The 72089-nt window shown below is 35.4% G+C and overlaps 1 protein-coding gene across 1 annotated transcript; it reads left to right on the top strand.

Moving 5' to 3' along the window:
- The first annotated feature begins 36532 nt into the window (after positions 1 to 36532).
- Positions 36533 to 49925, top strand: LOC107193872 (nuclear receptor subfamily 2 group E member 1). Its single transcript, XM_015583441.1, has 4 exons — positions 36533 to 36599; positions 47302 to 47538; positions 47997 to 48220; positions 49254 to 49925. Exons 1-4 carry the CDS (start codon positions 36533 to 36535, stop codon positions 49923 to 49925), a joined length of 1200 nt encoding a protein of 399 aa, XP_015438927.1.
- Positions 49926 to 72089: the final 22164 nt, after the last annotated feature.

The following is a 72089-nucleotide window of genomic DNA, read 5'->3' as shown; positions in this document are numbered from 1 at the left end:
TTAGAAGAATAAATATAAGATTGAATATTTTTGGTAAATGTTCTATCGTACATGAAACTTAGATTATTTTAAGATTAAATGTAAGGTAGAAAATCTTTGTTAATTATATGAATACGTGAAGCTGAATAATAAAGTGCAATAAGTCACGTATATATTCGACTATTTTAATAAATTCATACCTTACAATTGAAATAAAGCTGAAGTAATATCCTGTAGAAGGTTGGCTAGTAGAGCTCTTGTTCGATCGAATTTTATTATTTACTTACTCGCAATAAATAAAATTATTGTAAATAAATGATGTGTAAATAAAGTTATATATTAAAATTCACCAATTGCCAAAAGGTACTTGATTGTGCGTATTAGGATTCCTATATAAAGTTGTACAATTGTATACAGATTGAGTTTTTTAATTATTTCATATAGGTATGTAATATTTATAGGAATAATCATTTGAAACTCTATTATTGGTGTAGTTTTACTTTGTACTATTTTAATAAATTGTGTATTATCACACCCTAGACACATTTTTTTAAATAGGTACTCATCTCATTTATAAACTACATATCAATTTTTAGCTTTTTGCAGCTTTTCAATTCTATGATTAACCACCTTAAAGATATTTATCATTCTTATGCCCAGAGAGGTTATGACTAACGTAGACATTGTTATAAGTTTGTCTGTTCAGATAACTATGTAATAACGAACAATTGAACAGTGTGTATATCAAGCCCACCCTGCATGTACCTACATCGAACACGTAGTCTACGTAATTAGAGCTCGCTTAATGTAGTATACTGGGAAATTTAGCCCTCTATAACGCATGAGACACTAAGTCTCGTAAGATAATAAGTCTATTCTATACTTCATTTGTGCTAATGTCATAAACCAGCTGTAGGCGCAGACAACGTACAATAAGAGTAGAGATATCATCCAATTAATTTTTTTTAATATTACAGATTTGAAATTTTCCAAAACTGGGATTTTTCGAGGTTTTGGAACTGACTGGTTTCGCCATCTCTCGGTGACTGTTTGAACTAGTCCTGAAACTTCTTTGGCCTAGTTTAGGCAATCGCCAATAGATGCGCCATAATGCAACTCTTTCAGAATTCAACGCTACAATTTATGTGTTAATACAGGAATGAATTACTTTCATAGAGTAAATCAATATTGCTATTCGCAAACCTTTTTAAATCGTAATTTCTTCTTTAATTTACTTGCAATCACTAGTTTGCACGTATGATGGAGTGTTAATTGAAAAAAGGTAATGATGGGATTAATAGGCAGCGTATCTGTACCATTTTACTTTTTCTAAAAAAAAATACAAATTTGTCATACTGTTCGTGTAAATTTAATAAAAATTAGCTGCAGCACTGTTTCCTTAGACAATTTAACAATAATTTAACTATTATACACTCCACACAAGATTTAATAATTTTTTTATTATACATTTATTGTATGTTTCTTTAAAGAATCATAACAAGTTGTACAATGTACAATAATATCTCTACAGATTTAACTAAAATAAGTTTAAATGTTATTTGGAACTACAAAATAATGTTAGTACATCTATCTTTCAATAGATATTACACTCAATAAGGTTCTGTAACTCGAAGGTATTAAAGACTTAATGCCACCAATCTTGAAATATATCCATAACATCGAACAATTCAGTGGGTCATTCTATTGTAGATGGAACTTATAAACTTGTTAGAATATAGTACGAGAAATTTCAACATTCATTATTACAAGATTCTTCAATCTGCAAAGTAAAGGTATCAAGTATTTTTGTAAAAAGTACTTTGTAAACGAGTTTCATCAAGGTCAGCATATACCTAGTAGTTGTGCTATGATTACTCGCTTGTCAGAAGTTTCAAATTTTTGACTATCCTATTTGTAATAAGTTCAAAACCGATTGACCTTTGAACGATTTAAATACGTTTGACGTCAGAAAAAATGTTTGGCAAAATCATTCTGTGTCAACAGTTTATTAAAATCAGTACAAATTCGTCCGATAATTGTTTTGACTCCGTCAACTCTTCTACCCTGATCTAACATATTACAAACTAAGGGTGTAATGTAAACATACAGTAGCAGACAAAAAATTTACCACATTTCTGATTCCTTATATTTCTATTATTTCTTCGCATCAACTTAGAAGGAAACAACACTGTGAAACTTAAAAAAATCGTTTTTAAATATACTTTCTTGAAGTCTTAACTTTTAAAACACACTCAGAAAATTTCAAATAGATATTCAAAGAATTTACAAAGAATTTTTCTAAAGTGCGCCATGTTGCAAAAATAATTTTTTTTATATTCGTACGTGTAACAGAAACTAACCTCATATAATTTATAAAAAATTGTTTACATTTGGTTTCAGAATTGTTGCTTTAAAGTTACAAATCCCGCCAGCAACTTATGTATTTCTGTGAAATCTTCTAGAAGATTAATTGTATATTAAAATTTATATATCTGTATATGTTTTTCTATTAATTTTTATTTAATCTCTTAAAACATTGTACTAAAACCAGGTTTAGTAAATAAAAGTTTTATGTGGAAACTGTAAAATATTCCTGAAAGAAAATTCTTAAGTTCTTAGTTCCCCCTTAAAACCTTAATATACTGTGTAGGTTCTGTGCACTTTTCAATTTGCTATCGAAATATACATTAAACACATACTAAATTTTTAAGTTAACGTTTATAAATAATACAAATAAAACAAATCGAAAAAGTGAAAACTTTTTTGTCCGCTACTGTATAGTGCTCAGCAGAGTTGGGCACAATTTTATTCGAATAATACATAGTGAAATGTTACAGCATCTAAGGGCATCAATAATTGTTTGCCAAATGTCAACTCATTCAAGAAGAAATATTATTTTATAATAAAAACTAGAATTTCCATGTCTAAAAGATTAAAAATGACGAAGCACTTTTTTATCTTTTATTCGTTGTTCGAAACTTTTCATTTAAATAATGAATTTTCCCATTTATAGTCCTCAGTTTCATACTGCTGCATCTACTAAAATTTATTCAGTAGACGGAGATATGTACGAATAATACCATATCCTCAATCTGGCATACATATTACGTACGATACGTACAGGATACTCTCTTCCTGTAAAAATGACCAAAAACTCATGTTTATAAGTAATATTTTTCACCATTTAAAAATACTAACGGGTCACCACAGCTCCTGCTCTCGCAGGCAGAAAAATACATCGCATGTTGAATCCATCTTAAATCTCGTCTGTGCCTTTGAAGAGTTCGAATCGTCGGCGAGTAAACATTGCCACGTGACTCTGCCACTCGACGTTATCCACACTGGACAAAGAGGAACCAAAGCGGCGTGGATAACAGAGACGAGCACACGAGAATCGGAACGGTGGCGAAAAGGATGGAGGAACTCGACAATGTGTCTCATTGGGTAAACAATTGAAATACTAATCCCCTTCCCAGAGGCAGTGATAGTCACCGTAATCGGGTCGGACGAACGGCATTTAGAAGTGCGTGCTCGAGAGGGTGTGACCCCGGAACGATGCGCGCCGTGAAAGCGGAAAGCAAACGCGACACGCACTCGGCCTGCGGCTGCGCCACGTGACTCCGCTATACGAACACCCCCTGGCTTTCTCACGTAAATAGGACAGCTACCTCTGAGAGAATTCGTAAGTTACAATTTTTTAAATAATTTGAAGAATTTTCCTAGCGGATTATTGCATAAGTGTCGTTATTCAACGCGCTTCATTTCAACCATCTTAACCCTTAACCCATAAACGCGCAAACCCTTAGATCGTTATTTCAAAATTATGAGACTGATATAAAGGGTTTTCCAATAAGAACGATATGATTTTACATTGAAATAAAATAAAAACTATTTTAAATACAATCAAACTCTTTATATTATTTTGAAGTGCAGTTTATTACAATTTTATTAAAATATTCAACACAATCTTATACGGGCGTAAACCCATGTCGTCTCGCAAAATACGCCAAGCTGTCGTTCTTCTAAGCCCTAATTATTTAGCACGATCAGGAATCTTGGACCTCTGCAACACTATCTCTTGTAGCAACAATGTTCTCTACACTTCTTGCATTTCGACGTCTTATTGGTGATTCCGCATCGTGAAAAGTAAAATCCCTTTCAAATTTTTTAACGATTCGACGAATAGCAAGCACAGGACGATTATGTGGACCATAGTTTCCGCGAAGTGCACCTTGAGTATTCACAAAGGAACGTTAATTTTCATAAAATTTTTTTATAATAACCAAACGTTCTTGAAGCGTGTATTTAGCCATGATAAATTATACTTAACACAAATGACAACTAGTGATAGTTATAACATTTTAAACATGGTTGCCATTTCATTTCAAAATCATGTCATTCTTATTGGAAAACCGTTTATGTGATGTATCTTGTTATTTTAAAGTCGAAAATATCAATATTAAGCAAACCCATTTTTTTTTACATTTTTTCCTTTTTTACTGATTCATGGAAGGAATATTTAAATTACTCCACTGAGAACGTGGAGATCTACTTCAGAGCACTGAAACTACTGATCTTTGCTGATAAAAGGTCACTTAAATACTCCCACTACTGCAACAACAAACAATTGACGTGTTAACAAGGTATGCGTAACAAAGATGGTAATATACTAACCAATCCAAACCTACCCACTCTCCCCTATTATTTGTATTCAACCATTTCTTCCAATGTAGTCATTTAAAAATTGTGACTGCTCGTTACATTATACAATATTTGTGAGCTTAGTATATGATAAACGAAGTGCCTGAAATTAATGAATAAATTTAATATTTTTTTTAACAGTTTATAATCTTTTCCTTTATTATTTTACAGAAAATTTCATATTACACTTTCCCGAGTACTCTTTATGAGATGTTGTGGCATAATATATGTTGTTTTCTTCAGTCATATTAAAATCGTTGAACACGGGATCAAGAAGCACGTACTCATTAGAAAGGAAAATATCAACTCAGGTCGATTGTACTTCAATTACAAACATTTGTTTCAAAATGAGTCATTAGCATTCAAACACTGCAATTTAGAAACATTGCTGACCTAATACTTCAACATTTATATTTCCAATGCACATACAGTTCCAACAATCGACCATTTAAAACGGAAAATATTGTTCATTTATAACCAGAATATAACCTAATTCCTTTTTCAATCGATCGAACTTCTCGGGGAAACCGAGATCGAGAGGGAAAACGCGATCTGCGGGGATCCAACGGGTAACAATAAGGTAGGTAAATGTGGAACAAGAAGTTCGGAACCTCGAATGACCGCCTACGGTGGATAATGAGGAAGAAATTAGTGGTGCGTGAAGGTACGAAGAGGCCACCTGTGCCTTATCCTCCGCCACCGGTACGTTTAAGGGCGCGGAGAAAGGGGCACTCTCGTAGGTACATACCCTCCGTCCTCCGCGTAGTCACTCCTCCCACGCCCCTATTTTTCGAGAAAAGGACTCGCCTCGTAACGCGAACAGGCACAAAGGTGCTTCTCCGGAGGCATTCAGCCAGCATAGATCCTTGATTAAACGATGAATACGACGTCCATTCACGTCGTGTATTGCCGTCCTTCGTCTTCTACTCGTCCGTGGCCCTTCAACCTGGCAATAGTGGGACCTAGAAAACACGCTGAAAACGACATTTCATCGCGATCCAACGAGGTGCACAGGCACGTATGCAAGATGTTGTCTGGTAGGAGGCTGTCAGAAAATTTCGATGACAAATCTCTCTATCGGTTTCTTTCAAGCCGTGTTAGAAGCTCCGAGGGCTGTTTCAAAGAACGATTTGGGAATTACTTCTTTTTTTTTGCTGGTTCTCGTTAGAAGTGAATTTTTTTTGCGCTGATGATTTTGGGATTTGATTTTATGTCGCGCTCTTGAAGTGGAATTAATTTGTAAATCACTGTAAGCCAGATGTCTTTGCAGTTTGTAAATAGTCTATATACGTACTAATAGCCGATTATAGGTAGGTGAATTAACATGAATTTTAATTAGTGCTATTGAATCTCTAAATGTGGTGTTAAACAATTTAATTAAAAGCGTTTGATCGATAGTTTTTATTATAGACACGGAGGAATTACAAATTTATGGTGGTCGTATGTAAATAAATTCGATACCAAATAATTAATTGAATACTGAGCAAGTACTTTTATTAATTTTCCTAATATCTATGAATCATATAGGTGGACTAAATGATACTATCATATTTGTATAACGCAGATTTGTAAATGTAGACGATTCGTGCTGTGCGCTCCATGTCCGCAGCCCTCCATGTTTACTTAGTACACCCCTGCTATCTTGATTTTCACCCGAGCGATTACTCGTAAACTGATCAATTCAGATTGTGGTTTGACACGTTCAGAATTGTTTCCTGTGATTAAGTGAACTATATACATAGTGATAAATATTTAAATTATTTAAATTACGTTGAAATTTTGGAATTTGAATATAATATTATTAGGTGTGCCAAAATATAATTAATTTTTTATGTAAAAATGGAAGAATTTAATTTACATTACAAAATTTCTTTCTGCTATTTTGCTTGTAGAAACCTGGCGTAAGTTGTTGAAAGAGAATTTTGAATAAAAATGAATTTTGACTACATAAAACATAGGAAATTAGAATTTAGGATGAAAGAAACTACAAACAAAGTTGTATTCTGCAAGTATACCTAAATATTGTAAACATACATTGTTACACAAATAGCTTCAATGGTATTTAAATCTAACGATTGAATTAAATTGAATTAAAATCCAGTTCTTCCTTATTTACAAATATTCTTTCTTATTACCAAACATAACAGAAGTATTCGAATGATCATTTATACCAGACAGTTTGTGTACGTACTGCGAATATTAATTTGTATAAAAATGAACATTACATGAAACGATTATTTTCAAATATACTTTTTCCAATAGTTCGTAAAAGCATCCCTTAATCTAGACAAACATGTTCAATATCGCTGGTGAATGGCGCAAACTGGCTTCAAGCTACTGGACATTTTACATATATTTCTTGTAATCGTTAATGTAAAGCAAAAAAATCACGTGTAATTTACATAAAATATTTTTAGAAAACGACACTTCGTTGGTTAATTAGACACTTTTAAATGAAATGTCACGGCCACAGATTTCTCAAGATTCCCTGGTTAATTAAACGTCTCTCCTTGGAACGAGTGCCCTCATATTTTACCTCCGATTCTGTACGTCATCGATGGTGATAATGGAAAATAATTTGTCACTCCGCGAAGCACGGGCGAAGAGCAACGAGCAGGCAGCCGGATCGCGTTAAGTGATTTGTCCTTGCCATCTGGTGGGAGCTCGGCATTATCCTGCGAAGTGAATGTAGATGTCCGATTCTTGGGGAGGGCAGCTTTTAGTCCTGTCTGGATGAGCCAACGTCGAGATATTAGTGTCAAACAAGACGCACTCGAACGTGGAGACAGATCAATCATTGCCGTTCAAAAATGTTTCGCCGGTGAGAAATTTGTTGTTCAAGGGAAATCTTTGTGAAAAGTATAATGTATATAACGAAAGTATAATGTATGTAAACAAATTATTTCAGGTGACAGATTATGTTAACTGTAATGTTAAATTTTAATGAATTACTCTGCTCAGAATATCTGAAGGAAATGAATTTTTAATCTGATGTATTTAACGGCGTAGAGGAAGGGTTAAAAAGAAATAGAAATGATGTGCTCATTCTGTATTCAATTCTGGTGCAAGAATTTATTTGAAACTTTATCAAACGACAAAATTTATCTGATCCTCTATTAAAATTTGAAAGAAACTATAAAAGAACCTTTACCATTAGTATTATTTTGAAGATCCTTGATATTATTATTCTGAGTTCATAAAATTGCTATAGGTACATATTATTATATGGAATTTCACAACATTAGGTAATGCATATATGTAATGTGTGAAAGTTAAAATTGGACAGAATTTTATTTCCTGTTTTACGGGCATTAGTATGTGTAGTAATAATACATAAATACTATTAAATTTGATTAGAATTTCAATTCTGTTACATTTTGCAGGTTAGGAGATATTATAAATACAGTAACACTCGCCACTATACTATATGTATATTCTGGGTTCTGTCCATTAACATATACGTACAAAAATATATTTACATACGTAATCCTTCATAATAATATAATATTTGATAACTCCACGGATTTTCACTGATAATCATAATACGTTAAGTATGACATACAGTGCGTGGCATAACCATAAAGCCACCCTAAAATTTTCAATTCTTATGTATTGTGGTTAAAATAAAAACGAACCAAGTATGCCATGTCAGAAATCATGTTTAGAAATAAAGTTTCTCCAGAAAAGAATAAATCACATTCCGTAGAAAAAAGTGATTTGTTTCTATTTTAATCACAATATATAAGGATTGAAAATTTTAAGGTGGTTTTATAGTTATACCACGCAATGTATATTAGATGTACCAATAAATAATCCACCATTCTGTTTGAATACAATTGTATGTAATATAATTTAAATTCGAGAACAAGGTTGCATATCACTGGAGCAGCAGCACCTTTTAATTTCCTGAAAAATAAATATCTTTGGCAAAATATAGTGGATTATTTATTGCTACACCTATAACTTACATCTACTTTCACAATACGAACATTTCAATCGCGACGTCAATTAAGAATCCACAAATAAAAATCTCAAGATCAGTAATCAATAAAATGCCGAAATACTCTTAATACAAAGAATCGAATAAAAAAGTTACCGTTAAATCTTAAGATAAGCCACAATATCGCCGTAGTGTAGAATCGCATTATTTGTTACACAAAATCTTCGATTACAGGCGTGTACCTGGGGACCGCCAAACAATGAAGAGATCCTCGACCGACACACAATCGAGGTTTGACATTTCATATTCCCTGGAAACTTTCCCACAAACTTTTGATAGGCGAAGACATGCGGGCCGATCTAACGCGAAGGTAGTTTTTTTGTCTCTCGAGTGGCGTAAGGCTTTCCTCCGCTCGAAAACCAACTCCTCGTGTACACGCACACGCACACACATAAGGAGCATTACGCATATTCACGGACGAACACGGGGGCACGTTTCACAACGCGCACCTCGCCATTATTTTGACCCCTCGGTTGCTGGCTCGCACAAGCCTCACGCCTGGAAATCTTACCGGGGTCTCGTCGAAGACAAATATTTATATCGTGAACACCCGCTGCGCCATTGTGAAATCCGTGGCAACTCTTGCTTCTATTTAAGGTGTGAAGCACCTTCTCGTCTCGTACGCCGTTTAACCCCTCGCGAATTTATTCGTGAGGGAGAAACGGGGAAACGAGAGGGACGGCTGTAGAATTTCTGGAGACTCTTCAGCGGACGAAGCTGTACCAATGAAACCGGGAATTTAATAAAACCGTTTTAGGGGGATCGATAAGAATTTTTGTTCTCACTGATTTGTTTTGTAACTAATGGTTTGGTACATAACTGATACTACCTACGCTATTGTTTCTCTAACTATTGAAAATGCGAAGAAATATTTCATATGAAAGATGTTTGATTTCATGGAACAAATGTAATAGACTATTTTAATTCTTTTTTAATTGTTAGTTAAACTTTCTGTGGTTTTGGCCACAATTTTCATATCATTACATTTTCACATATTACACGATCCAAATTTGGATACTTTACGGTATGTTACATTTTAGATAAATTACATGAAATATTTTCTTTATTTACGTGCAATACATGAATATTTTCATTAAAATCCATACTGCATCATATGTAAATATTTACAATAAGGGAGCCACCTTTGATTTCGATGATTCTTTAATATGTTGTCAAGGTTATCACTCTGAGTAGCATTGTGAAGGTTTTAGTTGGGGGTCGCCGTTTATAAAAAAGTAATTATCGAACAAATATAGGTTCGTACTTTAGTAGCGTTGGCAAGTAAAATGACCGATGACCTTGACCTTGAGATATGTTGCTAAGATCAGCCTCCTGAGTGACCTTCAGAAAGTTTCAGTTGTCAAATGTTTATTAAAAAAATTATCAGCGCAATAATACCTCTTCCTTGAACTGTATCTAACCAATTCTGAATGACTTTCTTTTCGTGAACTGTGTCTAACCAACTCTGAAGCATTATACTGATTGGAGTACAGCATTTTTACACCACCTCAAGTAGAAGCTCGTCTATTTTCGGGGGAATGATAGTTGTTTTCTTAGTAATTTTGAAAAAAAATATTGTGCTTTTTACTTCAGCGCATCAAAAATGGTGAGAAGGTCAAACTTCTAAACAATTATCTACCTATACTTTTTTTGATAATAACTTTTCCACAAACGGCTACTCCCAACCAAAACCTTCATAACACTACTCAGGGTGATGATGGTGACCTTGACAACATATTGAAAAGTCACCGAAATCGAAAGTGTATTATTGTAAATATTTGCCGTATTTTATTGAGTAACTTTATTTTCCGTACGTCTAATACAGTTTTTGTAGTACCTTTTTTTATTACTTCTGTATTCTCTTACGGTTGTTGCTATTTCTTGTCACGATACGAAGATTGATGCATTATAACAGACTTTTTTCATAATTATCTTCTTTTTAAACAAAATTATTTTTTATATTCAGTTATACCTTGAAGCTATCTGTACAGTGTACAATAAAGCGTGAGTTCAATAATGGATTATTTGTCTAAAAAGGAAAAAGCAAAAAATGTAGGCGAATATTATAATATGACACATTTAATACAAAACAACGGCCTTTTTTTAAATGATCAAGCAGTAATTAAGAGATAATGACCTGGTTCTCGGATGGCATAAAAAGAGGAACGTACCACGCATGCGAAAGCGTTTTCGTAGGCGGGTATTAGAAGAGGCGTGACCAACCGTCTGCGTGTTACCCCCTGGAACTTAATGCTCTTGTCATCGCCCTGCATTCAATACATTTCTCTGAATTATCATTCCATCATTTTCATTTCTATGCGTGTCAAATACTCGACTATTCTAAAATTAATGCTCATTTAATGGTAAACCATTCTTAATACAAATGTTGGGTTGCTCCAAATGCACGTATAACTATTAAAAACTGTACTCTTTGAACAAAAAGTAATATTTTCTCACTCCTATTGTATTACATATTTTGAAAGTACAAAATATAGGTTGTGTTTTAATAATGCATGTTTTTTTTAATGGCTCTCAGGCATTATAATACACATTGCAATTACACTAGACTCCCTCTTATCCGGTCCCGTTTTAACGTGCCACATCTTCATCGATAGGCCTGGCGGGAAAACGATAGATAGATTCTTCGGATTTAATTTGGAATGCATACAAAATTTGCTAGGTCCCTCACATATAATGCGTACAACCCTAAATTTATATTTTAACATATTGTACATTGTTTAAATGGTTATTATTTTTATTGTTTATTCATCTTAACTCTATCAATAATTTTCACTTATATTTTCGAATTAACCGGTCATTTGTTTATCCAGCCGAGGATCCGGTCCCATAAAGACCGGTCAAAATGGAGTCTATTATACGAGAATATTTTATACCTGTATTAGGTGTACAAATTACTTTAGCCCTCACAATTATTTCTTGACTCAAAACCGTTACCATTTTTTCAAAAGTGGATTTTCCAACTACCCGAGAAATGGCGCAAATGTGTAAAAAGTGACGGGGAATGTTTTCGAGACAGGTCTGTATTTTGATGTTTTTGTAAATAAACAGCAAATCTATGAAAAGAAGGCCACGAATTAATTTATACACCTAATACATATATAGACAATAATTATATAAATTTTGCAAGCTGTTAGCGTTTGGTAAAGTAAACAAAACTGTCTTTATAAGTATACTTCTTAAAACCAGTAATAGGCATATTACAATCACCACAATTTATAATAATATTTTAAATGTCCTGTACAAACTTTTTCTTCGACACATGCAACCAAAAAAAAGTCATTTCCAACCGTTCTTCTTTCACAACACTTTGCGCTCTATGGCACCGTAATGATATTGATTATTATCAAAATATTCCCTGTTCTTTATCATTTTCAAAAAATAAACGATAAAAAATAAGGGTATCATGATTTTGTTCCACATTACAAAAATCTGCAACATTAATTAACTGGTAGATTCTACATCATTTACGTTGAGAACGGTGTAAGTGAGAGGAAACCAATTTCTTGTGAGTCGCTGGAAGGTGTATTACACAGGAGGAACAGGAGGGCTCCATTTTTACGCGGTCGGAGGAGGGATGGGCATAAATCGTGGCCGCGATAATGGAATTCTCAACGGGGGTCGCATTGACACGGCTGCCAAGTGTCGTGCCGTAGGGGTAAATAGATCGACGTCGTGACGATGCCAACGGGGATGTATCGAGAGGGTGGTAACCTCCTAGTTATACCTACAAACATGTATACAGGGTGTATCGTAAATTGGTTCGCACGGTTTGGTATCTATTCATCCGTGCAACGAAACGATCTAAATGTACTTGATAAAATATTTCTGTTTAAACAAATTTTTTATAGCAAATTAAGTAAATATGATAGAACGAAGAAATAAATATTTTCTGGACACGCATTTAATTTATTTGTTTTTTTTTTTACTAGTATGCTTAGAATATAAATGAAATTGGTTTTTCGTTGTATTATCTTGAAGGGATGATAATTCGTGATTCTCCTTGATTTACATTTTTGAATTGAGTAACTTATATGACCTTATTGAATAAGAATCATCGACTGCTAAAACAAAATCATACTGTCGATATTTATATAAATTCACATTTAATAGAGAACTTTAACGGAGGCCACAATCACATTATTACAATAAAAATAATATAAAGATGTTATTGGTAAATGCTAATGTTTTTCTGTTTTGCATATTTATTTATGCTTCTTGAGAGTGTTGAAGTTTGTATTTGGTAGAATTAGTCTATATGTTTTGAATGGTATCTATAGGTCGACCCTAGGAAGATGGTGGTTGAAGGGGGAAGTCGGTAAGAGTGGGCGGATAAGTGAAGACTCAAGATACACAAACTCATAATAGTAAATGCCTACCAATCACGACAAATATATGTATATCACTTGTACGTATACAATTACTGTGTGTGTACATACAATACAGGGTAATTCATAAATGCATACTTACATTATAAAATATACAGGTATCTACATCACGTATCGCAGTGAATGTGTTAAATAACCATTTAATGTAATACACAATATAACCAAAACTTTACAGCGCATTTAGTATCTATACCAATAACAAATAAAAAATGTCACGAATTTAATTAACCTAGTGTGTATTTATAATTATTACGTCAATTTTTAAATCAGTGATAAGGTTTGAATTATTCTAACTATATTAAAGGAATAGAAAATCTAGTCAGTGTCTAGTATGAACACATAAACAGTAAACGAGATAAAATAAGCAACAAAGTTATAAGTACCATTTTACTCACATGAATCCTCTTTAAATGAATTCCTTGCTCTAATTCAGATCCTCCTATAACTTTGATCGTTATTACTAACATTAGCAAAATTATTTTGTATCATTTTTACCGTTACCAAGGCACCACATACGCATTAAAAATTCCCTTGCAAGCAACTTTCGAACATCTCTTGGAACATTTCAAAAGCATGGCCGTGATCCAAAATTCTGCTTTCATACGCAACTGATTCCTGACACCCTGTATGCGATCCATACCTTACGAGGAAAGATTAGATTAACTGACGAGAAATGGTCCCCGTGTGAACTCTCCCATAGAAGGAACACGTGCTCGAGTTTCCCTCCTTCTCCTTGCAGGGGATTCGTTCCCTCTCGATCTTTTTCTCGTATCGCGTCAGACGTCGCGTCGTGTGTTGTTCGCATGAATCACAACCCATCGTGTGGATCTCACCCTCGTTCGACATCCGTTTATCTCGTAATACGACATTGACCGGATCCTTGAACGCATCTCGGTGCCAATAATTTCTCCCAGATCTACCTGTCAAATTACTGATTCCATTACCATGATTATTGTTGACCACGGTGGGTATCATGTAACATTTTCTACTGATACACGCTGCTTTTAGGATAGTCTGACGCAGCAAAATTCTGTTTTCCAAGGTGGAAGTTTTGTTTAGAAAGGGAATGGCAATGTCAAGTCTTACAAATGGTAACTTTAAAAGTATTTATGTTATCACGTAAAGTTATTTAGAATTTATTATTTTAGTTCCATAATTGGAGTAGATAATATGGAGTATTATAAATGAAATATTTTATGTCATACATATATCTATTTATATATTTATAGATAGACATATTTAACAAGTTAGTAATACATTTTAAGTTTCTTTAACTGTTAGTATTACGTTTCTTCAATAATAAAACATATTTCATGTACATGAGTTAACAAAGTACAGTAAATAATTGTAAGTCTTATTTTCATTTTTCATAACGAAAATTTAATAATTTTATTGAAATTAAGTGTTACTGCTCGGCCACTGTCGTTCTCGATTTCATTAGCTAATTTTCCATTCTCTCTGTCTCTCTCTGTCTCTCTCTCCTGTGGTGTTTATGATATTAACTATCTCGTTCCATTATTATTTTTCTTAAATGTTTCTCCAATCAACAAAGTCTATGTACTTATTCTAATTCTGGTCGCAATCCGAATAGGATTAGCTCATTAATTCAATTGTTGTACTTCTCACCAACGATTTAATATTCATGACATAATTAATCTATGAATATTTACACAAATTGAAATATTAAAGGCTGGTTTAAATACATAGGAATTAAACAGAGATATATACCTTGTGTTAAATATTCTATGACATTACATGTAAAACAAAAACATTGTTAAAATATTTCTGTAATTTATTATTCTATGACCATATTTTCAGTTCTAAAGTATCTAAAGTTGCAGTATCCACACAGATTGAAATTTCTAATTTAACCCTTAACTGATCACATGAATTTTTCGTGCACAAACGGTCACGTGCTGTCTATGAGACTGGTATTTTTAGGAGCGTGTATAACAACGAAATTTTGACCACATCGTTTAGAGATCGATAATGTATCCCTCCAAACCATACAACTTTCCTATAAAAAATGTATTCATACAATGCATACTTTGGAAGTTATTCAGGGTGAATAAGTTGCATGTACCACCCTGTATAAAAATGCGGAGGATTAAACATATATTTCATCTGTTTTCACATTTCCGTATCAATGTTCCAAAATAAGGTAGCATTTAAATATCATTCCAACATATCACTATAACACACCCATAAAAAAATATTGTAACGTTCTCGGCAATTATTTAGTAGCGACACCTCCGTGTACGCGGCAGTTTATGGTGGCTAGAAAAGGCCCATCCGGATCACGAACCTACGCGGCGCCGAATTTTATAGGGGATCATCAGGTAACTGTAATCTTACGGTGTACACTGACCATCGTTAATACCTCCGCAAGAATTGTTTCTTTTTTTTATTACTCTGAGCCAGCAATCTCTGGCCGGCCGCAGACGAGCGATACCGCCAGTACTACGTAATCCTGTCGTGTTTTGCGCCGCACGAAACAAATACGTAAATTAAACGGAAGCTTCTTACCTTCGCGTAGGTACGAGAAAAAAATTTGTTCGAACCTCCCCTCGCCTGCGGGTTTTTTTTCTAGTTAGCGGTAAGCTGTCCGGATTATGGAGGTGAAATATACGCTGAGGTAGTAATTAACGTTCTTGAAATCTCAGTTGTATAAATTTTACAATTTTACACATGGATCGTACTCAATACGTGCGAAAGATTCAGTTAGATCTAGACAGCAGAATATTAATTATTATATTATTTCGATCGTATTATATCATATAGCTGTATGTTTGAAATATGCATTTTATCTAATGAATTGTATTACGTACAATTACATGAGCTGTGCACAGGCCAAAATGACTAACTCCATTTTTAAAATGTTTTCAAATTTTAGTGCCAAACTTGATTGGCACTTAACTTATTATATTTTTATATTTTTGTAGAGTTAATGACTTTGGCAAATGAACAGCTGAATTAAATATTAATGAATGCACTCGAAGAAACAGAAAATATGCGGTTAAAAATTAGAATAGGTAAACATAAAATTGGTAATCTACATTTATCTAATTGTAACAGATTCTGAGTTCATCCGTGAACGAAAAGATCGCACAAATTATAATTTTGCAAAGAAAATTCTATCGAATAAAATATTCGATCCATGTATCATATCATTCTGTCCTTTTACTGACAAATGCACTGGAAAACGTGAAGTTAAATTACAATTCATTGATCATTCGTTAAAAAATGGAGTCTGAATGCACTTACACAGTACATTCAGAAAGTTATGTCTCATCACAAATCTCGCCAGGAACCTATTGACCATTGTGAAGCATCATTGTTGCGGTTTCGTCGTGAATGGTCTCAATAAATAATATTTCGTGGGCGCGTGCCGAAATACAAGGAGAAATGAGATACGACACGCTGCAGTCTCGCAGACATTTCACAGAATTCGGGTCAGTCGTGCGCCGTCTATAAATTAAACGAGTCAAAGGAGAGACAATATGGCGGCGGCCAAAGGACACGCGGTATCTCGACGCCACGGTCCACTGGAGGGAAGGGTCGTTCGTGCCCCAGGGTGTCCGCAATTGGGGGAAAACCGGGGCTTCACCTTGCCCAAGACTTGTTACGATTTTTAATTGCACCTTCGCCAACGAAATCGTACCCGCAAAACGACCGTCGTAAAACCAAACAAAACCGGCGAACACGCTCGGTGGTTATCGGAAACCGAGCGTAAAGGGCTGTAAACACTGTCCACCGATGTTGGGGTGTGTATCGATGATTGTGAAAATCCGCAGATTAAAAATTGTATTTAACGCATTCCAGCGATAATCGCACGCGAATATATACGGTATTGGAAATATCAGGTGTAATAATAAGTAATCCACTATTGTTCTTTATTTATGGAGCGATATGTTTTAAATTAAAAATATCTTTTCAATTTTTCACTAACAAGGGAACATCGGAGATTGATACACTCCTATTTTGATGAAACTTTACATAAATATTTATTAGTCCTATCTAAGAAGATAGCTGTAATTCGTTCGTGCCCGTTATTCACTTTGAGGGGGGATAACCCTTTTATCCAAACTGCCCTTTCTATATACGTGCTTATAAGTCGTAAATAACAAAAGATATCAAAATATGGTTGAAATAAAAATTATACCGTTTCTTGACATCTATGAAGCTGCGTATAAAATTTTTTTGAAAAAATCATCCTATTTGGAAAATTGAGTCACTCACCCCCCGCGCCCCCTTTTTGAAGGGCTATTTTTTTAATCGATAAAAGCGTCTATTTATAATGAATTCAACAATTTATTAGAGTATATAATTGTTTTAATTATTCCGTTGGAATTCTCAATTTAAGTTTTGTGATATTTCTGTATTGACTGTTAATTCGACCTATACTTCCGACGTTGATAAGATCTTTGATAAGAACCATTTCTTTATGCGTTTTACAAGACATTTGCGTTTATATAAAACCGCAATAACAAACTATCCATCGTAGGGGTATGATATTTTTAGAAAAGGTAAACATGTTATTTCGAAAAGACGTACAAAACATGCAATGACGTGCGTACTTTACGACAGTTTCTTATAATAGCATAAATATTTATGCAAAGTTTCATCAAAATCGGAATGTATCAGTCCCCGGTGTTCCTTTGTAAGTAAAACTGTTATAAGATGTCGGAAAATTGTTATTCATATAAATGAGGCGGTATAGATCTTAGATTTTTACACAAACGAGTACCTATTTAGCCAAAAAGTAGTGGATTACTTTATTTACTGTACTATACTAATATTTACTGTATCTCTCTCAAATTTACGTAGTATTGTGAATCCCCTCTTAAAATGGTTGATACATTTTTCGGATTTAATTTCGAAATGCATACAAAATTTGCTAGATCCCTCGTTGCATAATGCGTATAAAGCTAGTTGTATATTTTAGTATATTGGACATTTTTTAAATAGTTAATAATTTTATTGTTTATTTATATTAATTTTATAAATGATATTTCATACATAGTTCCGGAGTAACCAGCCATTTTTTATCGAGCCAGGGAAGTTTCAGTTCTTAAGAGGGAGGCTACAATTTTCATTAGAATATGATTAATAAACTGATGAGTATCCAACTTATTATTCTGGCCAAGATATTGAGTCACACAATTTTACAATAAATATCTGTTTTAACTAATTTTCCTAGTAATAATAATAACAATGAAAAATATAAGGGTTAATGTATTTAATAATTCAGTATTGCCATAAATGTTTCCAGTACTGTAGACATGAAACTGTGTACCGGCTTTTGTAATTACAGTAAGAGGTAGAAATTGTGTGGAGAATACGTGACTACAAGAAATAAAAAACATTCATAGATCATAAATTTATCATGTTTTTGGTACTGACTGGAAAATTATTGAATACAGTGTAAATTAAATTATTTTATTGTACCTTAATATATACTATGTTGTAACTACTTCATTTTCTATTTCATTTTTATTCTCTAGAAATTGGTAATACTGGAAATTAATTTTAATTGAAATCACGTTTTTATAAATCGAATTAGCCGTTCACAGGCCAAAGTGACTAACTCCACTTTTTGAATTTTTTCAAATGTTAGTGCCAAAGCATCTGAGATTAGTGCTCAGCTTTTTATATTTTTATATTTTATTATATTTATATTGTCATGTAGTCAATCAATTCGGCAAATGAACAGCTGGAATTAAACGTTTCTCGGCGTCGCGTCGTGTCGCTAAACCGTGATCTTAACTCGAGGAATCAGTCGGCATGATCTACCTGCGCGCCGCGCGCGATATAGTTAAATCTCATGGCGCTTCCGGAAGCGCATTGTTTGGCGCGGGCGGGTATTGAATGACGCGCATTTCAAACTAAAGAAGCACTTCGTCAAAAGGCGAATCGACCTGCGAGAACGGCGAATGAAAGGAAGAGGCGAACGGCAAAACGGCGTCGAACGAAATTCGAGATCCCGCCGTGGTGAAACGGGAGCAGCGCGGGCCGCTTTCAACAAAAACAGGACAGAGAGTATAATAAGAAGGTGGACGGTGAGAAAGAGGGAGAGAGAATTCTATTACGCATTTGCAGGCCCGAATCCCTTTGGAAAAAAAAAGCTTACGTATGTTCTATAACAGTTTTATTGTAACATGATATCGATCATAGAATAGCCGATGCTAGCAAGTTGTCAGTTATGACACTGCAACATATTACATAATCTTGTAATCTTTGAACTATTAACAAATTTTAGATTTATTAATGTTAAATCGTTCGGAATATATACATTATTGTTGGAAAACATATTGTTTGAAAATAGTGTTTTACAAATTCACTTGCTAGAGTGAGTATTATGATTAAATACTTTTATATACTATTAATATTTTACTACTCTTTATTAAGTTCTATAGATTTCTAGTTTAGATGCTGGCAAATCTACGATAAAACATTTTTCTTAATTGTTACTATTTAGTCATACAATTTTATAAGTCAATTTTTACGAATAAATTATTACTTGTGTTTTCTGTTTCATCTAAGTACATCTTTTTTGTTCGGTAATGTTTATACGATAAAATGCCTGTGTTATATGCTTATCCGTTTTGTTAAATATTTTTCACAGACTGACACGTATTAGATCTTGTTTATTGTAAATAAATTAAGTGCACTTATTGAGTTGTACTGTTGAGAAGAAAGGCATATTTTCTTACCTTATAAGACTTCTTACATATACCGATTATAACTTTATTGTAGATCAATCAAAATCTTTTTATTGGAGTATTCATTTTCGACATAACATATTTTTTAACTGAATAAAATATTTATTATTTGCAGACATTGATGTTTTACGGATAAATTTAGATTCTTAAATGGAAACTCAATTTTATTTCGTGACGAAAGAAGCAGATAATACCTAAAGAAATATCATGGTAAATAATATGTCTTCTAAATACAATAATTTTTCAATAAATTCATCAAATTAATATATTGAAATTTAATTATTTAGTCATCGCACTATGAAATTGCAATTGTGGGATCTGAGATAAAAAATATAAAAAATCGTATAAAACCCAATTAAAAATATTCTATATGGTTATTATCTACAACATTAGTCATAGGGGAAACTATTGTGATTTGTTAAAAAAAATTGCAGCTGACTCCGAAACTTTAACAACTGAAACTCGAAGAAAGAGTTCCTATACCTATGTATTAAAGAACTCTCCTCAAACCATACATTACTGGTGTCAATTCTATGATCAGATGACGACACGTGATGTGTTTGATTTTTATAATTTAACATTATACCAATTTTAAAGTTTTTTAGCCATGAAAAATGACAGAAAATTTGTTATATCATGAATTCCCACCTCGCTTGTTTTTCTAAACTAAATGCCACAGAAATGTCACATTTTGCCAGCTTCTAGATTTTATAGTTTGCATGTAAACACACACGGAAGAGCACATCTCAATTTTGACAAGAAGTGAACGTATAATACTTTGGCATCTGACAATTAATCTTTACTGAAATTAATTTAAATCGAAATGGAATTAATTTCAATGCATTCTATCCCTTGTTTACAATAACGACAGTCATATTGTCTGCAACTACCCAACACTTGTTCGACATCATCCTTTAAAGCGACATATCATCAAAAGTAAATCCACTGTTATTCACCAAAAGTTACTGATAACTAGACTACAGATTGTTATGCAGAATCAGATTTCATAAAATAATTTGTTAAGGTAAGAACAAACGTAAAAATATGTTTTCTTTGTTAATCCTCGCAAACCACACCCACCACAGCATACGTAAACACCACACTAGTATGAATTGATATTATGAATGATTAAGAACATGAAGAGAATAAAAGCAAATTAAACCCATAACATATTCTTTAGAGTAAAATTTCCCGATGAATCGAATGGTGATAATTTCAAAAGTGAGTAATAATTTTTTATCGTAATGGAAAGAAACCCTTATTTTAGCCAAATAGGACGTTACAAACGAAGCAATGTTTCGCTCGTTCAAATTTGCATTAATGTGGTGTCTAACAAGGGAAAGATCCCAACTGTACCACCTCGAGTTTATCGATCTTTTATTACATGATAGAATACATATTTCTAATGATATGTGTGAAATACTAGCCGTAGTTACTTGATAGTTTTGAAGGTATTATTAATTAAAGTTACATGCCTAGTTATACACTGCGTGGCATAACTATAAAACCACCCTGAAAGTTTTAATCCTTATGTATTGTAGTTAAAATAAAAACGTACCACTTTTTTCTAAGGAATAACTATAATCTACCTTGTTCTGAAGAAACATTATTTCTCTTTGAAACACTATTTTACTTTAACCACCATACATAAGAATTACAAATTTTAGGATGGTTTTATAGTTATGCCACGCACTGTATATGTAAAAGGTTCGCCAATAAGAACGATCTGATCTTACAATGAAATAAAATAAAAACTATTTTAGATACAACCAAATTTTTTGTATTATTTTAAAGTACAGTTTATTACATTATCTTTTCAATAACACATCATTTAAGTGTTTACCTCGGCTTCGTGCACACGAGCGAATTCGATGCACCCAATTTTCGATAACTTTGTGCAATAACTCAGGACTAATATCACGAATGCAGCGTCCGATGTTTAATCTCAATGCATCATGGGTTCGTCGTTTGTTTGCGTAAACCATAGATTTCAAATAACCCCAAAAAAAGTAATCTAAAGGAGTTAAATTACAACTTCTTGGAAGCCAACTAACAGTTGCATTTCTTGAAATTATCCTTTCACCAAACTGTTATTGCAATATGTCGATAGAATTAAATTAAATTAATATAATTAATGAAATTGTCAGAGTATACTAAAGGCAAATGATAACATTTTAAACATGGTTGCCATTGCATTTCAAAATCATATCATTGTTATTGGAAAACCCTTTACTACGAATATAGGTGTTTATAACTTATTGCGTGGCTTATAAATCTGGAACCCATAAAAAAGGTATGAAAATAGTATCTTATTTGGTTCGGAATAAAACCGTTTCATCTGATATAAGTTTCGTTTCTTATTTTATTTCACTGGGCTCGATAGTCGACAAATACATGATGCCTGCAGTCTACTGATCACCATCAAATGGTATGCGCCCGGAAATCTATTCGACGCAAAACGATTCGAACCGTCCAGTTCCCATCGGGATGCATCGCGATGAACGTGACGTATAGGAAGAGGGTAGGAAATCGGGCAATAGTAGAATGCGTGAAACACGACGGATGAAGGAAAAGAGAGAAGCTAATGGGGAACCGGTGGAGCCAGAGAGAAAAGGGAACGCCGAAGTAGGTGAGGCCAGCAAGTAGGCTGACAAAGAACCGACCGTGAGCAGCACTGTCAGTGCCTGACAGCGGGCTCGAGTTACGTCACTGGGCTCTCGGGGGCTGTTGTGCTTTTTCAGGACGGCCATTGAAAAGTTCGCTCACAGTCAGTGCGGGTAGGCGAGCCGTGGCTCGAAGCCAAGAAACGCCGAGGGATCTTTCTCGTGCATACACGGGAGACAAGAAGACGTCTTTCGCCCCTTTCATTGAAGGAGGTGGGAGTGGCTGGTCCCCGAAACGCGGCCCCACCATCGTGAATGCGTATACGTATGGTGGAAAACGTTCCCGAAGGCTTGAATAGACATTAAAGCGAAGGATCTTATGGTTGCTCGCGACAGGCTGTTGAAACGGAGAACGAATATTACAGTTGGGCCCGATTGTTCGGGAGTAACTAGGATGCGCTTGATCATCGCGATTTTGATTTAGATAAGGGATTGTATGAAGAAAAGTGGCTACGAACTTTAAGGGTAGATCGAGGTTTTCGAAGCAGATACATGATACAATAGTGAATGTTTTAGAATGCGTCGTCACCTCTCACTATCCTATGTAGGGGAGATCGGGGCTAAAAGTTGCGATTTTGAGAAGACATGAAATATGACTGGAAATCAATGTGGCTATTCCCTGCACTAATTTATTATTTAGTTTATTATATCTTGAGATTTTAAGCTTATATTAAATAGGTACCTTTTAATAGGTTTTTCAGAGGAAGTTATATATTTGTGGCTGGTCGATGCGGGACTTGTTAACCCTTCGTGGGTCTAGTTGTTATCGCATTGGAATAAGTTCTTACTAAGAAATAATTGTTGTCTTTAATGGAAATATTTCATATTCTAATGAAATGAAATCCAATTTTATCGATAATATTTATTTCTTAATGTTCAAATCAACACGAATATGTTATCTTTATAAGAAAACCAAAACAGTATAATAATCATAAACATTATCTTTGGTATAAAAACAATAATCTACTAATCGGCCTCACGTTTAACTTTTTGTATCTATTTATTGAGATTTCTACTTACGCCGATAAATCATTAACAACCTTAAATCTAATACAATTAATTAATCTTCTAGAGGAACGAAATCAAAAACCATCACACGATTCATTGGAATCACAGTTTGGACGAATGTATTATACTGTATTTATGTTTTATATACATTTCGAATAAGCTCAGTTCTTAAGCAAAGTATACATTCGATGTATTTTTCTCTGGGCTGTGATTTGGAATATGCATCACAACAAATAATGCAATAATAACCTTTTAGCATAACGACTATAGCGGCCTTACGCATAACTTCGGTGGAAGTGGCGCCCCTGTCCATCTTTCGCTTATATATTCGCATCTTAAAGACAGCAAGAACTATTTATAAAACCTACATTTGCGATGCAGCAAGTTATTACAATAGCAACGTGCCCCAAGTTAAGGTAACAACTAGCCCCCATCGACACGTGTAGCAGTAGCAATCTGTGAGAATGTTCTCCTTATACAGCAATATCTCGATGAGTGCAACAAACTCGGGTCCACTTCGAAGCATTCGTGGTAAGGCTTTTCAGTCCCTTATAAATTTGTTTTTTGCTCGAAGCCGAGCCTGTTCTTAGCTTCTGTTTACTTTGTTTTCATTGGTTCTAGAAAGGGAACCTAGTGGTGGGAATACCGCCGTTGTTCGTGTCACATTCATCAAGGAATTACTGTATATTGACTTGGAACAGTTTTAAAAATCAGTATTTTCACTTCTTGGAATTTATTTTACGTTTAATTTCATATTCTTCGGTCTACGTTTCAAATAAAAAAAGTATACGCTTCCGATAACAAAAATTCGAACTACTTTGTCTATTAATGAAAATTGAAAGTACATAAATGAATGAAACTGTTACGATGCGTTTCAGTTCTCTTTAAATATTAAATTTTATTTAGGTATTCGTTGATTAGTTTAAGAAATCATAATAAGACTAGAATTAATATAAACGTTATACAACTTGTATTGATGTAACTTCTTCCACCAAGTATCTATGTTTATCTTAAATTGAAACTAATTTATAAAAGTTTAGTTATTATCTTTTTATAAAAAAATTTACCCTCCGTACACAAACACATGTATATATACATATGTATAGGTACTTACATAATAATATCAGTTTCTTATAGTAGGTATTTATAAGAAATGCACACCCACTTTCTTAAAGCGGACAATGTAATTTATTTATTACCATAATTTTTCAATTATTCGCATATACGGCCAGTGATTTATATAAGGCAAATAAATGCTTTTGGGAAAAAGCATTATACATATTCAAACTTTCATATTGGAAAAATTCATTTCATTTATTACGAGAACATAAGATTAGAAATAAGATAAAATCTTCATTAAAGTCAGTTCAAAAACTGCATAAAATGCACGCAATGCATAAAATCCATAAACGACTGATGTTCTGCAATCATTTATACTATTGCACCAATGAAACGAAGGAGAATATGAACAACTGATTCACTAGTTTCTCAAATACGATAAACGCTAAGATTAAGATTAAAATTGAAATTAAGATTAAAATCTCTTCTCAGTCGTTTGCTCTAGAAAGATTATACAGGGTTGACAAAAACCTTGATTTCCGTATAAGTAAACACAAACGTGATAAAAAATAATAAAAATATGTTTCCCTCGGTACACCGAAGTTAACATTTGATTTTAGAATCTAGTAAAGTCTGCTATAAAATGATTGTCAACTTCTCAGTACCTAAATGTTAAAAAAAAAAGGAGAGACGAAAGGTCGTAGCTAACAGAATCGACACGAAAGATTCCCACTGATCGTCTTCCTCTTTCACTAGGCAATAACGAGGAGCAGTTTCATAGTTCGGGGGATAGTTGAATGCGTAACCAGAGGCCGGATGTTCCCGCCCAGGATGGATCCGCGTCTTGCAAGGTACCTTCAAGGAGTTTCTTCGCCTTCTTTTCAACCCCTCGCGGTGTGGCGTCTCTGATTTCCGATCTGGTAGCCGGTGCAGCTACTTGTCACTCCGGTGCACGCCCACTTTCCATCGGTAGAAACGAGTAACGTAAACGGTGAGAAGTTCGTTAGGTTTTTCGAGATCCTAACCGACGACTGATTTTCATAACAGTGAACATCCGGCCGACTAACGAACGTTAACGTCGCCCAGGCCAGACGTTACGCGTCTTCTCTTTCTTAACATCGTGACTTGTTTTTTGGACTTTGTCAAAGATCGCGGCAGTTCACGCGACAAGATGGACGCCGGATCAAGTAATCTTAGAACTGAAAAAGATACTTGGACAGGATACCTAGCTGTGATTTTTCAAGAAGGAAACTAAGAACATACTTTTAACGTCTTTGGTAGATTTCTGCTTACGGGATGTTACTAAATTTTCATTGTTACAACGATTCTAGTTCATTTTTGTAAGAGACAAAGAATCATGAAGTTTGGTAGAGATTGGAAAGCCGTTGTTATAATAGGAAGATATGCAAAGTGAAAGTAGGTATAGTAAATTATCGATGAGTATTCGAAGGCTCCTCGGCATTGAACATTAAATATTTCATAAACTAATGGCTATTTGTGGCTGAAACAAATATCATTGAATTCAGAATTCCAAGCTCTATCAGTGTGATAAACCTCATTAAAAAGTCAGCGTTACACTTAGGGACCTCTACTTGTCAGTGCCGGGGAGCCTTCGAACACTCATTGATGATTTACTGTGCTCACCGTTAATCGTAGATCGTAATATTAGTAGATATTATTTGAACGATTTAAGCTATATCGTTAGTGTATTTTGGAATAAAACTCAAAACTTGTATGCGTTTGTATCAACAGAATATTGATTACTAATTCCAATAGCACAAATAAGAAATGGTAACCTACTATAATTAAAATATAGAACTATCTAATGAAACGTTCTTACAAAAGACAATCATAGAATATTACTAACACCTAATGTTACTCAATATTACTGTAACAAAATATTTCAAATACATAAATAGGAATCAGATTTATTTATTCGATTTCCGCTATTGAGACTTTCTATGTAGATTAAGTTGATAACAATATACAGTTTTTGAAATTTGGTATATTTTATTTTGTAAAATTCAAGCGTATTATGAAGAACTTTATCACAACAATGTTTATTAAAGTCTTCTTATTCCACATTCATTCTTAAAATTTTACACTGGTTAATCAATATTAAAATACTACAGTGATACGTATCATTATGTATAATACGTAACTAAATTGTAAAACAGTGTTTCCATGATTTATCTAAGGTTATAATTTGTAACAAGAAGTTGTGTTTACATCTAAAATAATATGTCACGAAATACCACTAAAAATCTACCAGTATAAACATAAGGTACAAATGACAGTGTCTACATAATCACACATTGAAGGTATAAAAAGCGACCGTAAAGGGTGAAGTTCAGCATGGCTTCATCATAATCAATATCCACCATATCTGATAGAATATTCATTTACAAACACCTCTAAAAAATTTCAGCCGCGCGTCTATGTACAGTGGGTCAAAAAAATATTCGTACACTCTTTAAAACAGAACAACTCTTTCAAAATTTCACCAAGTGACTTGAGTTTATTTGTAAAGTTAGAAGGATTAGTGTACTAATTGATGTGTTAACAAAATGTTGACAAAGTTGCAATTGGTCGGAATCGCGAAGAAAATAATAAAGGTCGCTTTTCGCGATATTTTTATCTGAGATTGTGATAAAAATTTAACGAATACATTGGTTAGAGTTATGTTAGTTATATGCATGCTGAAAATTTCATCGAAATCGGTTAACGTTGTTATGAGATACAAACGGTTAAAAATGTTGAAAATCGCAGTTTTTCGCGACTTTTGACCTACAACTGGAGTATATCTAAAGATTCTTACATCTTTCGATGCCTGTTACTCGTTTCTGCATTAACCGATTTCAATAAAAGTTGCAGCATGTATATAACTGACATAAATCTTCGAAATATATTTATTAAATTTTCATTACAGTCTTAGATAATAAAGTTGTAAGAAACGACATTTATTATTTTTTCGACATTCGCAAATTTTTCAAACACGTTTAGTACACTAATCCTTCTAACTCCACAAATAAACTCAAGTCACTTGGTCAAATTTCGAAAGAGTTGTTCTGTTTTAAAGGGTGTACGAATACTTTTTTGACCCATTGTATGCATTAATAAAACTTGACGGAAGCATCTGATAAAATATGTAACAAAACAGTTGTAAGAAACAACATTTATTATTTTTTCGACATTCGCAAATTTTTCAAACACATCATTTAGTATAATAATCCTTCTAGCTCCATAAATAAACTCAAGTCACTTGGTCAAATTTTGAAAGAGTTGCTCTGTTTTAAAGGGTGTACGAATACTTTTTTGACCCACTGTATGCATTAATAAAATTTCACGGAAGCATCTGATCAAATATATCCGGCAATAATCGGGTCCATTCTCGTGTAAGTATTGAAACAGCTTTGAAATTTTCACGCATTCGTAGGTTCCTATCGAGATCGATACAGAAATATAGGATAATGTAGGCCGTAGGAGCCCTCGAAAATCATTGACGAGTAATATTTTCGCGATCGCGAGGGAGCATCCATTTCCCATGTCAAATTGCATTTAAACCGGAGAGGCCTCCGAGCGTTCTCATGAGACCGTAACTTCGCATATGGCGGATTTCACAGTGTTTCATCGTACAGGACAACCACTTTTCACCCTCGCTGTTCAGGTAAAACGCGGGGTATCGGCGATCCCCGTGTTCGTACGGTATCGATCCGGCCATATGCTTCGCGTTTCCCATAACGTTTCTCGCGTGCGCACGATGCTTTACCGATGTTAGACAGAAGAGCAACAGGTTGCTCTGCTACGTCATTTTGTCTAATCGCGGTGAAGATAAAATGATCTCATGTATCACGCGAGTGGAGTAGCCCCGAATGAAATATGATGTGTCGAGTCGCGTGCAGTTCATTGTTTAGTATCCATAGGAAACAAATTAGCAAGTGATTTTTCAAATATTGTTAAGCTTCTTACATTTTGTAGGTTTTTTTTAGAGCATTTAACCGCTAATAATTTTACGTTATTATTGTACTATATTTTACATTATCTTACGTTTATTTTCTGTATATTTGTATTAAATACAGTTGAGTATTATATGTAAGTGACATGAAAAATTAGCAACGTATGTAAACTGCATACTTTGTTGGTTAATGTTAACCATAAAAAATACAAGAGATACGATTTGAATTTTTGAACTCTGAGAGGTGCACAATTTGAACAATGTGAAACTGAAATTAAGTTCATAGCGATCAAGTGTTTTATAGTTATTTTATTTAAATGTTAGAACTGCTACTTTCTTCCTTTCATGCGCAACTCGGTATTATTAATCAAGCATCTATTATTTAAAAGTATAACGAATACCATCCCTTTGTTATGTTTGACCGAACGCCATTTAGTCATCTTGTGACTACGTATTTTACATGTAGTCTGTTGTATGTCTCAACTAATTGTTCATGATAAATTATTCATACAGCGTTCACAAATTCTATAGTTACATTATAATATTTAGAACCATCTACTTTTCCAAATTTTCGTTTTAAAAGTCCAAACATGAACTTATGTTACACCTTAAAGCTAAAATAAATAATTTGTAAAAAGTCAAGTGTTCAGACTTAGTTTCAGTCAGTTTCAGTTCTTTGAACTCGGCTATAATTTTTCATAATGTGCAAATACATATTCAACTTCTCCAACAGTTCAAGTCGCGAATTATTTTTGCAACAATTTGTACATAACAGAAATATTTCTTTGTCGGTGAACAGCAGGGCATCGAGCAGATTTAAAGAGACAAGGCAGGTGAACTCAGCAAGAAGAATATCCGAGGAACAGAAACGGAGTCAGTTCAGAAGCACGAGCTTATCCTCCATTAACGCGGTACTCGCTGCTCACGGTCCTAACCTCCGTCTTATTCTCAATGCTGGGGCCCGTTCAAAATTTTGACGGAATCCACGGACGCTCCATAATGTCTGGCAAGTCGACCGTATGATTGCTATGGGATTATCACTTGCTCCAGTGATCCCGAACGAAAAGGCGCTTCGACTAGGAAAATGTCAACCTAATTTTGCAAGATCTCTTCCTTGGCCCTTGAAGACGACTTAATAGGGCCCAGCGTTTTTTTCCTCAAAGGAAGAGATCGTTCTTGATCCCCGATAGACAGAGCATGACCTTACTTTTTGTCACGAGATTATACGGATGTTCCCGATTTTGGAACGACTGAACCGATTATAGATTTAAATTTACTGCGACAAGAAGTTTTGCAATGTTCTCTGAGGCAAAACTTAATAATAACTTTTAGGCGTTAGGAATATTCGTTACTCATGTACTTACTGCTTATTTTTACTTTTTTCACGACTTACTTTCTGGGATACTTATTAACAAATTACAGTTTTATAACTTATCCAAGAGGTACAAGTTTACGTGCATAATTCAGTTTACTAAATTATTGTTTTTAATTTCATATATTTAAAAAATAATTGTTCTTTAGAGCCCTATCTATCCTATACATGACAAATTTCAATTCATTAACTTTCCAAAGAGAAAGTAGTTTTCTTAAGTCGAAAATATAAGTACCGGTAATAAATGAAAATATTGAGGGTTTTATAAAGTAAAGAATTTTGTCTTCCTTTCATTGTTCAAGTTGTTCGGTAATATATCGTAGTTAAAAAAAATACTCAGTTAAAAAATACTCAGATGATACATAATAACAAGTATATTGATATATGAAAAGATAAAGATTTTATGTTTATGTATTTACTACACTGCGTATAAACCGCAGCCCAATAAAAATTGTTTTATAAAGATTGATATAAATTTCAAAGGAAACAAGTCTTTGACATAATTCTAGCTCAATAAATTAACCTACAGAAATCTGAACTTGTATAAAATTTCGCAGTCCACTCATAATAATTACCTACACCCATTAATTCCGCGGTGGACAAGCACCACGCCAAGCCCACGAGGGAGAAATGGTGGGGTGTGGATGGCGTCGGAGTCCGAGGCGGCGCTGGAGAAAGACAAAAGGCAAACATCCATCTCCCTGCCGCGCGCGGTGGTTGCTTCCGGGGGGTTGTTCCGAAAGGCGCGTGATTCTTCCAAACAACGTAGCGGAGCGCCGTAAAAAAGGGGCTCTCTCACTCCTCCACAGTTTTGCGGCTTACGAGCTGCTTTCGCCAAAAGGACGAGCCTCCCGGAACCTCGTTAAATGCAATACCAGTAAAACAAGGCGCAAACAGTGAATAGCCCCCTGTCGCTGGGATTATCGTTCCTACCACGGTCCCGTCGAGACGTTCCCGTAGATGTCGAGAAAGATAGCGGCGACATAAGACACAGAGGCCAGGATCCCTATACCTGGCCATCGCAAGTTTTCTGGATTTAGACTGGCTAAGTACGAGGCCATTTCCAGGCCCTGCTTACCCTGGCTACCGTATCTCTCCCTTTTTCCCCAGTCTCGTGTACATTCGACGTCGACTGGAACCGCAGCCCCAGACCACCCGTCGACCCGTTACTTATATAACTCTTTGTCCGGATCGATGGTCGGTCGAATTAACGACAATATTGGTGGCACGATTAGGCCAGGGAGCTTGTACTAAACTGGCTTTGTGTTGCTTACGAACTGACCCTATTATCGGCGCCCTATCTCTCGGCATTTATCTGGCGAGTCTCTCCACTAGAGCTGAGAGCGACCTCATCCGAGGAGGAGGATCCTTTTGCTGGGTGCAAAGTTGTTTTCGGTAGGGGTGCAACGGTATTTGTATCAATTGGGACGCTACTTGAACACCGTATACCGTGATGTGGTCTTTGCGATGATATATTGACTATCTTGAAAGGACTCATAGGATGGTGGAGGTTTTGGAAGATTTGGGGATACTTTGTCCAAGTATTTAACGGGAAGTGAAACTTAAGGGAAGTGACTTTGAAATTAGGTCAATTGTACCCGTGATTATGAAGGTGGCTTAGGTTGTTGTCATTTTGCGGTGTGTCGATGTAAATTGAATTTTGTGTAACGAGACAGCTGTGAACCGTATCGACTGGTTCAATTCTTTTGTACAAGTAATGCCATATTATTACAATGAAGATCGATATAACGCAGATTATATTGATTTCATAGGAATAAATATTGCTCTTTTATGTTGCATGCATTTATTTCGTATTATTATTACACATATAAAAGTTAATAAGTGGTTCGTTTCAAAGTTGAAATGAAGTAAATAATGACAATCAAGGAATGAATATATTCTCAATGAGTCAATAAACACGTATTACCTTTATGATGTTATATATGCGAAAAATCGATACCATTATACACCACTCTGAGCTCCCACCACAAATTTACCCCCAAATGCAATAACGCCCTTCTCCCTTAAACAGGAACTAGACGCACACCACCAACCTCGTTCTGAGCAATTGCGTAATAGAGTTGAAACAATTTTTTTCGAACTTCGTCGCGCCTGTTATTTTAATGAAGTGTTTTACTTTCCAGTAATAGTCAAGTCAGAATAATTATTTTTTTAACCTTATCAAATTTCATCGCAGAATTTGTTTTATTCAGTATCTTGCCAGAAAAATTCAAAATTGTCGAAGTGTTAAGATGTACTATTGTGACTATGATTGTAAAATGCGCAATTTTCTACTCAGAATCGTACAAAGAAAAGAGATTTAGATAACTGAGAAAAAACGGACTATTCTTCTGCTATTTTCATGCTTGTTACAAAGTCTATACGAAACCGAATAGGAAAAATTCGACACACTTCAATGTCATTGTGAACATTCTTTCCCCGCGTCCGATAGACAATTGTATTTTGATTCCGGTCCTATTACGGGTCGTTTAGCTGCATTTGCCTTCTTGACAAAGCCACTGGAGCCTCTTATTCCCTTGTGGCCCCTCTACCATCTTGCATCAATGCAACAGACAATGGGAGTACGTTTTTGTAAGACCGTTTCGGGACATTCTCTGTTTCTCTCTCTCTCTTTCTATCGACATATTGCGCCAAAGCCAAAAACCAACCACGGTCCAGCGAACATTTGGTAAAGTTTGATCTTCCAACGCTGAATACATACCGAGCAAGTCGAGGATGCAAGGTATAAATTCGAAGAGGAGTAACCTTCGACGAAATCTTTGTTCGTTCCTGTAATGCTGGAGTAATTTAAATAATCCACCGCATGCTTTATGCGGTTCTTTACTTTATTTACTTCGTATATATCTAAGCAAGTCTCAATAAACTCGTGAAGTGATGAAAAACTCATGGACTAAACCCTTATTTATAATAAAGCAGTGAAATAGTTTTAATTAAGGGATACGTAGATATTAAAAATACCATTCTCAGCAAATGTCAATAAATCTTTTTTTCAAAAAAGGTAGCATTCTATATACATTTTCTTGAGTTATTTACAATATTGTTACACAATTCCTTGTCATGTTTGAGATTTCAATGTTGAAAATTTACTCTGCAGCTTATTTTATCAAATTGTACGTAATCCTGATGATTATAAATTTTATTTTAAGGTCTGATTACTGTTTTGAATTCCAATACGTTTTCATTGACTGTGAAAGGTGCAAATTGGAAGCTATACTACATTTTCGTTAAACGAAATTTAAAAAATTACAGTACGTACGTTACTTTAGGCATTTACAATTAGGAATGAACAATTGAAATGATGAGTGTACGAAGTTAGTCATTTGTGTGTGTGTTAACTGAAGTTTGTACTCCTTCGGATTAAAATTCCTTTTGTTCAAAAAACTTCTATATAACTTTGTCTAATTTATACATTCCATAGAAAATTTTATTACTTCATGTTGCATAAATACGCAAGAATACTTTTTAGTTTATTCCTTCACGTTGACAACAGTATTTATTCATAACACGTATGAATATACATATTTCCAACGTACATTATATTGAACCTTTTAATTAAATACTTTTCTTCCAATCAGTATAATAAATTCACGCCTCGCATTGAGCTAAAATCCCACAAACGCAATCCTATTTTTTCCTCCTTGCTCCGATTGAGCGTTCAGTTAATCGCAATCCCTTCCTCGCTGCAATTATTTTATCGTACCAATCTTCATACAACACACGTACTAAAGAACGAAATGTTTGCCTGTGCACGCATTAGGCGATATCATCGAGCCAGACCCTTGAAACCCGGATGAGGTGATCGAGGACGCGTGATCGAGAGATCCAATCTCTGTGATATTACATCGGTTATGACGGATTCTTCGCGTAATTCGTGCACTCGGTTAGCGAGTACGCGTATATCATGCACCCCAATTTGGGTTCCCGGCCGAGGGGAGCATTCGTCAGGAAGGGAACTGCCATGAGATAATTCAAGATGGAGTCAGGGAGTCAGGAACCGGCGCATCTGCCTGCACAGAAGTATTATTCGATGGCGTACGTTCTATTCAACCGCCTCCGCCGTATCTTTCTATTCAATGCACACAAACGAGAAATGGTTTCTGACCTTCGCATTCTTTCTATGCTTTTCTTATCCATGTGTTCGTCTCTCTCTTTCGTTCGCTTCTCTGTACCTGAATATTTTCACCCATGCATCGGTAAATTTCAAGAGAGATCAGTGTATGTGGCTTCGTTTCGGTTAAGGGCGATCTTCAAGGAACGCCAGTTTTGGTAGATATATTTTCTTACCCTTTATAGATCCCCTTAATTGTTCTGCGATCTTTAAATAGATGTGTCTCGACTTTAATTAACCCTCTACAGGTGAACGTATTTTTTCACATCCCGTATATAAACTGGATACTTTATGTCAGAGCCTAATTTTTTGTAGTGTTTCAGGTTTTCAGAAAATCTGAAAAAGTCTGGAATACTCATCAAAGTATTTCCTAGATTATGACATTGTTGGTTAGGCCAAATGTTTTGAAATTTTTTTCAATTGAAATCAAAATTGGAAAGAAATTCCACGAGAAATGGGAATTCGCTTGGATCGTCAATGGCCCAGATAGCCAATGGAGGGTTAAAGTGATTGAAATGTTTATAAAAATCTAGGCACTATGTGGTTGTTGAATATGATTTTATTTGGAATGAGTTCCAATATATGGTACTCATTTTACAAATACTGTTAATGCTACCTTGACAAGAATGTTGTCTTGCGATGCCACAAAATATTTATTGGTATAAACGTCAGTTATGTTGCTATTAACTTTATTATTATTTACTTCTTATTGAGTTGAGACAAATGTAATTTTCACTACCGATGGAAACCTTCAAGGATTAGTAATTAAGCAATACTAATAATGGAAATTTTGAAGTTTAACCTATTTATTAAACTTAATAATTGGGAATACCTACATAGAAAATAAAAGAAAATCGCCAATTATTTTTTATAGAAGTGGATAAAAAATGGAAGTGATTTTTGTCGTAAAAAAAGGAAATTACAAATAAAAAATTGCTTAACAGATCATTCCACTTAATAATCTACTATGACCATACTATGTATACCTAGATAAATACTCGTATGCAGAAAAATAATACGAATAAAATACAAATAAATATTAAAGATATATATTAAAACATAATATTTTTATTCTATTCATACTATTTTCCATGAAAATCTAAAAAAATTAAATCAAATGCAACAACTTATTTATATTACCATATACTCTTAGAATAAGAAACAAATTTCTACCTAATTTATATCTTTCAAATCCACTTGAAAGAAAAAGTTATATTACGAAGATTGAATCATTACAATCCATAATTCTTAGAACAGTTGTTAATGCTCCATCGTATATTCGTAATGATGAAATTCATAGACTTAAACATAATACCGGTGTCTGCTGAAATAACGAAGCTGTGCAAAAACTACAAAACCAGACTGGAGCATCATCCCAATACTACATCCAAGTAACCCTACTCCACTGATCAATCCAGAAGGTTGCGGAGAAAGCACTCGATGGATCTCCTACTATGATTAGAGTGAAATCTTCACAACTTCAAAAAAAAAAAAAGACACTTGCATTTAAGCAATTATCACGGACGTTCCAGTGGGAGAAATATCTACGTGCTACTATCACCAAACCAATTTACCGAATGTCCACACCCGGACAAAGTCTCGAGGATGAATAAGTAAAAAAAACTTGAAATAAAGTAGTGTTTCAGAAAAATTTGTTGTCTGCAATACATTACTACAACGAATATTTCCACTATTATTTTCACAAATATTTTTATTTACATATCTCCTCAATATCTTACTCCATTTTTACCAAAAAAATCGAATCCTGAAAACGCTACCAGAACTCGCTAAATGTTCTACAAAAGAAAGACCTTTTTCCAGCCCGAAATATTCGTCATACAGTGCATAACGAGGAAAAACGTAAAAACTGCCATTGACCCGTTGATTATCTATAATCCTCGGCGTTGGGGTAGCACAAAATTCGTAGGGGGGTATGACGGAGGGGCCGATTGTGCGGCGACAGGACCACGGACGCGACAAACGGGTGGAAGTGCCTTCGTTTTCACCTCCGTGCCGGATGAATAGAACGTGGATAAAGGGGTGGACACAGGGTGGGGGAGATCTGACGTCCCCGTTCGTTCGCCACCTCTACCCGGCTGACGTTCAACCCTCCGGGCAGCCGGGGACGAACCAGATCCTTTCGTAAGGACCGCCCTTTTTCGAAGGGTAGGGAAGTCGTCGTCCAATGAAGCGTTCCGAACGGCGTTGCTCCTGTCCTGTTTTGAAAACGGTCAGGAACCGTGCTTACCATCAAGAAGTCCCGGCCACGATGACTGTCAGTTACATTTCGTCGCGAAGTTAGCCCTCGTTTCGAGTGTATCCCGGAGGCAGGAAGCAAAGGGCCGTCGTCGAGTAGTCCTCTACGGGTCTCGGGGTGCGGAAGTACTTTTGCGTCGCATGCCAGTTTACATCAGTTGCGTTCGGGCCATCCTGCCAACTGTTCTCACTTGTGATTATCCTTCGTTGTTGCCGAAGTTTGTTGGTTAGCTGCGATTCACTCACAGTTACTGCGTGGTGGTGGTGTGTTGTGGAGTAAGGATGCAGAATCAGGAGCCGCAGATCGGTCATATGCCTGTGCCCCAGCCGAAGATGCCTGCTTCTTCGAGTAAGTTTGATGAGTTTTCGTGGTTGAAATGTTTGTTGTAACATTGAATGTGTTAAAGTAGCTGGTATTTTGTTCGAGTTCGTGGTGAACGTATGTGGATAGAACTATTATTTTTTTTATTGAAACAATTTCACGCACATAAACAGAGAAGGGGGTAGTATCGTTGGAACAATAATAACGACAGGGGAAAGTATTTTTTAATTATTAATGAACATTAGAGGCTAGGGTGACATTTACGCTTTTTTTTAAGTATTTGACTGCAAGTTTAATCTGAGGGTGACAATTTATATTTTCAAAAGTGTTCGATTGCTAGTTTCTGTAAGCGTAAAAATTTGACATGTACCGATTTTTTAACCTTTACGAATGAGATAAACGAGGAAATTTGTAATGGTACATAGTTGAGAAGATTTTTGTCAGGATTGTTGGATTACTACAAATATTTTATTAAAATGATTTATTCATCCAAATACATAATTAATGATTGTATGCTCTCACATATTTTTATACGAATGTTATACTCTTTAGTTGAGTACTAATGCAGATGGAAAACGCCACTACAGACTTTAAAACAACGTATTAATACTTGTTATATTTTTTTTTATTGAAGTCGTATTATATTAATTTATCGTAATGTAAATCGGAAACGTCACCAAAGATTTTTAAATGTTGTCAACTGTATCTCATTATTAGCATAAATTTTTACTAAAAGAGGGAAAAATCAAGGGTGATTCATATTAAATAAGTTTATTTAACAGATTTACAATTAAAAGCTGTTATTAAATGAGCTGTATTCCATATAAAATTTTTAATTCTTCTTTGGATCTACGCGTTGGAGAAAACTCGTATTCTTCCATTTGAACCACTCCATGCTGTTTCCAGCATCATCAACTAAAAAATAATCTCATACAACCCAATTAAATGTTTCGACCAACATCCATCATGGTCCCTGTAAAGAGTATACCTAAAATAGTCAGTCTGTTTCTTAAATATGTTTATTTATCGTCGCATCAGCAAGTTTTCCATTAGCGACCATTTTGGATTACAGTTGTTTGATCATCATAACACTTTTACATACACACTATCATTACATAATTAGAAAGCTATTTTATTCGACAAATTGATTACGTTATATGAATTTCATTTTTAATAACTATACAGTAATTTGTGTTATTATAAATTATCTAATATCTTTTATAATTATTTAATAATTTTTTTAATAAATAGTGTCCTTCCAGGTAATTGTAGTTGTTTAAACATTCTTTCACGTTTTTCGATAGAGAAGCCAGTCTTGTTCTATGTATTACAATTTTCCATTCTCACCGAGATTTTCGGGCTTCCAAGAATTATCGTTCCCAACCCCGACAGATTAACGTAATACCTCTCGCTTTTCATTCGCCGTCTGCACGATGCGTGGTAAAATCGACAGGAAAAAAGAGAAAGATATTTGCCTCCGCAACGTCGCATATAACGGTAGCCATTTTGATCCGCGTAGACGACAATATAACGGAACCCTCGTTTACGACACTTGTTAGCTCCGAAACCACAGTCATAAAAACCGTTGTGTCGCGACCCTTGGAACCTGGTGTTTCGGTTGACGATGGTCATAATTACCCACCCTGCGGAGGATCGTACCTGAAGGACGGCGTGTCACCCTTTGCCATTTTTTTCACCACTTCCGCTATAGCGGGGACTCGCAGGTGATTGGACGTTCGCGCGATCCGCAGATTTCTGGTGCTCGTAAAAGTGAATACTCGTAGCGACCATCCATCGGTGGCCGGCCACGATTTTAATCCGTGAAAATGCGGTGGATTAAAACCCTTGGTTTCCCTCGGCGAACAATGTAATTTGACTTTTAATGTTCAGGATGTCGTTGTGGAGAAGCAATAAAATTCTTGTATATGTAATAAACACTTCTTTTGTGTAATTATACATTTGTTAAATATTGTTCCGTTGGGAAGAATTGTAAAGGAAGTCATTTTGGCCTTAGGTTATTTTAATATGAAACTAAATAAATACAGTTTATTTCAACGATTAGATTATTAAAAAGTGTAAGAATGCATTTTAGAAATTTTTGGTTATGCCTACACTTAATTCTGTTTTTACACGGTAGATACGTTCCCAAAAAATCAGTGTAAAAAATACACAAGAGATTTCGTGCATATAAAAAAATGGATTGTCTCCAAACCATAAAGCCAGTAAAAATAATATGATAACCTGATAAACAATTTTTCTTCATTTATTTAAAAGCGGTTTCGTAGAAAAATAAGTAACAATGTTTTCTCTTGAAATTCAATGAGGTGAAGATTTTTAAACGGGCAAACTTATCTTACCGTGTTAAATCGAAATAAATCTTACAAAAAAAGAATTAAATTTTTTCTAGCCCCTGATAAATTAAAATCGTCTAAAAGAAACCGTATAAAGACAGAATTAAGTGTATTTGATCTTTTTTTATTTATCAAATATGTAACATATTTCGTCTTTTTTCTTCCTTTATTACAAGTTTAAATTTCCTGGAAATTGGAGTATATTTTTCACGTTCGAAGCATTAATCATATCGAAAACCGGGTCACTTCGCTAATTACAGCGACATAGGAAGGGTGGGTTTCATCACGCATCTCGTCTCGTGTGAAACAAATAGCATATGCGGCATTTAAACAGGGTAGCGGCTAGTGCATTTAAATGATTCCTCCCTTGTGGCATTCATCCATGAGAAAATAACACCAGATGGTCCGAATATAACACGGTAACTACGAATCTCCGTGGTCGCACTAACAGGTTGTCGCGGGTGGTTGAATACGAGCATCATCTGTTAAGAAATCAATGTGCTTTATATCCGTCACGTTCCGCCGCTTTCAAAAATTGTTTTAAAAACCACACGAATCGTTTACTTGCATGACCTCTTTATACGTAACTCTGCTCAAACGTATACTTATAGTTGAATGGAATAGACTTTCATAGAGTTAACTTCACTAACATATAGAAAAAATTGTTAGTTCGATGCTTTGACATAACTACAATACTATACCACTTTGACTATCTATGTATAGACATTGAAAACTTATGTTCATTTCAGTTTTGAGGAATGTAGCAGCAATTTTCAGAGAAAGATATTGGCAATAACAAATTCTCTTCTCATTTTAAAAAAACAATTCCGTATATCCATTTGATTTGGAGAATCATAAGAAAATTTCTTGCTATTTAAATATCGATGGAAAAGTAATGTTCATTCATTTAACTGTATTCTGCAGTAAATTACCAGATTATTACAGCCACCTCTATAAATTGACAACAATTTTAACTGTACCTTTTACAATCACATAAGCTAAATTTAATTTTTTTCGTATTTTTATTGGACAATTGTTAATTAAAAATTATCCAGTGTAATAACCTTGATATTGTGAATTTATTTCTATACAAACACACAAATATATACTTCCTGTACAGTGGCTCTAATAATTTCATAATTTAATAGAAAATATCTAATAGGAACATCTAATGGAAAATATAAAATAATAGAATCTAACATAAATATCTACGAACAAGCACGTAAAAAAACCCTCCGGTTATTTTCAATTAATTTCAACCGTGGTTCGCGTGAGATTATTGAGAGCATCATAATAATACGTAGAACCCACTGTACGAGGGAGGGGTAGGGCGATGGAAAGGTAAAAAATCAGATAGAGAAGAATCGCGCGCATCTTTCGCTGCAGGGTGGATCACAACCCCTGCACCCGCGATGGGGCAACCAGATGACGGATGAACGCACGTATACCGAGTAGGTACGCATACATTGATGGGAGGCGTCTGGTTTCTGCCACATGCCGCGAAATTCCCATGCTCCACTAACGACATCGCGTAACACCTGATGGACGATGACAATATGAACGATGATATCACCTAAGTGGTCCGAGACATTCTCCTTCTATACCTACATCGTCTGTGTAGTAACCACTGTATAACCTCTACATATGTATATTGTACCTCTCCATTGCAGCACTTACTTGAAGCTTTCTAAACATTGTATTATTGTACATTTTTGTATGAATAATATTAATACGTTCACTACCATTATAGTTATCGGTAACCGGAGCCATTAAATTATACGAAGAAGTATAATTAATTTTTAAACGGGAGCATTTAGCATTTCGTAAATATAATTAATAGTGAAGTAATAACGAAAGTAATAAGTGTCCAAGTTAACATGTAAATACTTACATCGTTAATAGCTAAGAGAGACAGATTTGTGTGTTCTTATGATATTGTCCCAATAGTAAAAACTGTAGCAGTTGATGTATTAAAAACACTAATATCACTGCTTTCTAAAAAGTAGAAAATCTGAAAATATTTAGAGTTCCACACGAATCTCATTTGTAGTATTGCTTTATGTAAAAGTAAAGTTAACAGTATGTTTTAATATTATTGGAAATGAAAATCATACGCCGTGGAAAAAACCTAATCTAAAATTATTAGAAATAAGAATAGAAAAAAAAGCCGAGTTTAGTGCGTACGAAATGAAGGAAAATTTGAACCTCTGTATTACTATCGGTGAAGGCCCTTTAATCCCACGATTCTTCGGGTCTTTTCGTCGCGGGTACTTTTAAGAAAAGATTATCCCAAGCCCCTTTAAACAACTGCATGCTTTTTTGGAATAAAGTTTCTTTGTATGTTTCTTTGGAATTACTGTTACAGAACAATTAAGCCATCACAGTACAAAAATGTTCAAAAGCGCTTATTTGTTGCATTACGCTACTAGAAAAATTGATAAAATCATATCTTGCAATTAATAAAGGAGCAAACTATTCCACAATGATTTAATGAAACTAGCACGTCAAAACCGAATACAAGTATGTTATACAACTACTGTTTCAGAACTTTTATGAAAATGTTTAAAATATAATATTTTACTCTTTCATTAATTGCGATTCTTGGCCTCGTACTGTTGTTCGGTTCGTGTTTACTAATTTACATATTCTACCTGGCATAACTTTTTATTAAAACAAAGCTTAAGTAAAGAAGTAGATTAATGACCAACCGTGTTTAACCCTAGAACTATCAGAGCAGTCAAAACGACTGGTTAGTACAATCTCATAACGATAGTTAAAATGTTACAATACATTTTCTGAGATCTTTCACAACTTTGATTGCAGTGTGAAAAGAAAGAAATTAGTTAATTTATGTATTTTAATATTTTGGAAACTTTGTTGTGTTTATCGATCTAATAGAAATAGATATACGTTTCCAATCGGTGGTTCTAGTGTTAATATTAAATTATGTTAAGATACTGCTAAAATAAATACTATACACACTAATAAATGTCCCATAAACGACGAAATAACCATCAGAACGTGTCGTCTAATAGTAATACATCGTTCATCATTTCTCCTAAATTCAAACAGTTTTGTGGGAACGTTAATTTACTTCACGAAGCGACTGTACTTTCACGATTCGCGTGTGACTCGATCAGCAATGAACGTGTTAATAAATAAAAACGATAAATGCACGCGAGTAAAATTACCCGGCCATTCGGCAGAACTTTCGAGACTCGAAGTTACGTTCAACTTTCCGTTCGACGTCGCGGTATACGCGGGACTTACCTCTTTTTTCACCCTTTCGCGACCTGTAATCGCGACGAACTTTTCTCCTCTGTTTTATCGTCACGAACTCGTATCATCGAAATTACCCGACCAATAGGCTTTCAATAAAGAAAAGTTCTGAATGCACAAATGACGCTTCGGTGGGAGTGAATCACATCCGGTTGAATCCACGCTGACACTAACCCCTCCGACGACAGACGAAGTCCTAGGGCGGCGGACTTCAATAGGCCATAATTTTAACGTTTCGAAGGGAAAACGCAAAATATAATTACCGCGGCTCTTAATTGTACGTCGATAGAACTTAAATGTGTACAAAAAAAAGTCACTTTGCCATCTCAATTATTCTCAATTATACTCTTTTGTAATTATTAACTATTCAACTAAAAGAGAAAAATAAAAAGGACGATTCCAAATTATTGATTTGTTAAATATATGCAAGTTAAAATGAATTATTTAAGTGATGTTAATACATAAATATGTGTTTAGATACATATTTTTTAACATAAATGCTTTTTGGCTGAGAGATTTAAAGACTTATTAATTCATGAGAGTCAATACTGAGGAGAGATTGAATCGAGGTTTAATTAATTCTACTAAAAGAGAGATTTAATTGACTACTAAATATATATTCTTGGACTTTTAAAACAACTATACGATACTTAACATTTCGCTACAGTCTAATGATTCCATAAAGTTCATTGAATCGTTACAAAACTAATAATTTTGCTCTTTCATTAATCAGAATCCCCAATCTCATATTTTCTACATTACTAGTGATTTTTATAATAATCGTATGTGATATTTCACCAAAGTAAACAGTCAATACTGCGTAAACAACACTATGTTAACAAAATGAACCCATTAAGAACTAAGCAGTGAAATAAGACGATTTTTACACATAAGATTTTTTATTCTGTACAAAATTCACATACCTAGGTGAAAGAAGAAACAGTAATGATAAAATTATTAAGCAAATTCCTGGAATTCCCTTTTGTAACCACAATGTTAAAAACAGAATTCAATACCGTGAATTGACTAAAAAAAAGTGCAAATGAAATGTTGCATTAACGCAACATCGATCCTGAATGGGTTAAACGGGACACCTATTAATGAACTATCTAAAGAAAGGAGTCAATCCACGGTCATTATCAAGAAATAAAAGAACGATAAGGGGAAAGAAAGTCCGGAGAAAGCATGTCGATTTTGCTGTCCCTCTATACGCGTGTTCCAGCTTCGAGCACGCGATATGCGTGTGACTAATCGTAAGCAAGCGTGCACTTCCAACGCATTCGCTTCTTTTCTCTCTCTCACTCTTTCTCTTTTTTCCTTTCTGGCCGAGGGGACAAACGTCGATCGTTGTAAAACTTGTATATGAATGATTGACGAGCCGACGGAAAGGAAAACGGCTACAGGAATATGTCCGCTGATCGGTAAAATACAGACCTTAATTCCGGCACAATGAAAAATTCAATCGCGAATGACTCGCGAGCCACGCCGTACGAATGCAAATTTTATGCATCCCACGAACATATCGGCTCGCAGAAATTGCATCGCGTGATTCCGCCGATGTGAACATGCGTTCCTACGTCTACGCCTTCTTTCCGCTCCGGCGAATTTCTTTTAAAAATATATAGTATCAAAACTGGCGACAGTGTGCACCCGCGTAACAATAGATACAAATTCGCCTTCGTTGATAAAACACGCGGGAACTTTTATGGAGACACCTTCGTCTTGCGTCTTTTCAACATTTTCTTGTTTTCGTCTTAACATACGTGCTCCATTCGGGCCAATTTGATTCTTCGTTGTATTTTCTATTATAGAAATTTGTAAATTAATTTGACACGGATAGGTTACGTATGTTAGTCTAACAATAGGGAAACAAATTTTTTTAACTTGATCGTAATTCAGGCCCGATTTATTTGGAGAAATAATAATGCGATATTTACTTGAACAGTGCATGAGGGTTAAACTACCAATGACGAGTGTTAATGCTAATCAACCTGTTGGAATGGTTCATTTTTATAAAAAAAAAATACAATTTTCACTGGGGGACAGAGTACTCTGATACTATAACGCTCTTTGGAATAGACCACTCCATTTAACTTGCGATGTTTTACAATTATTTTGTACTTCAATATGTACTATGGGTTACTTCGAAAGGGTCACTTGAACATTTTATACATCGAAGCTATTGTGAAAATAATATTCTATTACATCATGTTCCAATGTAAAACCATAGAATGACAACCCAAAATAAAGAAATTGTTTATGAAATAGATTGCTAGTATTACCTGTTAAGTTACTTTAAATTAAAGAACGTTTTCAATTGATACACGCTAAAATTTGACACACTCATTACAGTTCAAAATATTTTTTTTTATGTCACATTTCTCTTTAATCTTTTATTGTATTTACTATTAGATTGAATGGAAATGGCTAAAATATATGAAAACTGTTCTAATAATAATGGAAAATGTATATTGGACCAATGTCAGTTGCAAACTAATAGAAAAGAATAAGATTAAAAATGAATACTGAAAGTTATTTTTGACTTAAACGAATAAACTATTGTCGAACGAAGGTTTAACTAATTATTTAAAAACGCTCTTTCGATTCAACTTTCCTTTCATCGAGGGAGAAAAGGGTTATCATACCTTGCAAGGGAGCAACCCCTTCATTGTAACCCGTTGCAGCGGTCAGTAAGCATACACTCTATGCATCACTCTGATTAATAATTTACTAGATAACTGACTGTAGCAAGTTTTTATTTTTTTTAATGAAGCTTAAAATTTCCAGAAAATAGTGAATATGACAGATCCGAATCGGATTGATAAGCAAATGATGTGCGCAAACAGCTTTGCGAAATCAACAGGTTGTTCCTACTTGTTCCACGTTTTAATTTCCGTCTTCAGAGAGGTTACTAAGAGTGGATCTCTTAAACAAAACGTTAATCTATTGTTACATTTATCATACTTATTATACTGACGTATTTCTACTTATGAAGTATATTAAATATTTCATATTAACAAAGAATATTGTAATTTCGTTAATTTGTTTATATTAAATGCATGTGACAACAAAGTTCAAATAATTTCTACAAATACGCACTTCAAAAGGTATTTTCGTTCATTAGTACATGGGGTTGCACGGTGAAGTCACCTACTTCAACGATCGTAGTTTCATATCCTTAATTTTCCATAAGAAAAATTAAACAACTAGATAGATTCTCACTAGAGTACGGAATTTGTCTTTATAGCACACACGAGTCTCTAGAATTCACTATACCTAAGAGTTTGATAAATTCTATAGAATATTTTATTTTCTTTGGAAAATGGTAAAATAGTAAATAAACTAAATAGATCTTTGTTTAACTCCAGTTCCTGTGAATGAATCCCGAGAGATCTATATTTGCATAAATATCCTCAGTCTAATAATCACATAAAGAAAATTCCCTCTGCATCTGAATTTCAGATACAAAACCTATCCCACACCTATACGTAATCATTATTTTTTAAAAATGTTACCGTTATCAATGTATTTAAAAGTCAAAAAAACTGATTATCCTCAAACAATAACCCCCAATATGTACTAAACAACTATAGGACATCTTGAAATCGATAAAAAAAAACTGAAAAGAACGATTCCAAAGCAACTGTGGAAGACAAAGCACACACAGTATTCAAGGACAACACTGTTCGCCACGTGTTCCCGACCATCACAAAGCAATTCAGTGCAAACAAGAGGGGGCACAATAAACTCGACCCAAAAAGCCGATGCCAAAAACCGACGCGTCACCCAAACAAGAATCCCGCGCTCTTATCTCTCGAGCAAATATATTCCTAGAAAAACTGTTCCTCCGATGCCCATCGATAAACCTTCGACCATCGGTGTACACATTTTTTACCATCCACCCCCACGGTCGTGGTCCGCGGGGGTGAAAGAACGTCGAGTCGACCGGAGAGAGCAAGCGAGAGAGAGAGGGAACAGTTCGAAAACGTTTAACCTTCTCCCATATAATAAGATCCACGTTAAGTAAGATAAAGGAGCGCAGGGAACCGATCAAGGGAGATCAGGCGATACGAGGCGAAGTGTCGTGTTTCGGGCTGCTCACTTAAGGGCCGCTGAATGCAGCAGCCACATCCGGTCCATTCAGCCCCCATTCACGAGGCACCCCCCCGTTTGAGCTCAATGGCGTGGGCGGAGCCCCCCGTGACAACGAGTTGGTACCCCCATTATAAACGCACCACACCCTTGCCTGTCCCACGTAGAGAAGGCCACAGAACGCGAACAGGTATAGAGGAGGCGCGTACGCCGCGGCGTCCAGTAGGTCCTTCGAACTTGGCGACAAATCGATCCCCATTCATCGGTGCCACCGCGCTGTTATTCATGGGATCCGTGTTTTCGCTGGTAAACGGGTTCCGATCCAAAATACCGGGCATTCTTCGGATTAGACACAGCTTTTCTGCGTCGTTTCGCCGTCGAGAATGGGGTAACAATGCACGCCGTTTAGTCGCCGATCGATTCGCGGGGGCGAGTTTTTCTTTGGCGATTCTTTTGTCCAGGTTAGAGATATTGAAACGAATCTAGAAGAAAATTTTACTGAGAGGGCTGTCGACGTTTCGTTTGTCTGCGGAATTTTCGCAGGTTTTTTCGAGTTATTAAATGTTGCTTTTCCCTTACCGTAGGCGGAACGTACGGTGAAACTGGAAGATATAGTGGACGATCATAGAGCCACTGTATGAACAATATGTTGCTTCTGTTTGTGTAGAAATAAAATCATAATATCAAGATTCTTATGCATAGTAATTTTTAATTAACAATTCTTGAATAAAAATATATAAAAAAGTTAAATTGATCTTATAAGAAATACGGTTAAAATCGTAAAATTGTCAATTTATGCAGGTGAAAATTTTAAATATAATCTTATAACGCAACAAAGAATTTTATAGCAAGTACTCGCGTTTAAATATTCTTCCATATGTTTTTTTTTATTAAAACACATGTTAATTGATAGTATATAACAGTGACAAACTATAAATGTAAATATTAATTTTTAAGTCGATATAGTTTATTTTGCAAACTAACCAGTTTATCTTTTTTTGTTTCAGGTCGCATTCTTTACGATATTCCGTGCAAGGTTTGTCGGGACCATTCGTCAGGGAAGCATTACGGTATATTCGCGTGTGACGGATGCGCTGGTTTCTTCAAGAGATCGATACGAAGAAATCGTCAGTATGTCTGTAAAGCGAAGTCTGAAGGGGGTTGCATGGTGGATAAAACGCATCGGAATCAATGTCGAGCCTGCCGCTTGGCTAAGTGCATTCAGGCTGGAATGAACAAAGATGGTAAATTGAAATGAAAATATTGTAAAATTCCAAATATCGTGAAATGTTGACTGGTTATAAGTATAACAATTTTTAACAAAATATAACTCTTATATTAACGACGAAGCTTACAAAATTATAAATACAACAGATGTTTAATTAATATTTTGAAATTCGTGCAACTACATTTATATGAATTCCAATTATTACTGTCTTAAAATTTTGAAGCCTTTCATTCATATGTCTGTAAATTACTGTAGACACGATTATTGTCATTTATGTATAAAATTTCTTAGTAAAATATTAATTAAAATTATTTTATTTAAATATTGACCGTTACAATGCCACTTTCGAATCAAATGATTACCAAGCATAGAATGATTCATAAATAAATTTATCGATGCATAGAATAAATAAATAAATCTGTCCCCTAATCTGTGGTAAACGGTGCATTAACGCGAATTTTCTTATTTTTCCAGCTGTGCAACACGAACGTGGTCCACGAAACTCGACTCTGCGGAGGCAGATGGCTTTATATTTTAAAGAGCCCGAAATGATGGCCAACATGGTACCCCCACCAGCGGGGGCATTAGATCTGGCTTTGCCTAAGCCACCGACCGAACCCCGAGTTTCCGTCGCAGCGCCAACCCCTCAACATGCCCTTCCACACCATGTTTACTGCAACAGCATGGCCATGTCGAAGGTAAGCGTAATTCTGCAAATTACTATCTATTACTCTCTCGACTATAATTTTCAATAATGTGCCGTACCACTCATCCCACACAGTATTTCAATAAATTAAACTCTTATTTCAAATATGAGTTCTTGTAAATTACAATACCAAATTCTAAGTTAACAATTAAATTGATTGAAATTCGTTGAAAAACTTACACTCAATAATCATTCAATACATAAGTTCAAAATAATGCGAAATTGTTATTCTAAACTATAATTGAAGTTGTTACTTAATAATCTGGTTACTTACAAATAATTTGTGTCACCATTCATAGATCTTTACATATACACTACCGTCCTGAAGTTTAGAAATAGTCATATTTTATACTTAAACAAGTAATTCTTTGTTAATATGTTAAATGTTAACGTGTTCTGACTACTTTGCAGAAAAAACTCCTTTTTCTAACCACATTTCTTAAAAGATCTGTATTTTATCACATTTTCCTCATGTACGCGTCTTTTTAATTTGGTCTGCCACTCAACTCTGACAGTATCTCAAAGAAAATAGGAAAATTTACACATAGAATGTTTTAAGAAACTAATATACAGAATGCTCAGAATTTATTTAGAAATTATTAAAAATAAAAATGGTTGCTTCGATGCGGCAGAAATTTGATAGATCAGTTTTTTTGTTACTTTTATGCTAATGTTATCATATATGATAGATTGTAATAAAAGATCAGTAACTTTACTGTTTAAGATTCGATTAAACTGCTTCCAAACTTTTGAACGGTAGCATACATTATGATTTACAATTACAAACATGAAATGGAATCGAATCCCTAAGATCACGTCCCACAAACTTCTCCTTCGATGAGCTATATGAACATGTCATAACATCCAATATTAATCTACAGAGGTCTGAGTACCAACTTTCATTTTTACCAGAGTCCAAAAGAAAACCATACATTCTATTCGCAATTCGTCAAACACCCGTCAAAACCCAACGAAACACCATCTGCTTTTAAGACCACAACATAAAAACGTCCTTAATCTTCCAGATCCCAGTAAGCGTTGCTGGTCTGTCGTCCGTGCCGCTGATGCCCGCGATAACCGCGGAGTCCATCTGCGAGCAAGCAGCAAGGTTACTATTCCTAAACGTTCATTGGGCGCGGGACCTAGCGGCTGGAACGAACCTGGCCATGGAGGACCAGCTTACTTTGCTGGAGTCCTCTTGGAGAGAATTGTTCCTGCTCGCGGCCGCCCAAATTCTCCCGACATTGGACCCATCTGCGCTTCTTCCTCCTGGTCCTCAGAGTCTAGGGTTGGCGGTCGAAGTGAATCGATTCAGAGAAACATTGGCTGGTTTCCACGCGATGAACCTGGACCAGCACGAATTCGCCTGCATCAGGGCGATCGTGCTGTTCAAGGCTGGCTTGGACAGTGAGCCACTACCGAGTAGCAGGAGCAGCAACGGATCAGCGTCCCCTGGTACCGGAAGTAGGCTCAGAGACGCGGCTGCTGTGGCGAGATTAAGAGACGGAGCGCAACTTGCTCTTGGACAGAGGCTCAGCGGCGCTTCCTTTGGCGCCTTAAGGTTTGGGAAATTATTGTTGCTGCTGCCATCGCTTCGTTCCGTGTCCACCCACGCGATCGAGGAGCTGTTCTTCAGAAGGACCATCGGCATCATCCCCATCGAGAGGATCATTTGCGATATGTACAAAGCTGCTTGAACATGGAAACGGTGACGAACTTGGAGAAAGTTGGTTGTCATGTTCACGCGTTGAGAAGTTTAAAGCCTTCTGTGATGTAGAAGGAATCTGATAGATGTTGATGAAACGTAAGGAGCTCGGCTGTTGAAATGGTTGAAGTTTCTGATGTTAACGTTCGGGACAGAGGGTGAGGAGGAGCATATAATTAGAGTTGTATGAAGTGTAGACAATTTTTTAATGAAATCGAAAGTACTCGGGCGGTTACTGTTGTTGGATCTACAACAGATTGATAGAGTTTAAGAAGGCCTATGAAAAAATATATGGTCGATATAGGTTTGGAGATTACAGTTCGAGCTCGTAAGAAAATGTACTACCATTTCTGAAAATGTTTGTTCCTCTGAAACAGGACAATTTTTAAAGGGTTCTTACGTTTTTTTGTTTCAAAGACGTGCATTACACATTTTAGGACATTGTGCTGTAAGCTAGGGAGTCTTGAAAAGCAATATCTCTTCTTCTGAGGAACCTTGCTAATGTTCATGCAGATAATTAAACGAAATCGTGTAATTATGTGCAAAAGTGATAGAATTATGTATAAGTGTAAATTCATTTAATGGACAGGATAAATTGAGAAGATCGTATAGTTTGGTCAACTCAGTCTGGAATCGGTAAAAAAAACAATCAGTTGTAGGTCGTAAAGGAAAGAAATTTGAGAACAAGAAAACTAGTAGTTTCGGAAGACTGCTAATTAAATAGCGTGTGATCCCAGACTCGGTTAACTAAACCATATGGAAAATCAGCTGTGATGAAAACATATCACAAAGAAAATGGATACACGATGACAAAGAAATTTTTTGACTGTGGGACGAAACAAACACTTCGATTATTTTTATATTATTTTATTATACTGACATAAAGGTTCGTACAAGGTACGAACAATCGCAATAAATCAGCAGCTGTCAGAAACTGCACTAATTAGCTACTTTAACAGTTTTACGTTTTACTCGAGCGGTAAATTATTGTACTTAAAACAAATCAAAAGGAACGTTTTAATTCAAGAGATTAGAATCCTTAGGATAGTTATAATATTTACGAAATGTACTTTCTTTTTAGTCGCATCCGTGGCAATATAAAACTATTTTGAATTAATAAAATTTCATTGTCAATACGAGGGTATCGAGGTGTAGGTGTAATTAGAGACTCTAATTAGATCTTACGGTGACTGAGGAAAATGATTAATTAAGTAAGGACGAATGATTGGAATTACCTGTACAAATGTATTATACTGTTCGACTGTATGAATCGATGTTAGCAATGATTAGTTTGAATATACGAGGATGATATTATTGCGCCACTGCCGCGCGTCAAATTGTACATAAAGCTTTAAAGCCATGTAAATAAAATGTTACAAATCACAAATGCATACATTCATAATCCGTCACTTAATTCCTTTTTCAAAACAAAAGTACTGATTACGCCTAATATTTTGCTCAAAAGGATTTACGCCAAATAAAATAAAGGCATCAGAAAGTAATAGTTACAAAATTGTCTAAAATCAAGCATTTGTAATTGCATATTTTTTCTGCAGACCAAATTAATCCTACAATAAAAAATTTTTTAAATATCTGATCTATAAAAAAATCCTATATTTAAAAAATTACGGATATAGTTATCGTTAATGTTTCCTATGTGAAAAAACATAGAAAATATACGAAAGCAGAGGTTCGTTCACGAAAAAATTTCGAAACGTTCTACAGCTCGTGAAGTAGAATAGTTTCTCGGGTACAACAAGAACATCTAAATTTTACCTGTATTTCCGCGGCACAATGAAACGCATTTCACGGGAATTTCACGGTGATTTGAGTGGTAATCGCAGCACAAAGGTTGCCCGCGTCGAAGTTCCTCGGGGGCTGTCAGTATATTTAGAGGTATTTCCTACCGCGGTAGACCAAGGTGTAATCACTAAGGCGGGTAAATAATCATCTTGGTTGATCGGTGAGAAAGCATTCGAAACATGGAATGGAAGTCGGCTGGCAAAGTCTGCATCGAGTTCTTTGTCAGCGAATGTCATGCACCCCCCTCCCCCCAAGGAGAAAATACATTCTGTTATTTTTAACGATGATCCCTGGATCAATGATCCTTTTCGGACTGATTGTTCGACGACACAATCAAGTGTACGTAGCCGGTCATTGTGCAAGGATATTTATTTATTGGGACTTCTCGCGGTGTAATTGAACTTATTTTAGAGATTTACTGTAGCTTTCAGTGGTGATCTTCGGCCGAATAATTTAATACAGAAAGAAACTAAGTTGTAACATGTCCAGTTTTTCTTAATTTTGTTAGAGAAACGAGAAGACAGATGTTACTTTATTCACGTGTTAATATCCAGAATATTTATAATATTAAAATGCTGTCTCTGTTTTAATCCTTCGTGGGCAATGTGAGTTATCGACGACCCAAACGAAATCCCATTGTTCTCGAACTTTCCTTCGAATTTGGTTTTTATTAAAAAATCGTTTCAAACGGCTGACGTCATGAACGATTGTATAATGTAGTAGAGTCTTTGACGAGGATCTCAGAATTTTTTCAGACTTTTTCAAAGTCTAGAACAGTAAAAAAGTTAAGCTTGGGCATAAACAACCCAGTTTGCCTACGAAGTGATTAATAATATAGTTCTGTATGGAGAAAATAAAACTATTAAACAATTTATCTTTTAGAATCCTCATTTCCCTTCAGACAAAACTTCCGTTTGGATAAAGGAATCAACTGTTAACAGTAACACCCGTTTCTAAGGAGAATTAAAATATTTGTGTTGGTAATTCTTCAAACAGTATAAATTATTCACATTATCAATTTGAATTAAATAATGTATGTAAAATATATTAGTCGAAGCAAAAAAATGCTAAACGTTTAATATTTGCAAGCCTTTCGTTTCAAGTGATCACGTAATATTTATAGTGAGTAATGACTAACAAGATGTGGTACAAGTTCCTAGGTGTATAGAATGTAAAAGTAAAATAATTCAAACAAGTGTCATTTAAACTGCTTATAACTTTCGTCGTTTTTATGTAAATTACCGTTGGTTGTAACGTAACGATATGTCTGTAAAGACGAATAAGTATCAAAAATATTCTCACGGACGCTTTCGTCGAGGAAACGAAATGAAAGAGCGATGCGGGATGAAACATTTTTCAGCGCTAGCTCCGACCGTGTTCAAGTGACTCTTCTGATTCGCATGACTGAGCTCTGAAATGTTGGCACTTAACAGTCACAGCGTTTCTTTGCACGTAAATCTGTTTACATTGATAGGTGCCAGCTTAATTCCCCAGACACTCGAAGTTCAATGAAATAGAGTTCGTTTTGAATTATTTTCGGGGAAAACTGTAATCTTCGAGCAAGTTTCCAAACTGTTACAGCGAATCAAAGATATTTAAATAGATCATAAGAGTATTTTTTTTAAATAAATGGCTGTTCGTGATGGCAATCGTGAAAAGGAGATTGGCTATTTGAAAATGTGAAGAAAGTATATACTCGCCCATCGATGGCCACAGAAGCAAGGGACCATTCGTGCCACCTTAAAGCTCGGATAAAAGGTGACCATTGAGGCCCCACGGGCTCAAGGCTCAAGGATTTTGGATTCGAACATTGTACGCTGACAAATTACTCAGGTAAACAGTCCGCCCAAAAGTATCGGTGAACATTGCCCGTAAGGGAGCTGCCGCTCGACGCAGACAGTTCGCAGAAATTTTTTGGGACTAGCAGATGTAAATAATGCTTCTACGGGCGCGCTACGAGATCCTTTAAACATGATGAGGAAACAAAGCAACCGATACGGTGGTTACTGAGAAACCAAAGTATCACCTTTAGGCCCTATTCCTTCGAAATTTCGATGAGAATCCAAACTATTTATTTTAGAAATATATTGATCTTCAAACGTAAATTAAGAAAATTAAGAAGCTTTCCTAGATAGTCCGAAAAGAAAATAATGGCAAGTAATAAAATAGATGTCACATAAAATTGTAAACAATTTCTGGTTTATGATGGCTACGCATGTTGTTTATTCGGATGAAGAAATATTACAAAAGAACTTTTAACGGAAATTAATTCAGTTTCATGATAAAGGTACACTTACTGAGACATTTAAAATTTCTAAATAAAATAGATATTGTTCTCATTGTAAAAAGTGGTGAATGGAATTTTGCAAAACAGTGAAGAGTGTTTAAAATTAATTAATAATGGACTTTTTATGCAAATATAGAACTTTATGAATTAATTTTTCGAAACTGGAGGTAAGGAAAACGTTTATTTGCCTCAAGGGTTACAGGAGGTTCAAAATAAAAAAGAAAACCTGAATAAAGTTTATGAAACTTTTTATTATACTTAATGTTAGACGGTCGAATATTCTATAAATGCATAAACCGCAGTCTAATTTTTGGGTACTTATTTGACATAAAAACAGGAATAAAAAGTAGACACTAAATGTATCATATTATTTGTTGAAAAATTAATCAATTTATGTTAGAATAAATTTAGCTCTAATGCATATTATTTACCACTTGAATAAAATTATCTGAAGCAGATTACTCATGCCCTTCGACCAAAGTAATTTTATTTTCTTACTCAACTTCTAATAAATAAATTTTCAATTGTATTTTCCACTTGAATAATAATCCCAATAAAACAATTTTGGGAACTATGTCTAATACCTTTCTCTGAATTCTAGAACAGAAATATTTAATAATGATAGCATAATTTAACAATACCATCAATGTTACACTATTCCTAGTTCAATTTTATTTCTTTATATACATTACTTTAAATAAATGCCCAAGTCCAGCTCACGATGCTAGATTCCAAACACAAATCGCAGACTAAATAACACCACAATTCCCGGAACGTGATTGTAACGCGACAAAAGGGTGAATAAATGAAACAGAGCAACGAGAGATCGGGACAAGAAGAATCAAAGCACATCGTGCGGCTCGCAATTAACATCTAGAGATTTAATGAAACCCCTCGAGGCACCGTATGTTACATATTTCCTGGGCACAGTGTCCGCGTCGACCACCCTTGCGCGCCACTCCCGAAGAGTGGTGCTTCTGTTCGAGGAGGCAGCCGCTTTTCAGCATGTAATACTGTAACGTTTCCGGCCGAGTGAATAATAATCCCCGATCCCGATGGTGAGACCAACAGGGAAAGCTCGAATGGTAATCAGAAACACTGGTCAGGGGGGGGGGCAGCGGTGGTAATAACAACGAAAACAACAGGGCAACAGTGACGACAACCGGGGACGAATTGGGACGTCACCGGTGTAATTCGTCCGCGGAGCAGAATTCCTTCGCTTAAAACTAAAATGGACCTCCCCAGTCGTCATTGTACGCGGCAGTCGGAGCGATACGACCGCCGCGCGTAATTGCGCCCAGAACGCGCATGTGTGCTCACGTCCATCGAAGTCGACAAGTGGTTCCCACCGGTCGAGAGCACATCAGCACCTTGCCACGAGACGGCCAATGGGGTTCGTAACACGCGGGTCATTTCGTGAAACAATAACGGAAACAATGCCGTTCGTCTCAGCGTTCTTTGGTCTTTGTTTCGCGTTATTGTTGCGGTACGTCTATTTCCTGTCTTATTGCCTTTCCCTCTGCTCTTTCGTTTCGAATTTAATTGCCGGGGGGTCGCTGCCTGTATAAGTGTCTGGAATCGATTCTTTGCTTCTTGAAGTAGGTAGTCGAAGATTAGAATCTAACAGATGAGTAAGGCTTTATTCGTGGTTAATTTAGGAGACAATGAATCGTTATTGGACTGTGTACGCTTCTGTAAATTCACGTTTCGTTATGTAGAATAATTTAGAAAAGAGTAACTCGAATGAAGTGCATGTGCGATTCGTTCGTTAACGGTTCTATTAAGTGGAAAATAAAATAAAAGATTCTGTTTAGGCATGATTGAAATTCTTCTTTTCACTGATGGTGCGACTTCATAAAAACCATGGTATAGTCAGCACTAATACCACATACATGTAATAGAAGAGAAAAAGTAGAAACATAAAGGGTCGGAAGATGAATATTCAGAGAAATTATAGCTTGAAATGTGTTACTTCTTTCTGAAATTTCTTCTTCATTTATTGTTGTATTATATTATACATCATCCACGAAATTCAACTCAATTTTTACATATAATTCTACATAAGTGAAGACTATCCAATTTTTGTAATTCCAAAAACACAAGTCTTGTTAACAACATTCGCACAAAATGGCGGGAAACTAGTACCATTATAAATGGCAAACACAAATTAAATTACGTTACTATTTCGAATAAAAGAAAAGTTATTTCACTTATCAATGAATTTATTATACAAAATATACTATAAAAGTACTCATAATTCTTGTTGAAGTTCGTCTTTCGATACAGTAGAACCTCCATTATTCGAACTAATAGGGAGACAAATCTATACAGACTTCTTGGGTAATTGGTCCAGGAGATCCACCATTTCATGTATCAATAAAGATACATAAAACAATATCGTCTATGTCCACTCGTTTTGTATTTCAATTATCTATACAGGGTGTAACAAAAATGTTGTCCGACCCGGAAATGGGGCACTCGGGGAATGAATTGGAACAAGTTTTTGTTTAGCAACAATCTAATATGAGGCTTCGTTACCGAGATATTAACGAAAACCCTCGACCAATCAGAGCGCGAGGTTGCCCGCCGAGTTCCCGCGGTAGTGTTGGCTACAAATCGCAGCGTATAGTCACCGCTAGCGCGGGAACTCGGCTGACAAACTCCCGCTCTGATTGGTCGGGGTTTTTCGTTAATATCTCAGTAACGAAACTTCAGATTACATTGTTGCTAAGGAAAAACTTGTTGCAATTCACCCCCCGAGTGCCCCATTTCCGGGTCGGACAACATTTTTGTTACACCCTGTATATATTTGGGAGTTTTTGGTAATCGACGTTCTTCTGTATTTGTTGGACAATTGAGTATACGTCGTGAAGACACAATCCATAGTTTCCTTATTATAAAACCGCTACATGCTTGAACATTTTTCCTCAATTTTGCTCACAGGATCCATGACTAAAATTCCCACGAACTAGTTTAATGTACACTCGGTACCTTCAGTTTCCACATTGCCCTATTGCTACCTATGCGTCCACTCACAAATAGAGTGCAAGACTTTCAGGTCACCGATTTAGTTAAGACTCTGAACATTGATAGATTCCATCGTTCTGTTTGCGAAAATACCCTATTACAGGATCAGATACTCAATATTTTTCGAAATATACAAGATTGAAATTTTAATATTGCAAGAAAGTAAATAGCTTCAGTGGACGTGAAATAGGAAGCAAGTTTCGATCATCATGCCCTTCATGCTGCTCGATCGCGCCCATAATTCCCAAATCTCAGCGAGCATAATTATCCCGCGACAAAATTTTGGCCGGTCATTGTGAAGTTCGTAAGTCCAGATACCACGCGCGAAACCTCGTCCCTTTTCACTCTATCGCGTTTTCCCTGCTCCCTCGGTCCCCTTCGCTCCACTGGTCCGTCGCTCGGGACAAGGTAACCGGACGAAACACAGTAACAAAAAGCTGTCGAGGCACAATGGGGGCGAGGATGTAATTGCGCTCTCCGTCGGCGGGTTAACAAAGGGCACTCGACTATATGTTACAATCTCGATTTCGTCGCCGGATCCTCGAGCGACTTGTCGTCCTCCGCGTCCTGGTCGGAGGCTCCGACGGGAAAAATCTAAGGGGGGCGGGGGGAGGCACGGTGGTCGAGTGGCCTCTCACGGATCAGCCGCATTGTCGGCTTTGTTTTGAGGTAACAAAACAGAAAATGCGCTCCATACGCGACCGGTATTGTAGTCAATTAGCGGAGCAACTGGAGGGCTGGTCCGCTGCACCCGGGATCGCTGCACTTCAGAGATCTAGATTTTGGTAACTTCTATGGTGGGAGATTTGTTACATCGCCGTGGGGAGAGAGAGCGTGCGACAAATGGACCGACTCTTCAACTTATTTCTTGTTTCATAATTGTTGGAAACCCGGCAAGTCAAAAATACACTGATGACAATATAATAAATGTATTTCTGAAACTGCAAGGCTTACAACAAACGACTTGCATTTAGACACGACTAAGTATTATAAAACAAATTATATTTATTAGTCAATACTTCTGCGGCGTCTTGGCTTGGTCGTTCGCATGTAAACAAACATCGGTCGCTATGCGATTTACGCGACAGCTCCGTTACTGCGTACGTGTCGCTCTCAAGACCGCGTGTTCCCACTCCTGACTCTGTCACTATGTGCATGTCGTTCCGCGAACGCGTGACTCAGGGACCGTACTCGGAGGGTTAATGTCGCGGACTACGTTGCAGCGACGGCTCGTCGCCCAACCCGCGATATCTGAGAAACGGTCGTTCTTCGGCACGGCAAAGCCACGTACCGATTTCCACCCCACGGTCACTGTTCACACAAGGAAGCCTCGTGCCGATGCCTACATATAGTATTATAGCATTCTGTCAGTGAACTATAAAAAGTCTGTAGATAAAGCCATGTCCCCATAAAACACATACGCCAAACATTTCTATTAAAAAATGACCTGAATAAAACTCAACGATCTCACGCATTTTCATGTTTCGTTCTCGTGTATTCCTACCATAAAATCTCTCTTGAGAACGATTAAAATTCCGTGTCCAATATTTCAACTTCCTTCGGATAACAAAACGAGGCGAGTAGGGGCGTATTAAAATTCAGAATAAACAGCTAAATCACACGTGCCGGCACGCCTTGAATTTAACGTAAAGGCGCGCGCCTCGCGTCGCGAAGCACCCCAGTTTTTCGCCGTGAATGAATATTTGCACGTGCTACAGGGCGTCTCGTGTCAGGAATTTAATAAAGTAAAGCCGAGGTCGGCCCCGTGCGTACGTCTCCGTCAGTTTTCGAGCGAAGCACAACGAACAGCAACGCTCCTTTCCCGTTCAAGCTCGCCGCCAAGGGATGCCAGGTGGGGCGCCTCCCACCCTTCATAATGTCGTCAATTTTTCTGGCTAACGCATTTTTTTCTACCTTCTTCTCGATTCTTCTCACTCTACATATGTTTTTGTTTTGGTGTTGAGTTATAATAACATCAAGTAAAGTATTAAGTATATTGGGTCTGTGCAAAAGTTTTCGTGGGCTTTGCTCCAAAAGAATAGACTGATAATAGATTTAATTAAAATTTAATATTAATTTAATCGAATACGTAATGATTACTTTATATGTATTTTCAATAGAGATTCTTATTCTAATAAACAAATTTTTGGAATATTACTATTCAGTGAATTTATATAAATAAGTTATGATAATAAATTTACAATTTACCGCAGAGTGGGACTAACATAACTCCTTGAAACAGATCACAAATGTTTTGCTGCGGTGTTTCTAACGTTTATTCTTTTCATTTTTAATTTTTTTCAGGAGCTCAATTTCAGTCTTATTTTAAACAATGAAGCACACTTAATCACAGGAATTATTGTTTTAAACAGGAATTCACTGTGTTATATTGACATCGGTTCATAATACATATATTAAGATAATATAAAGAAATTAAAATTCCCCACTGCATTCATTATTGTCCTTCTGTAACCCTCGATGCCAATTTTTAACGAACAAAACGCCGGGAAGGTAGTTTTTGCTTAACAATAAAACTACTGATGGTTAATATATGTAGTATAATTATTTTTATTATAGTAGTAAAAGAAGTAAGTTCTTGAAAGAATAACAATAAATAAATAAAATATGCTTTTAACTTATACGTATCTATATTGTAATACCTCATAGATTATTCCTCTCGATAGTGAATTTAGGATAATGTTGAATAACATTTATTAAGCTTTGCAATTGCAGTAATATGACCTGTAGATAATTTATGTTAAAAACTGGCACTGCAGTTTATATTTTTGTAAAGTAATTATACAGGGTAGCGCAAATAAAACTGGTCTTAAATGGAAAATAAATTTTAAAGTTATATTTTGTATTTCCGCATGTCGAGCATGCGCATATGACTTTAGGGAAATGATCGTGTAAAATTTACACTGTAAATCGTTGGAATTGAAGCTTATTTAAGGTACCTTTTATACACCATGTATATCCTACGATAACGTAACTGAAATGTACAACTTACATTATTACCAAACAAGCCTACAAATCTGTACATTGCGTGTGGGGCCAGTTTTATTTACACCACCCTGTATGACATCAGAAGCTTTTATAAACTTGCGTGAAATATTTACTATATTCATCATATTCACCAATGTTACAATCATACGCAAAAATTTACTACATCATTAAATAATTCACCAGTCAACTACAAAAATTTTACATTGCCTACACTTTCCGATATTATGCCAAAAAAGAATTCAACAAAGGTGTGCGTACTATTCTTAATAGAAACGCTTTAAGGGATCATGCTCAGTCAGAAGTTTTCAAAATATCGATTTTTCACTTTCTACATTTTCTTTAAGTATAATACCTCGAGAATATTCCGTGCAAGTTTCAAGTTAATTCAATTAAAAATGACACAGCTACAGGCGTTAAAAAATGAACATTTTATGTAAGTATTATATAAGCTTGACTTGAAACTTTAAACGCGTTTTTCTCGAAACTACATTTTTTAAATCGGTGATCAATATTTCTCGAAAACTACTATGTCGATTTACATGAAACCTTTTGCGCCTTAATTAAAATCAGAAAAACTTGTCCTTGAACGAAGGATTTTTTTTCATTCCATACTTTTTTTTTAAATGACAAAGAATGAGTGATGTTTAGGTGAAAATCACACTTTTTCAGGAAAATGTCCGCCATTTTGTTCCTAATCAATATTTCGAAAAACCTCACGTTCAAGGACAAGATTGGTTCTTCCGTTATATAAATCTCACTGAATTTTTAATTTCAGATGAACCGTTACGAAGTTATAGTGATCACGGCAGACCACTGTTTGTGAAGAGACATCCGGGAGATCGCTCACCATTTATTTACTAATAAATATTTGTAAATAAAAAAATTACCTTGTAATTTAGAAACTGCAATCTTTGAAACACAAACACATTTTTCGAAATAGGTCTTATAGTTTTCGAGAAAAAAATCCCCAAGGAACACTCTTTTTGCGGCCTCCTGACTGAGCATAACCCCTTAAATCAAGTCGAACTCAAATTCCACGTATAAAAGGAGCTGAGGTTTCAGAAAAGAGTGGAATTAGTACCAACGGTAAACCAAAAGATTGCAGCTTAGACAGCAATTTCGTCCACCATAATAGAGTGCACGCATTCGTCGCTCCCCTTTTTTCTTTCTGTGCTGTTCTACTTTTTCCTCCGGTCGCTGGCGTATACCACGCGGGGGTTTTGGCGAGTTCTAGCGGCGCTCTCTCCTGTAAAATGCCGTCCCCATTGTTAGCCCCCGTCGACGCGCCCATTATGTCTACTTGCTGATGGGAACAGATTATGTTGGTCGTTGTCATTGAGGGGCTCATCACCGCCATGACACTGATGCCATGAGCTGTGGGGCGCGAGGGTTGAGGGGGGTGGCGAGGGGGGCGAAGGGACGCACGCTTATTGTCCGAATAAATTATATCGGGCGCTGATCGTGCCCCGTTTACTACCCTTACCGGTTGCTGAGTGAAATGTCATGGATCGAAAAATACGGTATCCGCTGTCGAGTGATTTGATTCCTTTATTTTCGTGATCGTCGCTGGTCGCCGTCACGTGCCGTTCTCTCTTTGGTTCACGGTAATCTTTCAATGGCGCGGGCACCTTTTCCTGCAACGAGAACATTTATACGACAAATAGGTAACAAAGTATTTGAGAGAATAAGAAAAGTTTTTAGAGGGAATGATTTACCTGTAATTCACGCTGTGGAAGTTAAGGGGGAACACCTCTGTCAAATTTTAAAAAAAAATCGATTATTTAAAATACATTTTCTTACAGTTCAACTCTTTAGACACTATCTGAAAATTACAAATTGATATTCGGATAATTTACGAAGATACAGTGCACTTGGATTATAGAAATAATTTCAAGTCAGATTTTAAATGCGTTTTTTTCGAAATGATAGTTTCTAACTGGTGGGTAGGATAACTCTGTCAATCTTTATTTAATCGACTTGATATTCTGAGAGGATTCTTAGAACAACATTACTTCCAGTTCCACGTACGGATTTTGTAATCGGAAGTAAATTTTTTGAAATACCCTCGAAAAACTGTCCATCATTTTATGGATTTTCGAAGCTTTGTATTCTAAAGCGCGACACTTTTACGAAAATAATTTTTCTTCAAAATCCGTAGGTACGTGTAACGGAACCTAATTTTATATAATTTTTGAAAAAAATTTTATATTTGATTTTAGGGCTGTTATTTCAAAGTTACACATCCCGCCAGCTACCCTTTTTGTGAGGGGTCTAGAAGATTAATCGTATATTAAAGTTTCTGCATATGTTTTTTTAAATCTCTTAAGACATTGTGCTAAAACGAGATAATAAACGTATTAGGTGAAAACTGTAGATTATTCCTGAAGAAAATTTTTAAAGAAGACCTATTTTCCCGGCCACAGTGGTGTCCCCCATTGTACGAGGGGTACCGAGCACATAATTTATTGTATACGAGTATGATTTATTTTACAAGGTGCCACATATGTTGCTCTACAATTTACAAATTTGATAAATTTCTTTGTTTGTTAATTAGTAAGTGTACTAACGAGTAATCCACAGTAGTTTTAACATGGTGGCAATGGAATTTGTATGCAGAATACCTTTCACGATTTTCTGTATACCTAGTAAAAATAGCGGACGATAATGGAAATAAATAACTTCGAATTAATCGTTATTTTGAAACAAATACAGAATTGTATAAAAAGTAATGGATTACTTATTAGTACACCTAATCATTGTATTTATTAAAGTTAGTACATTTTTCACTGGTACAGTGACTTATGGGATACTTTATATTTAGAATTCGGTAACAAGAATTATTTTTACATTAGGTTATCAAATAGAACATTTTATTTAACGTTATGCTTTTCTCCACAAGAAAATCGATATGTTTGGAATAGTTACTTTTAGCACAAAAATCAGTTTGTAAGATCTTTATATTAACAAATTGAATCTATTCTCATACACACAGTAATGTTGGGAATATCCATTTTATGTATTTCATACAATTATTTTATTCTTTGCCAGGAGTTATACTTTTCGTTATTAGGCTGTACAATAAACGTCATTTTGGGACTACGGTGTTTCAGTGATTATAACTCATCTCAGAATAAAAATGTTCAACCGAAGTTAATTCATCTGAATCGACACATTTTTGTCATCAAGTTAGTAATTAAGATTAATTACGTGCTGAGAAATAAGTTTCACTGTGCAACTCTTTGGCGGCCGATGACGCCACTGTGGCGTCAGGTGTCAATGGCCAATGTCGCGACCCTGGCATCATGTGAGTGTCAACTGGTCCTTTTTAAATATTCGAAGTTCTTGAACTCTTTTACATATATGTACACAGCAAACCCATTGTTAAATCTTGAAAAAAAAACAGCCAATTACTGATGAAAATTACTCGCGAAACTAGCCAGTCGTCATAGTGTTAAGACAAAGATCTGAACTGGAGCACAGTACTATATTAATAAGGATAAAACAATACATTTATTTACTATTGTTTCCGAACATGAGTAAACAATAAGTTAACATGATAATTGTCACAAGCGCGAACACGTGAAACGATAATAACGAAGAAACTAAAACAATAAATGCACCTCGAAAAAAAAAGATTATCCTGGAGCAATCGTCTTACTTTAATCTCAAGCCCACTTCTCTGTGACACAAATACCATTATTAACGGGCCGACCTGTATATTCGTGATAATTATCACGGGCAATATCGAGAACCGGAGCTCTCCTGGTCGGTCTTAACGAACCCATTTAATCGGTTAACAGGTTTCGCGTTAACGATTTCGATGGCACTGGGCGCGCGCGCGCGGACACGAAAACGGCTAACTATGTCAAAGTGCATTAAAGGGTACCGCAGGGGGTCTCGAGCCTCCGCTCCACCTGACGTGGGCTGTCACTTAAAGCACCTAAGAACACCCTTCCGGCATTATCTAGGTATCCTTATGGCCGAAGAAACTCGGTCACAGGTGTCGATCGTTATGGATTTTGGCGGTCTTACCTCGTTCGCAGGATTATAATGACCGGAGACGTAAGGAAAATCACGCCGGAGACTACGGGGGGATGAAGAAAGGGCGAGTATCCCTTTGAATGAACAGGGATCATCGCCCTGCTTGTAATCTGTTTCCCGATATTATTGACTTTAATTGTTGAAATTGGCCGAACGAGCCTTGGGAAGTCTATTGGAACGGGCGTGGCAGGTGTACTGACCACGAGACACTGGCGATTTAAATCTATCGATCCTTTTGTGCGAGAAGAACTTAAGGAAAATCGGTCAGAGTAATTGTTCTATATCGTGTAAGTGAGAAAGTTTTCATTTTTTTTCTTTGAAATCTCTGCATTTAGTGTTAAAAGAACAGGTAAATGAATTATTAATAATATTCAATTTAAGATATCGCGATCAGGAGGAAAAATTTATAGCAACTAATAATCAAACTTGTAAAGAGTAAAGAAAAGACTAACAAGTAAACATTATACAGCTGTTGCTTTTTCTAACAATTACAAGATGATATTTATTTTATTAAAAAATAACCTCGCAAAGTAACATTAATGCAGCTGTTATAATGAGATTCTGGAAGTTTATGCAATTCCACACTTCTATAAATGAATTTGTTATGTCGAAATCTGAATAGATATTTGATTTGTTTAATAGTACTCAGTTTTAATAAGTTTAAAAATAAAATGCGAGATTTAATATACTTGATTACAATTTGTATTGCATTATATCTTATTTAAAAATAAGATTCACAATTTGATCATGATTAGATTGCGGATTTTACACATTTATAGACTCTAGAGCTCTGTGAAATACAATAAAAAACAAAATTTTCATCAAAGGCTTTTTCTGTTTTATTCTTAACTCAATAACATACTTAAGCGAAGATAGAAATTCCTACTTTTGTTCTTGTCTTAATCGTGATACTACGCGTATAAATCGAAAGCAACTGTAGATAACTAAATAATGCGGAAACACAAGATCTAGAAAATATAGGATAAAAATAAAGGATCTAGTAAACAATAATATAATGGAATAAAGATGACGAACTACTTCAACTGCTCCAATTAATACGCGAATGCACTAAAAGAATAACATTGTACAATTATTGATATCATTATCGGACCATTCTGAAAGGAAATACCGAATATATTTTCAAAAGCGAAAACCCTACTCCTTATTATTGTATGATACAAAATTGCAATGTCTCCTCATGAGTTTCCGTTTTACTGCGAGCAAATACCTACATATGTATTCACCGAAATTTGTGTCTCCAGCTGACTAATCCCTTTCATACCTACACACGCATGTTCCGTCAACACCGTTATGTCCAACTGTAGCAACATTCGAAAACAGCGTGGCCGCGTTTTAAAGACACGATTAAGACGACAAAAAGCCCCGCGTGTAACGGGGCCAGGACAATCGCGAGCGGAACGTACCTCTCCCGGCTTAAGACCACACGAAGACTCACGCAAAACGAGAACGGCCTCCGATATTCGAGGGAACCGGGTCCCTTCACAATGGCTGACTTCGTAAGGCAAAAATCAGAAAGTTAGGGCGTCTCGGAAGCGAAGAAGGGACGACAGTCGAAATCTTGATCCCCCAAGGGATGCGCAGCTGCCGTGGGACACGCAACGATTGGTCCCCATCTTTCGTCGGCCATGCTGGATTTTTCCGGTCTGGCTTCTTTTCACAATGGTATCGCCGGTCCTGGAAAAGGGTCAGAGCATCATCGAAATCGGCATTGTTTAGCCAAAGCTTCCCTTACGTGTTCATGTTTTCTCTTCTTCTTTCGTTTTTTCTTTGTATGTCTTCCCTGTATAATATCTTCGCTGGACAACGGAAGTATAGCGCGGTGAACGTAAACATTGCAACCTTTGCGCCATTTAAATTCGAAACTGCCAACAGATTCGAGAACGACAGGTAATTGATAGAAGGAAAGAAATACCGAGAAAGATTAAAATAGTATTTCATTTATTATTTTAGCGAGTTTAGTTGGTTAATTTGTTTTATATTTTGTGTTTTCGGTAATTGTTTGAAAACAGAAAAGTGTATGTACTCATGGATCTCTATGCTTTTTGTGCTAAAGGGATGACTTCTGGATGTTAATAGCGATAAGTATGAAAAATATAAATATGAATTTGGTACATAAATAGAAACACATTTAGATATATTGTGACGCAAATAGTTAACACATTTAGTTAACAAATTTCATTGCATCTACATAAATCGTTTTAACAGTACTTGTTATCAGTGTGTCGTACTAAAACAATAATAATGTCCGTACAAATTATTTGAAATATAATGATATAGAGTTATATGATTTGTTTGTTCAAGCTCGAGGTGTGTCAATTATATATTATTTTTAAGTAGACATTAAAGAACTGAGTTCCTCATGTCGAATAAATAATTACATATCTAGCTATTTAAATGTGCTTTTGAATTTTTAGAAATACGGATTGATTATAAACTAAAAGAAATTTAAACACAATTTCGTAGAAAGAAACATGGCCTAAAATTGCACTTGAAACAAAACATGTCGCCGTCTATAGAATTAAAATATTACTGCTTTATTAAAAAATTAAACTCACAATAATGACAAATTTTTTAAAAAGGTATAGTGTGTAAGTAAAAGTAAAGGTCTTTACTTTGAACTATAATCACCTTATTATTTTGAAATTTAAATTTATATAAATAGCAATTTAATAGCAACGATAATAAGAACACTTAAATTGAATAACAATTATTAAGTTTAATAATGATTACAAATTTGTGATATACTAGTATTAATTAAAAAATATATTGGCACTAATATGAATTTGAGACAAGAAAATGGAAGTTATTTAAGATTCAATATTTCACAGCTAATCTTAAAAGAAAAAAATTTTAAGTGCCGAAACCTTGAGCTTGGAATAAGGCCATAGTGCGAAAAAGCTGTAGTGAGAAGGGGTTAACGAGGATTTGTCTGCGATTGCTGGCCGCGTGCCGCCACCCTAAGGATTAAGCGCAATTATTGGAACACTATGGCGAACCGCAACCCGTTTCACACGCTCGTTCTATATCTTGTTATGTAAGTTATTAATCTAGCTTCTTGAGGGTATAATCAAACAACAATATTAGTTCCCCAAATCCCCTAGATCGGTAGACTTGATTCAAAACGCCAATCCTTCGAAAACTTCTTTTTCTAAACTAATATTGAGGATTATACGATGATCCAATAAAATTATGAAAATAACGCTCGAAGCATGAACTCTATTTGAAATCTAAATATTTCTATATTAAGACTACTGTATAATCCTGTGTTTTCTAAAATAATATGCGTAAATTCTACCTTTTACTATATTTAATTCACTTGTCAGTCATGTTGACCACAAAACTATTTAATGTATTTGCCAAGATAGGGAAATCATTGCATTATCGATATATAAAACGCGTTATTCTATAAATCGAAGAATAAAAATCCAGCTTTTTCGAATGATTCAATACATTGAATATACGTCATATTTATACATACCTATGAACAGTCTTTTCGAAAATCTAGTTTTTAGAACTTAACACTAGACTCGCTAGGGCAACCAAATCCGTAAAAATAACAGATCTCAATTTTTCATTTTACACTTACTGAAGTAATGAAGGTGCTTTTGTTAGAATTTATGATGAATTATTATACATTTTACATTATGCTGAACTCTAGTTATATTGCATTATTTATTATACATACATTCAACGCTAGTGTTAATTTTAAGAAGTGGAAATTAAAGAAGAATTGACCTTCTGAAAAACATAAAATAGAAATGTGATTACATGAATCCTATTAATTTCTGTATTGTATTACATTGCGCACGAAGATTCGTAAAATACGCAGCGTATAACTGTACATTAGATACACCAATATATAATCGATTTAATTTCATCAAATTTAATATTTTTTTTCACAGGAATCAATCATAAAATTATATTATTTCAATAACATTCACCATCGTTTCCTAGCACTCTTCATCATTTTTAAAAAAGGAAAGGACAGTAGATTATTTTTTATTAATTACCAACAACTAATTTATTAAAACAAATTAATGTGCACTTATTGGTAGACCGAACATTACTGAATCTTGTAACATGAAAAAATTCCCTCAATTTACGCGGAGTATCGGTTCCACGTAGATTCGTTTTACGCGAACGAAAATCGCATAAATAAAGTCTGTCAGTACAAAAGAAAAAATAATGGAAATAAAAGCTAGTACATATAAGTTTTAGAAATACATACTTATTTCAAATAGCTTAACAAAAAAAATAATGACGTTTCAGAAAACAAAAGTAAATTTTATTCGATGTCACTATCGCTACGGACGTTTGTTAAACATTTTTGGGTTAAAATTACAATATAAATTATAAATCTTAACAGTATGGTAAAAACATTGCTCACTTACTGTGTACTAAATAATATACCGTTGTTAAGGTCGACTGATTCTAACCTCTGAATGTTTAAATACAATATTGCCTTATCGATGCTTTTTTATTCAAGTACACATATGATGACTAGCACAACGTAATATACTTTTATTCTTATCTCATACAGCACTGACGCGTTTCAACGTCGCCGAATAAGTTATTGTATACACTTGTTATTTTTAAAACTTCTAGGAAAATATATTTTCTGGCCACGTAAATTAAGATCGCGCATAAAAACTACCGTGTAAATTGTGTTATAATTTACCGCGTAAAAAAGAGACTTGCGTGAAAAAAGTGCCGCATAAATTGAGGGACGGTTGTATTTTTTCTCCATATTCACGTCTTCTCTTATTTGCTGGCATGCACAAATTTCACAGCACCTTCTGACATGTTATTTTTATTCACTATCGCCTATCGTAACTCGTTATCAGTCGATAATTCACAGTTTTACGCCCATTACACCTTTCACAATTTCGTCAGACCGACATTCACAGTTCAAACAATGAACGACCGACTCGAGTTTGCCTATCTGTGTGTGTCCCCCGTGTTTAAACGTTGCGGAAACGTGACCACGGTGATTGCGGCAAATCGCACGGTTATGCAACTCCGGAATGCCAAGACTCTTTCGAGCCACAGGTATATGTACCGTATTAGCCTCGTAATTAGGCATACAAAGTGTGTGCATGCGGTTTGCTCGCATTCAAGGCAGGATAAGCCATGGGAATTAATTGCGCGGGATGAAATTTCTTTCACATATGTAAATCGCTAACATTGAAACGTTTACGTTCTTACGAGTTTCAGCGTTGACTATAACTCATAAATAGACTGTGGATTTTTATGCAAAACGACATTTTTTAAAGTAATTTTTGAAGACAACTGAGGTAGGAATTTCTTTCTTCTTTCAAATATCTTATTGGATTGAAAATAAAGTAGAAAACATTGCATCTGACGAAAGTTTCTTCTCTATTGTATTACACAAAGCCCTGTTGACTATAAATGCATAAAATCCGCAGTTTACTCATAACATAAAAATAAAATTCATTTTTTTATCGAAGAATGCTCAATATGCTTATTAGGAAAATCTTTTCTATTTGAACAGTATACACGACAATAATTTATTCATCAAATGTCACCTATTTTGCAGTATTCGCTCACTAGATGATACATGAACAGCTGATTCTGGGATATCTACTATGAAAATGAATAGCAATTTGTCAAAGACACAAGCAAATACTCTTTTTAGAAATTAAAGGGATTGTATTAAAATTATAATTTTGTTTCAAGGAACTTAAAATCTCTATGTGTATGTTTTCTAAGAAGTTTGAACGTCAGCCCAATTTGAAGCTCCGTTTCGTTACTTATTGTAACAAATGTGTAAACGTACAACATATTATCCGTTTGTAAATTTTATATTAACCTTTCAATAGTATTCTTGCTATTACTATTCAAAGTAAATTGTAACAACATATTATTTAATCATTTCAGAATTACAGTACCCTGCCACCCCATTATGGGCACTCAACATAAATGATGATAAAAAATGTAACGATATGGGTATCTATAAAAAACCCAAAGTCTCTGCTTTCCAATTTTATTAAGATAACATAACAATTTGTAATATTTTTCATCAATTCATGAGGGTATGCTTGAAATGCATTAATTTATGGACACCTTTATTTCCAGTGCGCCATGTCATACTTCCTGAATATTTTATGTTAGGACATTTTTAGTGGGATATGTTCTTTGATAAACGAGGCGTTTCAGGGTGCATCATACGTTTCCAGCAAGATTTAAATCGAGTGAATTGCCGGGCATTGCTGAAACAGACATGCTTTTAGGTTGACAAAAATTACAAACGGATCGACCGGTGTGGCTTGCATTATCATGCTGAAAGATCCATTTATCCTTCTTGTATCTTACTTCCGCAATGTAGAGCAACATAATCTACATAATATCCTGCTGTGAAAACAGTAAACGTTTAACATAAAAACTACCTAAGATGAACATGTTTCCATTTCTGTCACGTTGGTAAAAGGGACAGCTTGTTCAAAATATGCACAAAAAAAGTAGGCGAAGCACCCACACCCGATGACCCTCACTTTGACATATGTTATCAAGGTCATCCTCCCGAGTAACCTTTAAAGGATTTAAACCGCCTATCTTTCATAATTAAAAAGTTATTAACAAAGAAAGATTGAAAGATGCATCGTAATTTTCCCAGAATTCAGAACTTTTGTAGCACAGTGCCTTTAAAAAATACCGTTCAACGCATTTTACAGATCTGAGTTGGTTAGAGATAGTTAAACGACAACAAAAAATACTGTTCAAAGCATTATACTACTCTGAGTTAGTTAGAGCTAGTTAAAAAACAAACTGATAGAATAAATATTTGCTTATTTCGTAGTTAAATTCAGCCAAAAATCCACGATGATAATAATGATAAATTTTTTCTTAAACTGTCTCTTACCAACTCTGAATTATTCTTTTCTTGTACTCTGATTAATATATATTATATTCTTAACTCTAATTAACTTTAAAGCGTTATACTGATCGGTATTGGTTAGACAAAATTCAAAAATATTTTTTCTTCATAACTTATTTAAAATCAAATGATCGGCGGTTCAAACATTTTGAAGGTTACTCGGAAGGTTGATCTCGATAACATATTACTAGATCTGGGTCATCGGGTGTGGGTGCTCTTCGAAAGTTTATCCTTAACCCTTGTGTAGTCAACCAAGTACCCAGGTACCCAGGTACCTACTTCTAATTTCCTTTTACAATTTTTTATATTCTTGTCTAAAACAGTACCTGGTATATTATAGGAAGGAAAAGCTAAGAGTTTCGGAAAAGTATGAAAGCAAAATTATCTATGTTTATCTAATCTGTCAGAATAGGGGTATTCTGATTGCTCAATAACCGTGAATATTTTGGTTGCCCACACAGGGGTTAACGATCTTCCTCAGTTATACATTGCAATAAACGTTGCGAAAAATCTCAAAGAATACACTGTCGTGAAATTTTTTTTATAAAGCTTTACAACCAGTCATTCGAACTGATTTGGTATTTCTAGTTCTAAAGTTTAGGCGCCCATAATGGAGTGGCAGGGCACTATAGCCATATTCTTTTCTCCTAAATAAACATCATACGTAATTTTTTCTTATGAGATGTTACAAAAACCAATCGCCTTGGAAATTGTGAAACAGATCACTTGACACGTACTGTTTTATAGGCGGGGCGGTCGGCGTGCATGTGTGTGCGAGAGCAGTGCATGCGGTATCAACTCATAACCGGGCGTCACATGCGACCCCCTTCAGATGCGGATTGGGTTTTGGCTTGCTATAACTCCGATAATTATGTTACCAATGCGTCGAAGGACAAAGGGCTCTCGAACGACGTGGATGGCTCGCGAGTGAGACCCAGAAGAGAGATGGTTGCCTGGTGGCCCAGCTGCCGGTAATCCTCCCTTTGTAATTTGCCTCCGTGACCCCTCGCCCCGCCGCCCGGCCAATGGCGTCGATTTTCGAAAAAGGGATCCCTTGACGTAGTAGCGAAAGACGC

The sequence above is a fragment of the Dufourea novaeangliae genome, unplaced genomic scaffold (assembly GCF_001272555.1).
Source record: "Dufourea novaeangliae isolate 0120121106 unplaced genomic scaffold, ASM127255v1 scaffold3, whole genome shotgun sequence".
Lineage (NCBI taxonomy): Eukaryota > Metazoa > Arthropoda > Insecta > Hymenoptera > Halictidae > Dufourea > Dufourea novaeangliae.
The sequence above is the reverse complement of the archived record's forward strand: the minus strand, read 5'-3'. Positions and strand labels throughout refer to the sequence as shown.

Bases quoted from the DNA above. Each gene is read 5' to 3' on its own strand.
- LOC107193872 (XM_015583441.1), top strand. From the start codon at position 36,533: ATGCAGAATCAGGAGCCGCAGATCGGTCATATGCCTGTGCCCCAGCCG. The intron at 47,539-47,996 runs GTAAATTGAAAT...TTATTTTTCCAG, and splicing joins GGCTGGAATGAACAAAGATG to CTGTGCAACACGAACGTGGT. The intron at 48,221-49,253 runs GTAAGCGTAATT...TTAATCTTCCAG, and splicing joins ACAGCATGGCCATGTCGAAG to ATCCCAGTAAGCGTTGCTGG.